Source organism: Zea mays, chromosome 1 (assembly GCF_902167145.1).
Source record: "Zea mays cultivar B73 chromosome 1, Zm-B73-REFERENCE-NAM-5.0, whole genome shotgun sequence".
NCBI classification, from domain to species: Eukaryota; Viridiplantae; Streptophyta; class Magnoliopsida; order Poales; family Poaceae; genus Zea; species Zea mays.
The window spans coordinates 129174714-129246802 of NC_050096.1; the positions used below are offsets into that span (position 1 = coordinate 129174714).

The 72089-nt window shown below is 45.0% G+C and overlaps 1 protein-coding gene across 1 annotated transcript; it reads right to left on the reverse strand.

Moving 5' to 3' along the window:
- Positions 1 to 20660: 20660 nt before the first annotated feature.
- On the reverse strand, positions 20661 to 24888 carry LOC103644909 (putative clathrin assembly protein At2g25430). The gene is made up of 5 exons (XM_020542221.1): positions 24391 to 24888; positions 23571 to 24326; positions 22570 to 22659; positions 22418 to 22502; positions 20661 to 20788 (listed from the first exon to the last, which is right to left on the reverse strand). The coding sequence occupies exons 1-5, from the start codon at positions 24886 to 24888 to the stop codon at positions 20661 to 20663; spliced, it is 1557 nt and encodes a 518-aa protein (XP_020397810.1).
- Positions 24889 to 72089: the final 47201 nt, after the last annotated feature.

Consider the following 72089-nt stretch of genomic DNA (forward strand, 5'->3'; position numbering starts at 1 on the left):
AGCCGAGTATATTGCCGCAGGCCATTGTTGCGCGCAATTGCTTTGGATGAGGCAAACCCTTAGGGACTATGGTTACAAATTAACCAAAGTTCCTCTTCTATGTGATAATGAGAGTGCAATCCGCATTGCGGATACTCCCGTTGAGCATAGCCGCACTAAACACATAGCCATTCAGTATCATTTTTTAAGAGATCACCAACAAAAGGGGGATACCGAGATTTCATATGTTAACACCAAAGAACAATTAGCCGATATCTTTACCAAGCCATTAGATGAGCAAACTTTTACCAAACTTAGGCATGAGCTAAATATTCTTGATTCTAGGAATTTTGATTGATATTTTGCACATAGCTCATATATATACCTTTGATCATATCTCTTTCTTTGCTATGACTAATGTGGTTCTCAAGTGTATTTCAAGCTAAGTCATAGATTGAAAGGGAATTGGAGTCTTCGACGAAGACAAGGCTTCCACTCCACTCCATCGAATTATTCATCCTTCGTCGTCGCTCCACACCGCTCTCCAATTTGGTATAATCTTCACTCATATGTTATTTACCATGGGGAGAGATAGTTAAAAGGGGCTTATATTTCACTCATAAGTATCCGTTTTTGGTGATTCATGTCAAAGGGGGAGAAAGTATTAGCCCAAAGCAAAAGGACCTCACCACCAATTTAAAAGTATTTAAAGAAGTTCTTCAAAAGAGAGTTTCAATTTGGTATCTTATTTTTGATAGAATTTCAAATTGGTATAACCTCTTCAAAATTAATATCTAAAACCATCTTGAACACTAAGAGGAGAATTTCATTGAGGGGGAGTTTTGTTTAGTCAAAGGAAAAGCATTTGAAACAGGGGGAGAAAATTTCAATCTTGAAAATGCTTCTCAAAATCTTATTCATTTACCTTTGACTATTTGCAAAAGGACTTTGAAAAGAATTTACAAAAGAATTTGTAAAAACAAAACATGTGGTGCAAGCGTGGTCCAAAATTTTAATATGAAGAAATCAATCCATGCACATCTCATGAGAATATATATTGGTTCAATTCCAAGTAATCTTTGCACTTATCTTATGCAAACTAGTTCAATTATGCACTTATATATTTGCTTTGGTTTGTGTTGGCATCAATCACCAAAAAGGGGGAGATTGAAAGGGAAATAGGCTTACACCTTTTCCTAATTGATTTTGGTGGTTGAATTGCCCAACACAAATAATTGGACTAACTAGTTTGCTTTAGAATATAAGTTTTACAGGTGCCCAAGGTTCACAACAAACCAATAAAAAGACCAAGAATGGGTTCAAACAAAGAGAGCAAAAGACAACCGAAGTGTGTCCTTGTCTGGCGCACCGGACTGTCCGGTGTGCCACCGGACAGTGTCCGGTGCACCAGGGAACCTAACTCCGAACTGCTCACCTTCGGGAATTCTGGGAGCCACTCCGCTATAATTCACCGGACTGTCCGGTGTAGCACCGGACGGTGCGCCAGCGGAGTAACGGCTACAACAGCGCCAACGGTCGTCTGCCAGAGCAGTTAATGCGCTACAGTGCGCGCAGAAGTCAGAGCAGAGCCAGAAGGCGCACCGGACAGTGAACAATGACTGTCCGGTGGCCCAGATGTTAGAAGCTCCAACGGTCAGAATCCAACGACCGGGTGACGTGGCTGGCGCACCGAACAGTGTCTGGTGCGACATGCGACAGAAGCCCTCACCAACGGTTCTTTTGGTGGTTGGGGCTATAAATACCCCCCAACCACCCACACTTCAAGGCATCCAAGTTTTCAGACTTCCTACACCTTACAAGAGCTATAGCATTCAATACAAGACACATCCAAAGAGATCAAATCCTCTCCCAAGTCCAAAGATCATTCCAATCAATTAGTGACTAGTGAGAGACAGACTTGTGTTCATTTGAGCTCTTGCGCTTGGATTGCTTTTCTTCTTCATTCTTTCTTGTGATCAACTCAATTGTAACCAAGGCAAGAGACACCAATTGTGTGGTGGTCCTTGTGGGGACTTAGTGTCCCGTTTGATTGAGAAGAGAAGCTCACTCGGTCTAAGTGACCGTTTGAGAGAGGGAAAGGGTTGAAAGAGACCCGGTCTTTGTGACCACCTCAATGGGGAGTAGGTTTGCAAGAACTGAACCTCGGTAAAACAAATCACCGTGTCTTACTCTTCATTTGCTTGTGATTTGTTTTTCGCCCTCTCTCTCCGACTCGTTTATATTTCTAATGCTAACCCCGACTTGTAGTTGTGCTTAAGTTTGTAAATTTCAGATTCGCCCTATTCACCCCCCTCTAGGCGACTTTCAGGTCCACACCTTCTCTGTAGGCTCGTCCTGCTGTGTTGTTGGCCCTATCCAGTCAACGATGAAGTCTGCTAGGACCTGCGACTTGATTGTTGTCCTGGGTTCAAAGGTGATATGGTAGCCGGAAAGCTCGGCTGCCCATTTGGCGATCCGGACAGATGCCTCCGGGTTGCGGAACAGTTCTCCCAGTCCCCTGTCCGAAGTGACCCGCACCTTGAATGCTTCGAAGTAGTGGCGCAGCTTGCGCGATGCCATGACGACTGCGTAGGAGATTTTTTCCATCTCGGTCATGTTGCACTTGGAGGCCGTGAGGACCTTGGAGACGTAGTAGACTGGACACTGTCGGGTCGTGCCCTCCCTGTCTTGCTCTTGGACTTGAGCTGCGCTGACTGCATGTGGCAAGGCGGCGATGTAAAGCAGCAGAGGCAGCGAGGGGTCTGGACTGGTGAGAATGGCCAAGTCTGACAGGTGATGCTTGAGTGAGGCGAAGGCTGCCGCCTGTTCGGGTCCCCATGCAAAGTCTTTCGCGCCGCACAGTGTCTTAAGGAAAAGTAGACTCCGCTCGGTGGACTTTGAGATGAATCTGTTCAGAGCGGCTAATCTGCCTGTCAGACACTGGACGTCCCTGGTTGACTGCGAGGGTGTCATGTTGATGATTGCCTAAATCTTGGTCGGGTTGGCCTCGATCCCGCGGTGCGACACCAGGTAGCCCAGTATCTTCCCCTGGCAGACTTCGAAGACGCACTTCTCAGGGTTGAGGCGAAGTCGTGTGTCCCTCATATTTGTGAACGTTTCTGCGAGGTCAGCCAGGTGATCCTCCTTATTTTTGCTGGGGACGACGATGTCGTCCACATACGTGAAAATGTTCCGGCCTACTTGGCTCTCGAGCACCGTCTTGGTGAGGCGAGAGAAGGTTGACCCAGCATTTTTGAGTCCCTCTGGCATTCTGATGAAGCAGTACGTGCCGAAGGGTGTGATGAAACTGGTACTGGCCTTGTCTTCCTCCTTCATATATATTTGGTGGTAGCCAGAGAAGCAGTCGAGGAGCGACATGACTTCGCATCCGGCTGCACTATCGACTATCTTGTTGACCCGTGGCAGCGGAAAATTATCCTTGGGGCAGGCCTTGTTGAGGCTGGTGAAATCGATGCACATCCGCCACTTGCCACTTTTCTTTTGCACCATGACTATGTTGGCGAGCCACATAGGGTAGGCGACTGGTTTGATGAAATTGGCCTCCAACAATCGGTGTACTTCGGCTTTGGCGGCTTCTGTTTTTTCATCGGACATTTTGCGCAACCGCTGCTTCTTCGGGCGCATCGAAGGGTCGATGCCCAGACTATGCTCAATGACGGTGCAACTGACTCTGACCAGGTCGAGGGCAGACCAGGCGAAGACGTCCTTATTTCTGGAGAGACAGGAGATGAGTTTCTCCTCGTCTTGCGAAGTCAGGTCTTCGCTTATGATGACTGTTTGCTTGGGCGTTGCCGCGTCGAGGGGAACTGTCTTCGTTCCGTTGTTGCTCTGCAGCTGTGCCTTTTCATGTTCGTTGGCGGCTGGGCGGGTAGCCTCGGAGACTTCGCGCTGTGTCGTAAGGCAGTGTACATTCTGTTGACCTAGAACGAAGTCTCTCTCGATGTTACGCGCAATCTGCTGGTTACCGTACGCCATTATTACGCCTTGCGGACCCGGGATTTTCATGTAGAGGTATAATTCGTGAATGGCCGCTTCAAATTTGTTGATGAAGCCCCTACCCATTATGGCATTGTAGGGATAGACCTTGTCAACGATGTCAAAGGTGACCTATTCGCTTCGCGCATTGGGTGCTACGCCAAAGGACAGGGGTAGCTCTATCTTGTCCACAGGGAAGATACCCTTGCCGCCGAAGCCGTATAGGGGATTGTTCGAAGGCTTGAGTAAGCTGTGGCTGATGCCCATGCGGTCGAAGGCGTGGAGGAAGATGATGTCCGCCTGCCTGCCGTTGTCAACTAGGACTTTGTGCAGGTCCCAGCCTGCCACGTTGCAGTTGATTACCATGGCGTCGATGTGGGGTGCGCTGCGTAGATCAACATATCTGGAGTTGAAGGTTAGTGGCACATGTGACCACTTCGTTTGCACGACTGGGCCGGTGATGGCGACGTGGTTGATGCTTCGGTAGTGATCCCTCTTTTGTCTCTTCGTGTCGAAGTCGACGCTGGACCCTCCGGTGATCATGTGAATGACTCCGCGATACGGCTGATCGACGAAGTCTTCTTGTTTTGGTGCTTGGGGGTGATTTTGGTGATGTAGGTTTGGTTGATGCGGAGGCGGGAGTGGGGGTGGTACGACTTGTACCTCCTGGTGATGTTGATATGCGTGGTTGGGTAGATGCTGGGCGGGACCGTGGTTGTATTGTTGTGGGAGGTGGTGTTGATATGTATGAGCGACAACTCTTTGGTTGTCGGCGGGTTGTGCTCGAGACATCCTGTCCCTGGTGGCCTTTGTTTCTGGGCAATCCCTCGTTGGGTGCGTGTAGTCTTCGCCGTGAAACAGGCAGTAGTATTTGTGCGGCTGCTGCGCCCGTCCCCGGCCCTAGCCACGCGTGCCATTGCCGTGGCCCTGGGGGGATAATCTTGAGGGCGAGGGGCCTCTCCGGTGGGGTGCTGGTTGGCTATGTTATGCACCTGCTGCTGGCTGCGGCTGTCCCGACCGGAGTCTGACTGCGACGGTCTTGTCCAGGTTTGGCTGGACTGCGGAGGGTCCTTTGGCTTTCTCTGAGACTCGACCTTGCGCTTATGGAGCTCTTTGGATCTGGCGTACTTCTCAAACAACTGATAGAGCTCTTGGAGGTTTTTGGGTGGGTCCCTGATGCAGTGACTGTATAGGACGCCAGCCCGAAGGCCACTGATGGCGTAGTGTATGGCAATTTGGTCGTCGACCGAGGGCAGTTGTGACTTGAGAGTCAAGAACTTGCGGTAGTACTCCCTCAGGGTTTCCTTCTCTTGCTGTTTGCAGAGTGACAGCTCGGCCAAGGCATCGATGTCTGGGCGGTACCCTTGGAAGTTGAGCAGAAACTTGTCCCGGAGACTTCTCCAGGAGTCGATGGACAATGGGGGCAACCTGGTGTACCAGGTCAAGGCCAGACCCTCAAGGGCGATGATGAAAGACTTGGCCATCGTGGCGTCGTCCCCTCCGGATGATGCGACGGCGACTTGATAGCTCATAATGTATTGTGCTAGGTTAGTGCTGCCGTTGTACTTGGGATAGGTCCCTGCCCTGAAGTTGGCGGACCATGGTGACACTTGCAGTTGCGGCGCCAGGGGGCTTCGCTCATCAAGGTAGTTGATGCCTTGGAAAGCTACGGCGTGCGGGATGAAGGGTCTACGCTGGGGAATGAATAAGTCTCTGACTGGCGCGCGCTGTGGGAGGGGCGGGTCGTGCTGCAGATCATGTTGGCCTTCGCGCTACATGAGCGCAATCTCTTGCTCGAGTTCCTGAGCCCTATGCTCCTCGTCTCGTATCATCTGGCGCACCTTGGCCTGCGCAGAGACACGTTGGTGCTTGGCCTCGAGGATTTCTTTCTGCTTTTGGAGGTTGTGGTTCTTGATGCGCAGGGCCCGCAACTGTAGCTGTTCTTCTGCTGAGATGTCGATGACCTCGCCATCCTTTGTTGCGTCCTCGCCCTCTGGTGGAGTGAAGCCTGGGGGTGGTTCTTGTGGTTGTCCTCCGGAGCTGCAGGTGCGGAGGGTGCCTTCGGGTGTGGGTTGATCGTTGCGCTATCTCTTGCTGAGTGCGTCGTCTTCGCAGGCTTCATGGTGGGTGTTGTCTGCGAGGGCCTTGCCCTTTTTCTCGGCTAGCATTGCTGCCTTCGCTGCCTCGTCGACGGATGGGGCTGCCTTCGAGCTAGCTCTCTTGGGTGCCATCACGGATGGTTTGTTCGTAGCACGAACGATGGGCACCAAATGTTAGAACTTGCTCTCCTGGGCAAGATGATCCAACGGGGGAGTGGAAAGAATGCAAACAAGGTTTAACTCGGGATGGCGATTGCTCTCTTGATCCAGCCTCTCAAGGGCACTGTACGGGGGTATTTATAGGTGCCCGAGTGCCCAACGTCTCGATGTAAGGACGTTTATGCCTTCAGGCACCTGGATTATCCCCAGAATATTCCCATAAGGGAGGGTTACAGACTGTCATTATAGAAAAGGTAATACAAATTGGGCCCGTAACACGCTTCTCCGTGCGGGGCCTATTACAATGGGCCGATCGAATCCCATGTGGGACTCCCAGTTGGGTGAGGACGTGGGATGGGGAGACTTCATCGTAGGCCTTCGTCTTGTGGTGAGGAGGATGGAGGGTGGGCCACGCCGTCATCTTGCCTCCGTTGGTGCGGCGAGGTGACGAAGGCCAGGAGCGAAGGGTAGCGTCTTCGCCTTCGCCCCAACAAGTGGATCATTAAAAATTCATTTTTATTATCAGGTTAAGTAGTTACCTACATCTAGAGTTCTTCCTATCCTAGTTTAAGCACTTGGCCTATGCTAGTCGTCTTTTTATCATCCCATGTGTTCACTTGATTGCTACGTGTAAGTCAGTGACCAAGTCTTCATGTCCGAGAAGTAACGGCGATCCGAATCGATTAATACCCAGATGGGGATCTCCAACCACACGACATATCTAGAACTTAACCCTTGCATATGTCGACTCGCCATCGGTTTTCTCAAGACCAGAATGGGTTCACGCCAACCGAGAGCATAGATACACCACCGTCCAGCCTCTTACCACGAAGGGTACACGCTACTCTCACCATCTCTCCACTCCCATTGCGTGGTGGCCTTTCTAGTATTGGTCCGATCGAGGCAAAGCTTACCCATGACGAGGCATATGGTCAGTTAAAAGGTCCTCAGTCAACAGGCCCACATCGACACGGTCATTAAGCGACTCAGACAGAGACACTACACCGAGACTCACTTCTCGTGCAAGTTACCCGTCCGGTCTCCTTTATTATTTAAAACCCAAAGTTTGGTACCTGGTAGAGGTACCCTTTTCAGATGTTGAACCCATCACTGCCATGATGGATTCACCATCACAAGTCTTTTCTTTGTAAAAATTCCCATCCAGTGTGAAGCATCACCTTTTGTTTTAAAACAAAACATTTTGTTTTTCTAAAGCAAGGCTAAGCATCATAAAAATCCTTTTTATAAAAGGGAATCAAGGAATGGTGATCAATTTTCCAAGGAAGGAAATGCATCAATTGTTTAGCACACAACTCCTATCACATAATGCATCATATAAGGTGATAAAGATTTTAAAACACAAGGAAAGGGATAATGCACCGGGGCTTGCCTGGATAACACTAGGTTAGTGTTTGTTAGACGAGACTTGTTTGTCAATCATCTCTCAGCCGAGCACTTGCTTGATTTATCCATCTTCAGGTTCATCATCCGCATCACCTTGAGATTAATCCAGCTCTTGTCCTTCACATCACGTGATCAACTAGCGTACCTCATGAGATGCACGATGCACGTGTATGAGCACAAGTATAAATAGCATAAGATAGATAATCTACATTGAAGAGGATGAAACACTTATGGTCAGGCATCACAAACTAGAATGCATAAACACTAGATACATATAACTCATTAAGTGCAACGATCACACTCCCCCTAGCTTAACCGGATCAACCCCAAACATCATGGAACATCAAACCATACACAAACTATATATATATATACCAAATTACAACTTTAGAACTAAAAGACCTAAAGTGTTTATACACATCATTTATCAGTCAGATCCTAGATTCTAGTTGAAGCAAACACATCAATGTTATTTGATCCTAAATATTCGAAGTAGCAATCAACATCCATTCAAATCATGAAAGCGACCAACACATATAGAATATCATACCTTGTTTAGAGAGCACACTAAACGACTTACAACTTTAGCTTCACAATTCTTGGACACCTAACACTTATAAAACTTGATAGAAGTACTTTCATTAACTTTCTAAACTGATTTCTCGGCTAACCTGTGTATCACACATATTAATAAAACATCACATTTTTACCTAGTCAGCATAGTATGACCACTATCATAGAATTTCCACATGATTACAACTTTAGCACCTACAGTCCCACAAACACTGAGACCTATTGAGACCTCTTTCACCACACGACATCGACCAAATCACAGTAAACGATTCGGGCATTCTAATAAATATTATACCTACCACCACGACACACATATACTAAAGGCAATATGACCCATATAATTAGTATATCTAACAAATCCCTTCATCGAACTAATAACAGAAATAGCAATCCGACGCACCACATAATCATCACGATTAATATACCTAGTCAGACCATTCATCAATCCACTAACACAAATAACAAATTGGCTTACCCTGACCAATCCAACACGACGAAGATGATGGCATGGCGATTCGTTTGGGCTTTTTGTCGAGCACTATTGCAGGGTGCTAGGATGGAGCAGACGATCGACCACATACGAAAGACGACGCACTAGCTGTGAAGGCTGAGCAGGGAACCCAGGTTCGACGGCGAGCAGGGAGACATGCCAAAATCCTAGACGCGACGGCGGCCACCAGAAGGGCGACGACAAGGTCGAGCAGGGGAGGACGGGGTTTGACGGGCTCGACACGACGGCACGGACATAGGACGTGGGGCACACGACACGGACAAAGGATGAGTGCAGGGGCTGTCAGCTCGTCGCACGATCGGGTGACGACGACGAACAGCCGAACGCGGTAAGGAGCTGGAGAACAACGACGGGCCAAGCAGAGGAGCTCGCGCGCGCACATGGAAGAACTCACGACCACCTGCAAGTAAATCGATGCCAGCGAGGGAGCTGGGAGCAGGGACAGGGGCGCGGCCAACAGAGCTGGGCGAGCGCGACCTGAGATGGAGCAGCGGTGGCCAGGCGCCATGGCAGAGGGAAGGACCGAGCTCGGCGTTGGGGGCTGGGGCGCCATGGGAATGAGCTTGAGGAGGAGAGGGTGTGGGGAGCTGCCGGCGGCGCAGCAGGGGCAAGGTCCAACGAGTGGCAGCGAAGGAGGACCGCTAGAGCTCGACGCCGGACAAGCTCGCCAGAGAGAGGGACTGGGTGAGCGTAGCAGCAAGGCGAGGTCGCGGCCGGGGCGAGCTGGAGCGCCGCGATGGTGAAAGTCACCTAGAGAAGGTTTGACCCTATTTCCCTTTCAGATGGGAAGGAAGAGGAGCTCGACCGCTGCTTGAGGAAGAGAGGGAGCAGAGCCGACACCATGGATGGGAGGAGCAGAGGCGCGGTCCGGTGGAGCCCGAGTGCGGCCCCGCGAGGGAGCTCGACTACGACAGGAAGGGCGCGTGGAGGGGCTCAGCTGGGTGAAATCCAAGCAGGGGCCAGGGGCGCGCGCGCCTGTGGGAGCTCCACGGCGAGCGGATGCCAGGGAACCGCGGCCAGGACGAACGGCCATGGAAACTGAGCTTGAGGGAGCGCCGGCCATGGAACTAAGGACGAGCGCTGGCAGAGGAGGGAGATGAGGGAGAGCGAAGCAGGGAGAGCGCTCGACCATGGGAGAGAGCAGGAGCGTACACAGGGAGATAAGGCCGACGACTGTTGAGCGGCGAGAAAAATCAGAGGGAGAGAGAGCGGCGTGAGGATAGGGATGGGCTGGGATATTTTCCTTTTTTTCATTTCTTCTTTTTTACACACTAATCCTGTCACACCCGGTTTTAAGGGACAAAGTCGGGTGCATCTCATACATGCGCCAAAGAAGACAACATATATAATAACAGAGTGTATAGAGATAAATTTGACAATAATAAGAGTATTTATTATATAGCGGAAGTCTTACCAAATAAAAGATAAACATAAAAGGATCTAAAATCCATCCTTGGCGCCAGAAAGTCAACTGGGAGACACCACCTAGATCGAATCGAACTCCTCGTTGTGTGGCTCCTCTTGAACCACATGTACTTCTCTTGTGGGGGGTGTGAGACAACAAGGGTGAGCTCACACATGTTCATCGCTCAACAAGTTGTGGAGAATAATGTGCATGAACTCACAAAAGGTGGGAGTCCATGTGAAGTGTAAGGCTGATCAACAAAATAAAGGTTGAAGCTGAGCATTGCTTTTATAAGTTGGTCAAAATTTTATTAGCAGTTACTAAGTGTAAGTAAATACCAAACCATAATAAAAATAATAGAACAAAATTAATAAATAATCCCATGCAAATGCAAATAACAAATTGAATTTAAGTTTCATATTTAATCATGCGAGAGTCCTGAGCTGCTCATGATCGTGAGCTCGGCTAGTATACCAGTTTTACACTCTGCAGAGGTTGTACCCTGTACCCAGAAGTCATGTTACCCATCTGCCAATGGGTCATGAATCCCTTACACCTCTACCAAGGAAGTGAGGCAGGGTAACACTACGAGGCATTTACAAAGTTCCACTAGCTTCCGAAAACCCGCTACAGTTTATGGGAAGAGCACTTGCAAGAATCCCTCGTCTGACCGCCATCGCAGCAAAATCAACCGAGAACCTTCCTCCATGCAACTCCCCTACTGCCCTTGCCCCTTTCGGGTAAGGTAGTCTTCCACTAGCTTTCCTAATTAGTCAGCCAAGGGCGTCCCATTCCACCCTTGTGTGGCACGTGTTTCTCAAGTTAAGCTCCATGTTCCAATTAAAAATATAATGATCTTGACATGAACACAAATAAAATAACAGAATAATTGGAACATGGACATAATGTGATATTAATCCCAAAACTATATAGAGCAATAGCAAAAACTACCCAAATGATTCAGGGGTAAACAAGGTAAAAGATAATCAGACTAGGGTGACCTATTGGGTCCCATCAGAATTAAACCAATGCATTGAATAGTGATAATAAAGAACGTTATTGGGTAAACAAAAGTGATCAAGGGCACAACTTGCCTGGCACTTGAGATTCTAGGTACCAAGATGATTCTTCAGATCCTCGTAACCTTGCGCTAGTTGTAGCAATACAAACAAACATGGTATAGATAAAATTAACATCACACCAAACATAAGTACAAACTGAATAAGAATGATCTACGTGAAGCTACGAGATCGCGGGATCGAGAATTACTAAGATCGAAGTTATGATTAAGGAGTTATGATTTTATGGAAGATCTATGTGATTAAAATATTAAACCATATTATGAATTTGTTAACATAAATCATATGAGAGGTTATTCTATAAATAATTATCTCAACTTTAATCTAAGTTATGAATGGACCATAGATCATATCCTAGTAGATTATAATGATAAGGAGATTAACAAGACTAACCAACATAGGTTAAATAAACTCTAATTATAAAAGAATGAAGCATGGTACAATAAGTGTTGTTATTGCATAGTAAATATTTATACGGGACTAACGCAACTTTAACGGATCAAATCGGAGTTAAAACGGAGGAGTTATGAATTTCCTAAGGTTTTATGTATTTGATATAAGATTATTTAGGAAATAAATTTTACTACCATTTTCATGTTAAAACAGTGGTACTAGATGATAAACAATAAACTTAAAAAATTATAGAAACTAGAATGGACTCATTTGGACTTAATATGAGTTTTCTAGGATTTAAATAAGTTCTAGCAATTATTTTTGCACTAAAAAGTATTTTCCAAAGGATTTTACCTATTTTTCCAGTTCCCTGGACGGCGCACCAAATATTGGAAAGGTCAGGGGCTAACACAGAAAATCCCCCAGACACAGTCAACTGGCGCATAGATGGCGGATTGGTTTCAGCAAAGGCAAGGGGTTCTTTTGAAAGACGGCCAGGCCGAAGGGGTACACTAGGATGCGAGCCGTTGGATCAGCAGTATGCGGTGTGGATCAGGGCGCGCGCTATGTGCATCGCACTCAATCGTAGCCGTAGGGTCAAGGGTTAACGCCTCGGATTTTAAACTGCTAGGCTCGCTCACAAGCGCCAGATTCCGATCGGATGGTCCAAAACAAAGGTGGTCGAACCGGTACGCAGGCACAATCCTAACCGCTGATCTATTATTCAACGGCCCGAGGTCATCTTCAACCTCGCCCTACTACAGCTCTCTCTCTCACTCGTCTGTGCCCGGATGGCCACGTAGGGGCCGAGAAATTTGCTGTTTTGCCACTCTTAAATTTGGCTGCCTGTTATTATGCCATCCCGTGTCTATGACTGGTGGGACCGTCTGTGTCTATGATTTGTGGGTCCGATGGCATACTGGCGAAGCCCACAAATGATAATGGCAAAATTGCCAATGGCTGGGCCCCATCACGCCGGCGACTTCGTCGTTAAATCCCGACCGCAGCAATGGTGAGTTAATCACAACAGAAAGATGAGCGACACACAATCTGTGAAAGCGCGACTAGAGAGAGAGAGGACTCAACACAGGGATGTCGCGCCGAGACCCGCCCACAGCGTGAGGCGTATCCGCGGCGGCGCACACGCATCGTAGCAGTAGCCGGAGCCCGAGACGACCCTTCTCCAATCGGACGCCATTACCAGCTTCAACCTCCATGGCGAACCTCCGCACGTCATCGAGGTCGGGGCGGTGGCCTAATTTCCCCCGATTCCCGATTTGGCCAACAGCAGCGCCGCTCCAAACTCCAGCTTCGCCCGGCCATGGTGGTTTGCAGTGCTGCCCATGCAGAGGGCCAAGTCACAACGGACGAAAGGAAGGGGGTCACCTTATATGGGCAGGCACCGGTCAAGTAAACGACCATGGCTGAGCTCGGCGGAAATCCAGCGAGCGCGACCGAATTCCCGGATTCTATTGCAATATGGTGGGGAGGAAAAACCCGCTGACGAGGTGGCCCCACAACACAGAGGCGATCGTGCGGTGTGCGGCTGGGACGCTGGCTTCGGGCCCCGGTCATGAGCGGCGATGAGGTGGGAGACTGGGCGATGGGACCCGCGCTGGCGGTGAAAGTGGCAAAGCTGGGCCCATGCGCGGCTGGGTGGTTTCTTCTTCTTTTTTATTCCTTTTATCATTTCTATTCCAAATTCTAAATCATCTTCAAACCCTTATTTCGAATTTCAAAGTTTAAACATCAATTAGGGTGCATAACTCAGAATTTCATCATGAAATGCAAGGGTTTTATTGGATTTATATTAAAATTTGTTCAACCACTTGCTTCAAATATAAACCACATACAGCTATTTTGTTTATTTATTTTGTTTATTTATGTCAAATAAGTCATTTATTTGAATGTATACTAAACTTAAGGATTTATCCGAAGTTTAATATTCAATGCTTATTTATAGGAAGATGTTTGGATAATATTTTTAGTAGGATTTCTTTAGTAAAACATCTTAAAATGTTAATTATATAGTTCATGAGAGGAACACTTCTCATCTTATCGTCATTTATTATTTATTTGTTTTGGTAATTTGGCTAGTTTACTTCCTTTCCATTGAACATTCAAAAGCATGAGGAATTCAAAAGGTTTCAAAATTCCCTAAAGCACAATCTTAAATTTATTTTCTTATTGTATTTTTTAACCAATTTTGGGTCTTACAAATCCTACCCCCTTAACAGAAATCTCGTCCTCGAGATTTGTAAGAAAAGGGTGTATAACCATATTGTCTCAACACATATGCACAAACAAAAATCTCGGCATGATGCATAATTTATTAGCAACACATGGTGTCAATTAGACCTTATTATTCCTCCTAAAACAGTATCATACTAACTACTAACTAAAGTAACACTTAGATCTTACAAATAGTAGTAATTTATATATATATGTTTATGTAGCTTGCTGGAGCCGATGGTGGTGGTGGAGGTAGTAGGCGTTGTTGTTGTTGTCTTTCCAACTGTGATTGCCTTATTTCTCGACGTATTTCCAGCCGGTCCTGACGTATTTCCTCGCATTCTTGTCTTATCTGATTTTGCAATTCGATAACCATGTTTGCCATTTGTTGTATTACCATCATTTGGGTGGCAACCACTTGATTGATTCCAACTTGTGGAGGATCTGGAGGATTCATTTCTGTTTGCTATTGTTTAATAATCTTTCCTTCCTGGTATTGACCATCGAAGTTAGACACATACAGTAAAAATAGTTTTGCAAGGCAGAACGAATAGGCTAGTAGCTGGTTATGAATTGAAGATTCTTTGACATGGCTTAATCTATTGTTTCATCTCAAGCTTGGTGTACTAGTTGTATAAGGTGAATATCCAAGGTTAAAACAGAATTTGTCAAGATGAGATAAACTATATGGTGTAGGTCAAAAACTTGTTTGACATTTGGTGGGGACAGATAGACTATGCCATTCATCATGACTCCATGGGTTGGGTTAGCTCTTAGTTGAGTTGATCTAATGTGCTAAGTTAACACCTGGCTAGAAGGGTCCAAGTACCACTAATCTGTTTAAGCAGACCACATTGGATTAGATCACACTAGATTCCATAATCCTATTTAAGAATATCATTTAGTTAAGCATATCAAGCTGACTTTATATTTATGAAATTCCAGTATATATTTTTTTTATCTCAGTGGAACTTCCAATTAGTATATTTTTTAATTTTATACACCCAAAATTCTTCATGCCATTAGTAGGTGTAGCATAGAAACAAGGGTACAACAGGCTTTTAGCTATTGGGTGAATGTAGAGAAGATTTGGGGTAAAAGAAAGTTAAGTAAGGAAGCCTTTTATTCCGTGTGGTGGATTTTGATTCATCGGAAGATCTGTTTCTACTCATATCCCTCATTGTCGAGGTTAACCTTCTTCTTGGGTCTGTTTTAGGGACCATCGATCGTGGTGTTAGATGCCATTATCCAAGTTGGGATAACAATTGCGGGTACATGGGGTAGGTAGGTTGAACAGAGTTTTACTTTGCTTTTGGGATAAATGGGTCGAGCAACCTATAACACAGGCTAGGTCGTGATTTCATGGACGAGTTGGTCTATGACACCAATTCAGATTTAAAACCCATTTATAGGATTATGGTTTAGTTAATACTTGTAACATAGATTAGACCATATTAAATTAGGTAGGGTCTAGATTATATTGGATATAACTGGAATAAACTTAGTTTAAGTTAGATAAAATTACCAGGGTAGAATATGTATTATTAATATGTGTTAGGATCCTTTGAGATAGGATGAATTGAAAGGGAAATAGGGTCAAACCTTTTCCTAAATAATTTTGGTGGTTGAATTTCCCAACACAAATAATTGGACTAACTAGTTTGCTCTAGATTATAAGTTCTATAGGTGCCAAAGGTTCAACACAAACCAATAAAAAGGTCCAAGATAGGGTTCAAAAGAAAGGAGCAAAAGAAACCGAAGGCTACCCTGGTCTGGCGTACCGGACTGTCCAGTGCACCAGGGTGGATCAACTCGAACTCGCCACCTTCGGGTTTCTGGAAAAGCCACTTCGCTATAATTCACCGGACTGTCCAGTGTGCCACCGGACTGTCCAGTGTGCCAGCGGAGCAACAGCTACAGCGCAACGGTCGACTCCAACGGAAACCTGAAAAGCACTACAGTGCGCGGACAGTTCGCGCAGAAGTCAGAGCAGTGCCAGAAGGCGCACCGGACAGTGAACAGTGACTGTCCGGTGCACCACCGGACTGTCCAGTGGCCCAGGCTATCAGAGCTCCAACGGTCGAACCCTAATGGTTGGGTGACGTGGCTGGCGCACCGGACTGTCCTGTGTGCCCATCGACAGCAGCCCAACCCCAACGGTTGGTTTGGTGGTTGGGGCTATAAATACCCCAACCACCACCACTTCTGTGACACCCCAGGTGTCTATTTCGCGTTATGTAGGGAGATTTATCCTAGTCTCGGGTGCTCAGTAAAAATTTCTATTTCTCGATCGTGTCTATCTCTGTCTATCAGGCTTTCTCATGGAAGTTCACCAAATTCGGAGTTATTCGATCGCGAGAATCAACCAATTTTGGAGCCTGTTAAAACTTTTAATTCTCGGAACGAATGCAGACTCGAAGATCATTCTCGAATTATAAATCTCATCTGAAGCTCATTAGATCAAACTCTCGATGGCTGTTATTTGATCTGAGCCCGAGTCCGATTCCTCGACCTTCGATCTATGTCCGACTATTTTATCCGGATCCGTACTCGTAAATGGAATACTCAGTATGTCGTCCTCTAATTAATTCTTATCCAACTCAGCTTAATACCTCTATGTCCAATCTGATTTCAAAAATCAACTTCAGCGACGATTTTTAAATGTCACGGTTTGTCTCTTTCAATCATAAATTCGAAAGCCGGCCATATCTCAAGACGATTTTATTTTCGAATCATGCGCGAGGAGTTATTTCCGAACGAATTCAAATCAGACCCCCGACCGAGTTAATCGCCCGGTCTTTCGAAATCTATTTCGCTCTGTTCTCCGTAGAGACGAATTCCGCATGAGCGTTTGTATTCCAGGAAATAATTAGCGATCTGATAATCCATGTTTAATCAAAACACCATAAAATAAAATGGAAATAAATTAGCGCGGCCCGATTTAGCATTTTGGGTCAGCCCAACCCAGCCCAATAGGCCCACTAAGAAACCCTAACCCTACCTCATGCCTATAAATAGGAGCCCTCTCTCCTTGCACTTGGGATATTTTGCACTCCCACCCCTATTGTTTTTCCAGCCGCCACCAGCAGCCTTCTTCTCCCCCACGCGGTCCTTCTCTCTGTTTCCTGTACGTGCGCAGGGGCAGAAGCTCCATGGCCGCCAAGCTCCCTCCACGACGCCCTCTCTTCCAGCCGGCTCCCCCTTCCTCCTTTCCCCTTCTTACCCAGGGCCGCCGAGCTCCTCCCATGGTGTCCTCTGCCTTTCTTCTTCCCTACTTTATGAGGACATGGATGTGTTTCCCTCTGAGATACCCCCTGGATTACCACCTGAGTTGCCTCCAGATTTTCGGGTTAGTTCCACCTTTAACATTTTAGATTTGAAACCATATATGAGTGACGAAGATGAGATCGAGTCGAGGATGACTCCAATTCAAGAGGAGCAGGATGATGAGGACATCACTTCTATACATACAATGAATGGACCGATAACACGATCGCGTGCACGACAGCTAAATCTCCAGGTACGTTCTACCCTAGTCAATTGTGTTTCAGAGCTTACGCTTGGGGCCATGAATGTTTTGATGATTAGGAACTTTGGAGAGGACCGGCAAGGACTTAGGAAAGACCTAGGTGTTGAGGAGGAGCAGCAAGGGCGCCACAACAGGAAGGAGATCAAGTCCGACTCGGCTGCGACTCCATCTCGGGTTCCAGGACCAGTCTACACTAAAATGGACGCCCAATATGCATCCGGACTCCGATTGTGACGGACTTGATATGGTTGGAAAGATAAGGAGATTATCTAACCAACCCAACTGGTTCCACCCTAAAATTCATCCGGAGTCAACGGGAATCGTCGAAACAAGTCAGAGTTCAGATTCTATTTTGGTGCTGTGATACCGACTGTTGGGCCGTTGGCCCGTGTATCGCGTCGGAGCCCATTAGGGGCGAGTCCAGGGGTCACGCACACCCTAATACTCTATTTATTCAGCATCCGCCGTCACATTAGGGTTGGGTTTTGCTTAAGTTTAGATCTGTCGAGAACAGTCACCGTAGATCGGTTTGTGAGACCCCAACTTGTGAGCTTAATCATTCATCCGCAATATTATAGATTGTGTTCTTTCTTGTTCTTGCTTGTGTCTTCGATTCGTAGGCAAGGATTAGCCTTCATGGCGAGGTCAATCGCGCAGCGCACGGTTGATAACCAGAGGAGAAGTGGTGATGTGATTGCGGGGTTCTAGTCGTGTTGATTGGAAGCCGGATCGTCTGTGTGACATTTCCACCAAATCGATAGTTATCTTCACCTGACGGAAGATCGGGCACCCCCGTTTCTATCAAGTGGTGTCAATGAAGGCATCATGCACTGACTTGTGGACCGTCTTCTCCATTTGCTCCTTCAGGAGCTTGTTGTTTGCCTCAAGATCTTGGGGGCTAACACATTCATCGAAATCTATAGGGATCCTTGCTTCCTCGTCGTCGCCTGCCATCGAAACACAAAAACAGGAAACAAACGGTGACAGTTATCCCTAATAATCTCACTACACGCTCCTCTCAGGTGGAACACAGGAACACACTCTAATGTATATTACCAAGCTCTTACAAGTTCTGACGAAATACAAGCAAAGGATGGTACAATCGGAGGCTGGTTCGTGATACTTACCAAGAGTTAGTGACATCGCGATTGCAAGGTCACAGCTGTATTGATCAGAAGAAAGTATGTGGAGCTTGGGAGGCCAAAAACTAATATCAAGGAATAGCAAAAATCGAGTGCAGATTAGCGAAGTTCAATAAGTGTCCAAATCAAAAGTCACAATTGTTGGCTAAGACGTGTCCTATCGAAGCACAACAAGATAAAAGTAACAAACTAGCAGAATGGCAGTTCTGTAAATAGCGCAGATTTTTCAGCACTAGTAGAAATCAAAGGCGCGTTTCCAAAGGAGTACCAGCAAACGAGCTCGAAATATTCTGAATTTTTATCACTGATCCAAAATCAAAAAATATGGAGGAACACAAAATTTCACTTGAAACAGAGTTGTATTGTGGCCTAGAGAAAATCACAAAGGATCTCTAAAATTCTTAAAAACACTTAAACAATTTTTTAATTATCTTCCCGATTTTTTGATTTTTTTGACCGAACCTTGGGTCACCACAGAATGGAGTCAGGAATCTGCTATAAAAATTTGAGCTCAAACGGAGCACCGAGCGAAAAGTTATGCCCGTTCTATGGAAGGTACCTCAAGTTATGATTTTCAAGGGCACAAATTGGTAGGAACCGTAGCGGCGGCTATAGAACATAGGGTCACAAACCTCCCTGGTATAAGCAATAGGTAAGCGCTAGATGATGAAACAAGGAGGGGCTGCAATGCAATGTGGCTTGCAACCTAATCTAGAGCTAGCGTGACGAGAATTCACACAAGGGGGCTAGCGAGGGCAAATCGAGTAATGTGGTGTCTCGACTTGTAATCTGGGTAAGGTGGATGGGATAGCGGCGGAAACAAACAACAGTGATGGAGAACTATGATTACGACACGACCTAAACCAGCAACAAGACTCGACACGGACACAAATTCAATAAAGCAATCTGAAACGAAATTGCAAGGCTAAACAGTGTTATAGGACAACGGATTTTTTTGTATGGCAATTATCTGGAGTTATAGAATGAAAAACCTAAACTAAACTAGGGTAAGCCTGACGGTAATACCTGAGTCTTTGAATACCACTTGATAGGAACGGGGGTGCCCGATCTTTCGTCAGGTGAAGATAACTATCGATTTGGTGGAGATGTCACACAGACGATCCGGCTTCCAATCAACACGACTAGAACCCCGCAATCGCAGCACCACTTCTCCTCTGGTTATCAACCGTGCGCTGCGCGATTGACCTCGCCACGAAGGCTAATCCTTGCCTGCGAATCGAAGACACAAGCACGAACAAGAAAGAACACAATCTAGAATATTGCAAATGAATGATTAAGCTCACAAGTTGGGGTCTCACAAACCGATCTACGACGACTGTTCTCGACAGATCTAAACTTAAGCAAAACCCAACCCTAATGTGATGGCGACTTCTAAATAAATAGAGTATTAGGGCGTGCGTGACCCCTGGACTCGCCCCTAATGGGCTCCGACGCGATACATGGGCCAACGGCCCAACAGACGGTGTCGCAACACCAAAACAGAATCTGAACTCTGACTTGTTTCGACGATTCCCGTTGACTCCGGACGAATTTTAGGGTGGAACCAGTTGGGTTGGTTAGATAATCTCCTTATCTTTCCAACCACATCAAGTACGTCGCAATCGGAGTCCGGATGCATCTTGGGCGTCCATTTTAGTGCAGATGGGTCCTGGAACCCGAGATGGAGTCGCAGCCGAGTCGGACTTGATCTCCTTCCTGTTGTGGCACCCTTGCTCCTCCTCCTCAACATCTAGGCCTTTCCCAAGTCCTTGCTGGTCCTCTCCAAAGTTCTTAATCATCAAAACATTCATGGCCCCAAGCGTAAGCTCTGAAACACAATTGACTAGGGTAGAACGTACCTGGAGATTTAGCTGTCGGGCACGCGATCGTGTTATCGGTCCATTCATTGTATGTATAGAAGTGATGTCCTCATCACTGCTTCACTGCAGCAAGGCCACCAGCAGGCTCCCTACTCCACGCGCCCGTAGCCATGGTGTCCTTCACTCCCCTGCTGTTTTCCTCCCATGGCCGACCAGCAGCTCGACGCCCCTCTCCTGCTCGGCCACATCGGCGCGCAGGGGGCACGACACTCTCTAGCTTGCCCATGGTCGCGGCTAGGGTCGATGGCCGACCTCCCTCCCCCTGCTGTTTCCTGTGCCCTATTTTTTTCCATGGACAGCAGCAGGAGCAATGCCGCCTAGGCCCCTGCTCCTCCCCTCTTCCCCACAGAACAGCAGCCGCAGCGAGCCGCCGTCGTCCATGGAGAGCAACCTCTCACTACAGGAAACTGGTTAAAGAACATGGGTGAAAAACCGTCGAACTTAATGTAATAAGCCGTCAAACTTACCGTAAGAACGTGGGTTTACCAACGAATATAGCCGACGACGATTTTTGGACGAACTTAGAGAAGTAAGTTCGACGGCCCCATCGAACTTAAGGTTAAGAACATGGGTACCGTCGAACTTAAGGTTAAGAACGTCGGTACCGTCGAACTTAACATTAAGAACGTGCGTTTTTAAGTTCGACGGGGGCCGTCGAATTTTTTCCCATAAGTTCGACGGCACCCACGTTCTTAACCTTAAGTTCGACGGGGCCACGTGGTCGTCGAACTTATGTGTCCTGCGGACGTCTGCGCGGACTGCACAATAAGTTCGACGGTACCCAGGTTCTTAACCCTGCATGGGTCTGCGCGGACTGCATAATAAGTTCGACGGTACCCACGTTCTTAAGGTTAAGAACGTGGGTACCCATGTTCTTAACTCTTTTTTCAGAAAAAAATAAAAAATACAAAAATGAAAAATTAGAGACACAAAATATCACATGCAACACAATATATCACATACAATACAAATTTCAAACACATTGATATATGTTCATATCACAAATTCACACAAGTCCAAATATATAAGTTCGCAAATTCACATAAGTCCAAATACATAAGTTCACAAATTCACACAAGTTCACATCCATAGTTCACAAGTTCAAACACACAAGTTCAAACATTAGCTCTGTCGCTCTCGATCAGGACATCGGATTGTTGTTCGTAGCTCCACCACTAGAATTGAGACATCTGTCCGCAAAGTCAACGTGAAGGGGGAGAAGTCACTTGATGGGAGCCGGAATCCTACAAAATAAACCAAAATTCTCATAAATACACAACTAGCATTAAATCACATGCATGTACACAAAGATATAGGAAAGCATGATAAACACAAAATGTGGCTTCCATATTTGTGCATGAACATGAACATGAGAGTGAAAACATACTTCATTTCAAGACGCAAGACCGTGCTATTTAAAATGATGCATCGTGCAAAGGATCCGCGATGTTAACTGTCCAAGAAACTACTTTGGAAATTCAGACTTAGACGCTATTCCAAATCTGAAAATTCACAATTCAGCCACCTAACAGTCCAAAGGATGTCACAACAAAACAGCTCTCACAACACTAAATTCTAGATTCACTAAAGCATGTTCAGGTTAGTTTACCTGACAGAATTCAGAATTTAGTGTTGAACTGAGCACCAAAATAACCTGACAGAGAGTTACTCTACCAACACCTTAGCTTAAAACTTCCTAGATCAGCCACAAAAGATCTCCAAAACAGCTCACAACACTAAATTGCAGATTCAGTCATTATTCACAATCTGAAATTTTCAGCACGCTGTAATATGTTGTACAATATCCAGACTTGCAAGTGTGTCCACTACGAGCTTGATCAAACGCCAGATGTACAAGCAGTAGTGGAGTAGTCCCAAAAAAAAGTCCAATTTGTAGCAAATAAAAGTAGCAAGCAGCATGAATCAGGAACGTACCGCTGGTGATGGAAGTGGCTGTGTTGGCCATAGGGGGCGTCCCCAAGTCCCCATTGGATGTGTAGGATATCCCCATGGTGGTGGCGGCCAATATCCCATACCTGGTTGTGGAGGAAGAATCTGTCCTCTAGGGGGCATCGACCACTGTATGTCCATCTGTGGGTTTCCTTGTCCGGTCTCAGAACCCTATAACCAAATAAAACGATGCATGATTATAATTGTAAATGAAAGTAAATATACTACAAAACTATACCTGTGTTTCATTAGTGTTTGGGGTCTGTCCAGATTGTGACGGACGGGTGAACTGGGGTCCCATTTGAGATCCCATCTGAGCACTATACATCTGCAAATACAATAAGCGTGAGTTTTATTTTAAACTAATGTATATATAGAGTTTATACTAAACAACTGAATTCTGAATCCGATGGAAAACATAAAGTGCATTGGAACGTGTAGGATTAGAGTGGTTGATAGATACAGAAGAAAGATAGAGCTAAAAAGCACTCGCGCCACCATAGTATGTATGTTCATATCACAAGACTTCATTAATCAAGACAAGAACTAACCAAATCTAGTTACCCACACAAAAGAGACTCCAAGCAATCATTTTAATATTTGCTGATTTTTGGACAGCAGGACAGCATCTACTTGTTTAGCTCATAACTCAAAAGATACGCATCCAAAAATAGTAAACTATGACTTTGTAGAAAGCTTATAAAGTCCTCTATAACTTTTGTATTATCATCATAACAAGATTCGACCTTTAGAAAGGTCAAACAGTGCTAAACGTAAATTCTGTCCAGATTTGGACAGAATTCGACTACTCACTATCCGAACAGTATTCTGAACAAGTTTCTGCATTATCCGAAAGACATTGAAGATAATATTCTGAACAAGTTTCTGCATATTATCTACTTCTCTTTGCAGATTAACATGAAAGGTCTTGATGGGATCCAAGGACCAATATATGTTGGGACTGGTTATGTTTTCAGAAGACATGCTTTGTATGGTTATGATGCCCCAACTGCAACAAAACCTCCTAGCAAGACATGTAACTGCTGGCCAAAGTCATGCTGCTTGTGTTGTGGATCGAAAAGAAAATGTTCCAAAGCTAAGAACAAACAAGAACATCAAAAGAAAGTGAAATGCAGGAATGCGTCCAAGCAGGTTTCATTTAATTATCTATTCTACTGTTATATTAAATTTTAAGTTCTATTTTATCCTATGATAAGAGATATTAAAGAGAGTGACAACAATGAAATGCATCTTAAGCAGCAGCGGGTCCATACCACCTGACATTGCTGGCTTCTGCATGGACAAGTTGCTTGCTGTCTCTACGAGGGCAAGCTCCCAATCAGCCTTCCCAGGTTCAGCTGCAGGATTCTGCCATGCCGAAGTCACCTCGTTGCCACCATTTGAAGGGAAAGCCTCCCATGAACCATTGTTTCCACTAGCAGCGGGTGGCCCTTGGAAGAGTGCTAGAGCAAGCCTATTACCTTGCTCATCTGCACTAACAGTATGTTCTCTAAGATCCACCAAGTCACCCTGTGGTTGTGGGGGTGGCTCTGGCTTCACCTCTTCCTCCACCTTCATAGGTTCAGGCTCCTTATAATCTTCTGGTGCTGGAAGCGCCTTGATGCTGTTCATATCCGGCTCAGGTTCTTCCTTAACAGGCTCAGGTTCAGGCTCCCGTGGTGGGCTCTTAGGCCTCTTTGCCCGGTCCCTCATGAACTTTTCTAGCGTCTCCAGCAACTTATCAGTGACATGCTGCACCTCTGGGTACTCAGATGACCTTGCAACTCCACTATCTTTGCACCATGCATAGAATGCAGAGAGCTCATCAATCTGCTTTGCAGCACTAGCATATGCCTCAAAAGCCTTCACGCACTCCGCATACTCCATGTCAAAGAACCTGTCCAGCAGCACCGCCAGCACCTCGCAGATATCAGAGTAGAGCTGGAAGCTTTCTCTCACAATCTGATACAGCGCAACCAGCACCAACCTGCTTTGCTTTGCGCCACCAGTGGGGCGGCAAGCAAGGAACCTATCAAGCAGCTATTGTAGGTGGTCAAGCAAGGAACCTGTCAAGGAACCCCTGCTTGCGCTCATGGAGGAAGAACTCGAGGCGCTGGTCAAGGTAGAGCGCATAGGTGCGCACAAAGGCAGAGTGATCCCACGATCCAGAGTGCGCCTCGTCCCAAAAATCGGAGAGGTTCAGCAGGCGGGTACCCCGCCGTGTGCCATGGAGGAGCTCGCGGTGGAAGGACGAGTCACCATCGACAAGGAGGCGGTGCACGAGCATGAGCGACTTGAGCGCGACCACATAGTCGCGGGTCCGGGAGAGCCTGCGGGAGCACCCTACCACGGCAGCAGCAACGTGGGCGTGGGATCCGGACGTAAGGTGGAGGATCTTGCGGATGTGGCGCTCCCCGGCCGGTTCGTCGTCGTGGCTGGTGGCCTTGACGATGAGCACGTCCAGATCGGGCGCGATGTTGCTAGTGACCTTGGCGGTGGCGCGGTGAGCTTTGCCTGTGGGGCAGCTAGCCGAGGAAGGGATTTGGGGCGGCGGCATCGCAGTGCTGTGCAGGCGGGGTCGGTGTTCGGCGGCCGGTGCTGTGGCGGCGGCGCGGTGGGCGGGAAAGGGCTGGTGAGAGAGAGCTGGTGAGAGAGAGGCTCAGGGCGGCGCGGATTAGGGATTTAGGTGTTTTGGGTTAAGTTCGACGGGGTTCAGTTGGCCCATGAACTTAAATTAAGAACGTGGGTACCCACGTTTCTAATGAGTTAAGTTTGACGGTTTTGGCTAGGGCTCACGAACTTAATTTAAGAACGTGGGTACCCACGTTTTTAACTACACCCACGAACTTAACTCATGTAAGAACGTCGGTACCCACGTTCTTAGTTTTACCCACGAACATTTATCAGTTTTTTGTAGTGTCTCCCCTCGTCGTGTGACATCGCTCTCGTGCTCGCTGCGCAGCCCATTCCGGACGCCGTCGAAACCCGTGGTGAGATTCCTCGCTGCCCTTACTGCTGTCATATTTTTTTGTGCGCAGTAAAACTGTTGAACCACTGAGTGATGTTAATCGCAGCTAGACGTTGCCGCGGCGCCTCGCGCGATGCATGTTTCGGTGAAGCCCCTAAACCGTGGACGCATGTGCAACCCGAATCCGAGTTTGACAGGTTGATGGATTTATGATTTACTATTGATGTGATTCGATTGATGGCATGCATACAAATATGGTGTATATTGATGTTGAATATGTGTGACTGTGATGGTTCATTTACGTGTCGTGAGGGTGGTTCACAGAAGTATTAATTGGTTGTTAAAAACACTTCGTCATAAAGTAGTGTGTTAGTTGTGGTAAATTTAATAAAGCGTAAAGCATGCTTGGTAATTTCCGCAGTCGGCTAAGATGTTCGTCTAGGTTAAAAATAATTTATGTATTCAACGTGGTGTGTTTGGATGTGACAAGTAGATTGGAAGGGTGGGGTTTGTCGAAGCACTGTGATATCGAATGTGTATATCGAAGTGCATTGTAGTGGTAATTGTGTTAAGTTAATCGGTAGTGTCTCGAGTGCACGCCACAATATGGTTGTATGCGAGACAGAGTTATGCGCATGATGGGTTTAGTAAAAATCCATCAGTGTCACTGGTGTTAAGTTGAGGTTTAGTTGTGCGTGGAAAGTAATAATATGTTTAATACTTAGAACTCTTAGTCAATGGTAGAAATTGTCTCGGCTTAAGTATAGGGGTGGTGACATGCCAAGGTAGTCATCATTTCCTCTATGTTTATCAGTCGAGTCGAGTCGATGCACATTATGTGTTCGTTAATTATGCTTTGCACATAGTGTATGGTGGTGTTCATTACTTCGAATAGATGTTTTCGAGTGGAAAAATAGTTTCCTAATGCAATTATGTGTAAGGTGTTTGTAGTGACACTTTATCTCAAAAAGTGTTAAGTCTGCGCATAAATAAGAGATAAGTGTATTTTGTGTAGTGTGGATTGATTTTGAGTGCATGTGTCGCAAGAAATGAATTAGTGCGCATATAGGCGATGAATGGGTGTGATGAAATGGTGACATGCCTTCGTAGTCATCATGTCGTCTGTTGGTGGCCTAACTGAAGGTCTTAGAGAAGGGTCGATTACCTGTGTGTTATTATTGTCACCTTGCGGTTCTGTATGAATTGCAATGTGAAGTAGTAGGCTCTCTATGTGATGCTAGATGTCTAGGTAGTGAATTGTGGTGCTCGGACCGTCGAGATGAAGGTTAAGTCGGTCGATGTCGATTAAGTAGTTAAAATGATTAATGGAATAATCATGAGGCTAAAACTAAAAACTAGTGTTCTCGCACCCGTTTGGGATGTTGTAGCCCAATTGCGCATGGTTACGGTCGCGGAAGAAAAGTATTAGTGCTCATATGATGTCTAAGTTGAAATGCAAATTATTGAGTGAAAAGCGTTTCGATGTACATATATGCCGGATTTGATGATTGTGGTGAATGCGTTGATTAATTGTGTATGGTAGTTCTAGCGCACGAAATGACTCGGATGAAATGTGTAAGTCTACTTGTTAGCCTTCATTTGATTAATTTAACTCTAACAAATGGTAAAGTGTTAGAATAATTCGAGTCGCTAGAACATGGTAATTTTTGAAGTAAATAGAAGCTGAAAATTATTAGTTGCTGTTTTGGACTGCACGCAGTGATTTTCTCGTGTTGTATGTTTGATGAACTAATTCATGTTTTCTGTAGAAAAGTCATATAGAAGAGTTGTATATAACCTTATTATCTTGCTTGTACTAAACTTTGACAGCCATAAACCTGATCGTTTAGGAGTTGTGCTTTTCACAAGCCCAGCACCTGAATCTGTCGAATTTCTGAACAGATTTCAGAAATTGCAATGGTTACTTAAGTTAATATTGAAATCAGTTATTGGTGGTCACAAGAAAGTTGTAGATAACTTTATTATATTACTTGTGTTCAAATTTGACAGGCATAAGTCTGACCGTTTAGGAGTTATGCTTTTTACAAATCCAGTAACTGAATCTGTCCAAATTCTGTACAGATTTCAGAAATTGTATTGTTTGCTCAAGTTAATTTTATAATCTGTTCATGGTCGTTATACCAAAGTTGTAGACGCTTTTCTTATCTTGTTTGTGTTAAAAGTTCACAACCATAGGCCTGATAGTTTAAGAGTTATGAATTTTACAAAAAAAGATTGTTGTGTTTTGTCCACTGTCAGAACAGATTTCGAAAACTGAATTGTTTGACTTGGTTAAAGATAGAATCTGTAACACCCTGAATTTGGGGTATACATTTTTTTCTAATATTCACCAAATTCAGGTGTTAATCTCTCAGTTCTTCGCTTTCTTTCTCTTTTCCCTAAAAATGGAGAATTATTTTGTTTTATATTAGCGTAAACCTAGTGGAATGAGCCCTAGAGGCACTTTGGTTGTTGCATTCATGCCGTTGCATGGTGTTTCTAAGTGCAAAATGTGTTTGAAACATGTTAACATATCTTATAGAAGTGCTCGGTAAATTTTCATAATTTTTGGAATATTTTTCTATTTTCCGGAAACCAAAATCTATTTATTTGTGGAACTTAAAAATGTTTTTAGAAATTCTAATTATGTTTTTTGAGTTCATTAGGTGCCAAAACATTTATAGAAATATTTTTGGAATTTTTGAAAGTATCTATAATATTTTGAGCACAAAATATGGATTTCTAGGCTTTTTCGAATTTTAAAAATAGTAAAATCCGAATTTTAACCGAATTTTTATCTCGTCCAAACCATACGTATATATACATGTCTGGCTTCATCTCGTCGAGCCCGTTCCAGAACACGAAACATTTTCTCCAAATCTAATCCCTAGCTCCCGGTATTGCTCGCCGAAGTTCGGGGCGGTTCCAACTCCGGCGACAACTCCGACGAGCAATTACTCCCAATCTGTGCATCGTCTGCCGAATCCGAGGGTACCGCTGCGTTCGTCTCGTCGAGGGCTTCGTCGCAGCGCGTTCGGTTCGTCGATTGGATCCCAGAATCTCCGGCAATCGATGGATTTCCTTTCGGCTCCGGCGAGGGTCTTCTTCTCCGGTGAGAAACCTCCATTGTTGCACCTAGGGTTTCTTCGTTTTCCCGTCCGTGAAGAGCCTCTCTCACTCTCCCCTCACCTTTCCCGGGGGCGGCGCACCTCCCCACTCCGTTTCCCCTCCCCGACAGCGCCCCTTTCCCTCTCCCCGGCGATGGCGGCGGTGGCCGACGGCGGCGCTCGCGCTCCCGCGCCCCACGCCCGCGCGCACCCCTCCCCGTTAGCGGTGGCCGCGCCCACCCCCAGCCGGCCCAACCCCGACCTCCCCTGCGCAGCCCCCTCCTCTTCCCCTCCTCTCTCTTCCATGGATGAGAGGAAGAAGACGATGACAGTCTCGTAAATTTAGTCCGCGAGAATTACAGTATGATTTAAAACATTCATAACTTTTACGTTTTAAACCCGATTCGATCCATTCAAGTTACGTTAGATTCGTATTAAAATTATCTTAATTTAGAAATATTTATCCCAATTTTTTCACATTTTATTTAATTTAGTTAAACGTTTGTTTAACCAGTGGCTACTAGAACGGCGTTTCAATTTAAAAACCTAATTTAAAAATTCGATTTGCGCATTTATAATTAGTCACCAATATGATTAACCTTAACTGAAATGTTATTTATTAATAATTATTTAGTTTAGTTACGTTGTTTATTTATTAGTTTCGCATGTCGGTCCGCGCGTGCCGCGGTGCTGTTTCGCGCACGTCGTCGCGTGTCGTTCGCGAGTGTCGCGCGTGTTGTTCGCACGCGTTGTCGTGTGCCGTTCGCGTGTGTCGCGCGCCTTGCCGCGTGCCGTTCGCGCGTATCGCGCGTTGTCCGCGCGCTAAGTCGTTTGTGTCCGCGCGTTGCGCACATCGTGTTTGCACGTCGTGCGTCGTTAATTCGTCTCGCTTAGAATCGCTCATATTCATTAAGTTACTTGCTTAACTGTCAACTATTAAAATAGTAAGTTAGTCAAAACTAAGTAGTAATATTAATTTACATTTGATTAATATCAATTAATATAATTATGTTGAATTGGATGTTCTAATTAGTACTTGTTTAACGTAAACGCGCTAACCCCTCGACCGTAGCTTCGACTATGTTCTTTTCCTCGCGTAACCTTTGAGGCGCTCTCTATTTTATATTGCTCACTTTTATAACATTTTATCTTGTATGGTGTAATGTTCTTATGCACATGTATATGTTTGTTTGCTTGTGCCTGTTCGTCTTCGCTTCGCGTTGCGATTAGATCGCGATTCGTTTATGAGCTTTGAGGAATCGACGATCAAGCATGGCGACCAAGTGATCGAACTCTTCGAGTTCTACGAGATCGAAGACCCTGAGCATCTGTTTGGTGAAGACAAGTGTCCTCTGACCTATTATGTCCAATTTACTTTATAATTCATCAACCCGCATACCATGATCAACCTAAGGATTGACTAGCTTTGTATTTACCTTGTCCTTGATTACCTTTTGGGTTATTATTGTTTAGCTTTATGCTATTGCTCAACTCTAATCAATGAACATGATGAGAATTATCAATGATACGTTGTTTCCCTCCTTTATTATGATGTTGTATCTGTGGTATTCAAGGGGGCTCGAGCGGTTTCTCGAGTGCCTCTCCGTAAGGAACTGTTCGTTGGATGACCGTCCGGGAAAACAGTGCAATCATGAGGGTGGAATGGGATGCCCTTAGCTGAATAATTAGAGGAACCGGGGTGTAGTTCGCTTAGCCGTCGTGCCATTAATGGGGCTCGGTGTATGCGGCTCGCTCTGCCAAGTTTGGTTCGCCCCTTGGGTAGGAGTGCGGTGCATTTAGGAAACCTAACGGGCGGCTACAGCCTCGGGGAATCTTTGTAAAGGCTACGTAGTGAAACCCTGCCTATTCACCTTGGTAGTGTTTAAGGGTTTGATCGGCCCGAGGCAAGAGGGAATCACGGCTTGTGGGTAAAGTGCGCAACCTCTGCAGAGTGTTATGAAACTGATATATCAGCCGTGCTCGCGGTTATGGGCGGCCAAGGGAGCTCCATTGATTAGTGATACTTGATCAGAGATGTTTGATTTACAGATGATGAGGATGGTTATGATCATGCTTATGGTAATGGTAAGTGGTATTCTTTCCATTTGGAAAGGGTACTTTGGGTTAAGAACTTGGGTTAATGCTAAAACCTGGCTTTCTACTAGTAATAATAACCTGACCAACTAAAAGCAACTACTTGACTTAACCCCACATAAAGCTAGTCCACTACAGCCAAACGGGACATTTGTTGAGTACGTTGATGTGTACTCACCCTTGCTTTCACAAAACACCAGGTTGCCTTTGGTGCAATCTATGCTCAGGTAAAGAAGGCGTCGAGGCGGATCTCCAGGAGTTCCAGGACGTCGACGAGTTCGAGGATTAGGCTAGCGACCTCCCCCAGTCAGCTGCCTGTGGTGGGTTGTTTACGTTGGCTACGTTTCGATTCTGTGTACTTTAATTTATATTATGTAAATGGCTCTAGTCTGTAATATTATTACTTACTCTTTATTGTAATTCAAAGCATTGTGCTATGATGAGTCATTTATGTAATCGCTGTGTACGTGAATAACTAATCCTCGCACGTACATGGTTCGCATTCGGTTTACCTTCTAAAACCGGGTGTGACAGAATCGCTTCTTGGTGATTATAAAAGTTATGTAGTACTTTTGCTGAGCTTTCCAAAAAGTCTTGGATCACTCTTTTTGGTGGTCTGAAGATTTAGTTATGGAAAGTGTGAAGACTGAATATGTTCAGTTCGGGACAGCACAACCTTCATAGTGTATTTTACTCTTGATACACTTTAAATCAACCTGAGATGTTTATAAATAATTTGTAGAACGTTTAATTAGCTTTCCAGAAAGTCTAGGATCAATTGATTTGAATGCCTGAGTCTCTAGTTATAAATTTTTGAAGTCGCAAGTCTGAATCTGTCCAAATCTAAATAAAACTATCATGTATCACTATTTAACCTTATTAAGTGTTTAATTACCTTGAGATGAAAATACCAAAGTTATAAAGCGTTTAATAAGATTTCCAAAGAGTATTTGTTCACCATGTTTAGATAAATAACATGTGAGTTATAACTGAAACAAGCAACTGCTACGCTGCTGTCCTAAATATGTTAATTGTGATTGATTGTTCCACTCGAGTGTGCTTGTCTTGAGTCGAGTGCTTGTTTGTTTTGGGATTTGGCTGAACATGAGTAATAATAATAAGTGACTAGTATAATTAGGGTTATATATAAGTAAGTAGTACACATCTCACTAAGTTAGTGAACTAAATTGGTTAAGGTCCAATAAGTAGCTTAATTTAATCAACAGTTAGCAAGTGCAGTTATATATTAGGGAAACAAAATGAATAATGTCTTGTCTTTGGCTTTCTGCTAATACTACTAAGTAACCAACGTCATAAAGTAGTAAAATTTGTAATTGTGAATAAACTATCTCCTCATGTGTGTTCTCTGGGGTGTATGCTTGTAGTAGAAGGTTGTGAATGATTGTAAAACCAGATTAAGCAACTATTCCTTTTAACTAAGTCTGTCTATGTGTAAGTCATCGTAAATTTATGCGTACTTAACTAGTTTAATAATAAGTAACTAATGAATGATAAAAGTGAACGTGGCGAATGCTTGTACTTATGATGTTGTGTTTGCAATAGATAATTATAGGAAGTGTTTGTTGTTTTCCAGTGATGATTGACTACGTATGCTCGATGACGTATAGATAACTAGCGCTTGCGTACAGTTGTCGCGGTGTATTACAATTTAATGTTTAGTTCGCTACCGTCCATTTTGGGATTATCTTGTGATATATTTCATCATATTCATACATATGCATCCTGCATCTCATTTAGGACCGAGAGATGACGATCGTGCAAGTGATGTGGTGCCAACAACAAGATGCAGTTGGTGGACGACCTGAAGAATGATGGACTTAACCAGAAGATGCTCGCCAAGCGGGTGTCATCTAGCAAACACTATCTAAGTGTTAAATTAAAGGCAAGCCCCGATTTTATGCATAACCGTTTATATATGCTATTTTACTGCACTTAATGTTTGTAGGCTTGTACTGTGCACTTAAGTGTAGGATTTGTCTGAAACCATAGTTGCATGAACTCAGGATTCCTTTTGAGATGGATACTAGTATGCTAGGTCGAGTAGCTGCTTTACTAATTAGGGATCTCGGTAGAAGTCGAGTGACTTTTCTAGCACTCGCACGAGGTCAGGAATTGGTTGTATCCATTTTTATATCGGAATGATGAGGGTCTGTGGACAACGATCCATGGGGATGCGTTGTCTATGAGACAGAAATTGGAATAAGGATTAAGGTGTGGTACCGTGTGTCAAGCGTTTGAACGTGCTAAGCACATGCCAAGAAATATGGTAAATCGGTAAGCCTAGTACCTGAGTGAACCTGGCAGCAGATTGCCCTCCTCACGCGACCTGAGACGTGGTCTCCCATTCCGGTTATGGTGGGTACAAGGTGCGGTCACTGCACGACGGCAGTCGGGGTCAGTGAGGCATTGTACGCCAAGGCGGTGAGCCCCTCTCTGCTGACGGGGAATCGATGGGGACGGTTGATGTGTGTGGGGACGGAGTGCCTTGCCACGTCGTGTGTTTAGGTTTACCTTGCAAGGTTTAAAAACTCGATTCGAATCGTCTGCTTCTCACAGCTAATGAGACTGCTTGATCCATGCTGCTACATTGAGTAACAAGTGGAAATGTGTTGACTTGGCAAAAGTTGTTGATTGCTAAATGCTTGATACCATGTATGATTAGATAGGTACACATTTAGTCTTAAGAGAGTCACACTAAAACTTGAAAAAGCTAAAACTTGATTTTAGACTCAGCTAGTGCTTTTGGCAAACCAAACCCCTTAGCCAAACAGCTGCATGTCTAGAGGTAGAGGAGTAGACTCCTCACACCGGGTAAGTCTAGCTGAGTATTAGTATACTCAGACTTGCTTGTGGCATAATTTTTGCAGGTACCTCCTTGATTTGGTTGATGGTGTGACTTGGCCTTCATCCCTGCCACCGGGATAGATGGTCGAGTGGGTTACTGTTTCCACAGGAGAGGACCAGGAGGAGTAGCGTGGCCAGGCTTCGCCATGTTACTCGGTTTTCTCCGTTAGTTATTTCCGCTGCATTAAAATTTATGGTTATTATTTCTGAAACTCCGATAATGTAATCACTAATGATACTTATTAAATTTGTGGTATTATGTTTTATTGTATTTCTCTGTGCCTCACCTTCGAGTGAGCTAGTGGTATTCGATCCTGGTTAAGTGGCTTTATCGGACTAGATCCGAGGGACTGACGGTTTATTCCTATTTAAGTGTGGTCTAGCCTCTAAGGCGGGACTTAGGCACTTAAGTTGGAATAATTCGGGCGGTTCCTCCACAGCTGGTATCGGAGCGAATACCATCACAGAGAAGTCAATATGTCATGATTACCAACCTTTTCTAAAAGTAAAACTTGGTAGAAACCAATGTTGGATAGATCATCAGGACGATCAGGATAGACCTAGGACGTGAAGCCTTAGGAAAATAGATGGGTAGCTAGGTGGCTGTATTTATATAGGTCATAAAGGCTACTATTTCTACTATTAGGATGCTGTAGAAGCACCCGAAAAATTAGTTAGGTCTGATAAGACGACTAGAATGAGCATGCATCATGATTGTCGCATCATTGTCTCTTGTGCATCAACATGCTTCTCTCACCTTTATTCCAATAATAAGAAATTTTGAATAATGTGCTGTATTGCTATGTTATGAAATATAAGAAATGTCTTATCTCTTGCCTAATTACTAAGTCTTGCTAGGTTGTGTTACGTGTTTCTCTTGTCTTGGTATCTAGGTGGTATTGTAATTGTTCAAACCTCTTTGCAAAAAAAATGTTGTCCATCCTGCTCATGAAAAGACCCCCACTTTAAACAACCTAGTGGTTAGCAAGTGAAACCATTAAAAAAATCACCTGCTTATCTCAGTGTTTCTCTAGCCCTCGTGTGTTTTACACTTGAATTTACACCTACCCAACTTGTAGATTCCCATAGCTTGACCCCTAAATCGGCTAAAGCTTCCTTATGCACTTGTAGTGTCAAAAAAATTGTTGTTGGTGTCTAGTTGCGCAAACCCTACCAAGGCCATGTTTCTTTCCATAAATTCTTGCCCCTAAAACTTCATAGCATTCCTGTTGATCATCCAGCTGATCTTGTTGCCTACCTCTCTTTTCACCTGGATCTGGTAATCTTTTCCTTGTGAATCATGTTGTGGCTTTATCATTTGAATCTCTGGATCCTTTAATTATTCTGCCCTATTATCTGGTTATCTGCTATAACCCGTTCTCATGTATCGGATGTTAATTTGCTTAAATCTCTCATATATGGTCATTCTCATACCCCCTTCTCCGAGGATCATAACGCTTGTTTTATCAACTTATCTCCAAACGGCATATCCATGTGGATTAATGGGTGTTGCTGTTATCTTGGGATCTCTCATGTCTCTAAAAGCTTATCAATCTAGATCTCATGGTTGGTTGCTCCTCATATTAAATATCGTATCAATCTTTGGCTGATAATCCCCGTGATGATCATAAAATAGTTCTCTGAAATGAAGAAAATTCTCATGTGATGCTCTTTTGCCAACAATCTTTGCTTCAACTCTGGTCACATCCTTATTTTCTGAGCCATACTCTCATGGGCTCCATCTATCTGTGCTATGTGAATTTCTTATTGGTTGCGTTTGGTAATGATGTCATGACTAACGATTGATGGTGCCACAACGAAACCGAGAGCCAACTATGGTGCACACATGGTTGAGTTGCTCGGCACGCGCTGATATCATGGTTAATAGTTGTGATCCATTACGAGGCTATACCGATGTGCTATCTTTTGTGGACATTCTCTCAAAGTGATCGCTGCATTTTGTCTCAACATGCCACGATATTCTACCCAAATCTATCTTCAATATCTTGTCAGATCCCATCTCATGAATTTGTGTCTATCTCCAGCCTGGGAGTTACATGCTTCACCACCCTTAAAGATACTCATTTGAATCTCGGGACGAGATTCTTTTAAGGGGGGAAGGCTGTGACACCCCAGGTGTCTATTTCGCGTTATGTCGGGAGATTTATCCTTATCTCAGGTGCTCAGTGAAAATTTCTATTTCTCGATCGTGTCTATCTCTGTCTATCAGGCTTTCTCATGGAAGTTCACCGAATTCGGAGTTATTCGATCGCGAGAAACAACCAATTTTGGAGCGTGTTAAAACTTTTAATTCTCGGAACGAATGCAGACTCGAAGATCATTCTCGAATTATAAATCTCATCTGAAGCTCATTAGATCAAACTCTCAACGACTGTTATTTGATCTGAGCCCGAGTCCGATTCCTCGACCTTCGATCTATGTCCGACTATTTTATCCGGATCCGTACTCGCAAATGGAATACTTAGTATGTCGTCCTCTAATTAATTCTTATCCGACTCAGCTTAATACCTCTATGTCCAATCCGATTTCAAAAATCAAATTCAGCGACGATTTTTAAATGGTGCGGTTTGTCTCTTTCAATCATAAATTTGAAAGCCGACCATATCTCAAGACAATTTTATTTTCGAATCATGCGCGAGGAGTTATTTCCGAACGAATTCAAATCAGACCCCCGGCCGAGTTAATCGCCCGGTCTTCCGAAATCTATTTCGCTCTGTTCTCCGTAGAGACGAATTCCGCATGAGCGTTTGTATTCCAGGAAATAATTAGCGATCTGATAATCCGTGTTTAATCAAAACACCATAAAAAAATGGAAATAAATTAGCGCGGCCCGATTTAGCGTTTTGGGTCAGCCCAACCCAGCCCAATAGGCCCACTAAGAAACCCTAACCCTACGTTATTCTTATAAATAGGAGCCCTCTCTCCTTGCACTTGGGATATTTTGCACTCCCACCCCTATTGTTTTTCCAGCCGCCACAAGCAGCCTTCTTCTCCCCCACGCGGTCCTTCTCTCTGTTTCCTGTACGTGCGCAGGGGCAGAAGCTCCATGGCCACCGAGCTCCCTCCACGACGCCCTCTCTTCCAGCTGGCTCCCCCCTTCCTCCTTTCCCCTTCTTACCCAGGGCCGCCGAGCTCCTCCCATGGGGTCCTCTGCCTTTCTTCTTCCCTGCTTTATGAGGACATGGATGTGTTTCCCTCTGAGATACCCCCTGGATTACCACTTGAGTTGCCTCCAGATTTTCGGGTTAGTTCCACCTTAACATTTCAGATGAGATCGAGTCGAGGACGACTCCAATTCAAGAGGAGGAGGATGATGAGGACATCACTTCTATACATACAATGAATGTACCGATAACACGATCACGTGCACGACAGCTAAATCTCCAGGTACGTTCTACCCTAGTCAATTGTGTTTCAGAGCTTACGCTTGGGTCCATGAATGTTTTGATGATTAGGAACTTTGGAGAGGACCAGCAAGGACTTGGGAAAGACCTAGGTGTTGAGGAGGAGCAGCAAGGGCGCCACAACAGGAAGGAGATCAAGTCCGACTCGGCTGCGACTCCATCTCGTGTTCTAGGACCAGTCTGCACTAAAATGGACGCCCAAGATGTATCCGGACTCCGATTGTGACGGACTTGATATGGTTGGAAAGATAAGGAGATTATCTAACCAACCCAACTGGTTCCACCCTAAAATTCGTCCGGAGTCAACGGGAATCGTCGAAACAAGTCAGAGTTCAGATTCTGTTTTGGTGCTGTGACACCGACTGTTGGGCCGTTGGCCCGTGTATCGCGTCGGAGCCCATTAGGGGCGAGTCCAGGGGTCACGCACGCCCTAATACTCTATTTATTCAGCATCCGCCGTCACATTAGGGTTGGGTTTTGCTTAAGTTTAGATCTGTCGAGAACAGTCACCGTAGATCAGTTTGTGAGACCCCAACTTGTGAGCTTAATCATTCATCCACAATATTCTAGATTGTGTTCTTTCTTGTTCTTGCTTGTGTCTTCGATTCGTAGGCAAGGATTAGCCTTCGTAGCGAGGTCAATCGCGCAGCGCACGGTTGATAACCAGAGGAGAAGTGGTGCTGTGATTGCGGGGTTCTAGTCGTGTTGATCGGAAGCCAGATCGTCTGTGTGACATCTCCACCAAATCGATAGTTATCTTCACCTGACGGAAGATCGGGCACCCCCGTTCCTATCAAGTGGTGTCAATGAAGGCATCATGCACTGACTTGTGGACCGTCTCCTCCATTTGCTCCTTCAGGAGCTTGTTGTTTGCCTCAAGATCTTGGCGGCTAACACATTCATCGAAATCTGTAGGGATCCTTGCTTCCTCGTCGTCGCCTGCCATCGAAACACAAAAATAGGAAACAAACGGTGATGGTTATCCCTAATAATCTAACTACACGCTCCTCTCAGGTGGAACACAGGAACACACTCTAATGTATCTTACCAAGCTCTTACAAGTTCTGACGAAATACAAGCAAAGGATGGTACAATCGGAGGCTAGTTCGTGATACTTACCAAGAGGTAGTGACACCGCGATTGCAAGGTCATAGCTGTATTGATCAGAAGAAAGTATGTGGAGCTTGGGAGGCCAAAAACTAATATCAAGGAATAGCAAAAGTCGAGTGCAGATTAGCGAAGTTCAATAAGTGTCCAAATCAAAAGTCACAATTGTTGGCTAAGACGTGTCCTATCGAAGCACAACAAGATAAAAGTAACAAACTAGCAGAATGGCAGTTCTGTAAATAGCGCAGATTTTTCAGCACTAGTAGAAATCAAAGGCGCGTTTTCAAAGGAGTACCAGCAAACGAGCTCGAAATATTCTGAATTTTTTATCACTGATCCAAAATCAAAAAATATGGAGGCACACAAAATTTCACTTGAAACAGAGTTGTATTGTGGCCTAGAGAAAATCACAAATGATCTCTAAAATTCTTGAAAACACTTAAACAATTTTTTAATTATCTTCCCGATTTTTTTGAATTTTTTGACCGAACCTTGGGTCACCACAGAATGGAGTCAGGAATCTGCTATAAAAATTTGAGCTCAAACGGAGCACCGAGCGAAAAGTTATGCCCGTTCTATGGAAGGTACCTCAAGTTATGATTTTCAAGGGCACAAATTGGTAGGAACCGTAGCGGCGGCTATAGAACACAGGGTCACAAACCTCCCTGGTATAAGCAATAGGTAAGCGCTAGATGATGAAACAAGGAGGGGCTGCAATGCAATGCGGCTTGCAACCTAATCTAGAGCTAGCGTGACGAGAATTCACACAAGGCGGCTAGCGAGAGCAAATCGAGTAATGTGGTGTCTCGACTTGTAATCTGGGTAAGGTGGATGGGATAACGGCGGAAACAAATAACAGCGATGGAGAACTATGATTACGACACGACCTAAACCAGCAACAAGACTCGACACGGACACAAATTCAACAAAGCAATCTGAAACAAAATTGCAAGGCTAAACAGTGTTATAGGACAACGGAATTTTTTTTTGTATGGCAATTATCTGGAGTTATAGGATGAAAAACCTAAACTAAACTAGGGTAAGACTGACGGTAATACCTGAGTCTTTGAATACCACTTGATAGGAATGGGGGTGCCCGATCTTTCGTCAGGTGAAGATAACTATCGATTTGGTGGAGATGTCACACAGACGATCCGGCTTCCAATCAACACGACTAGAACCCCGCAATCGCAGCACCACTTCTCCTCTGGTTATCAACCGTGCGCTGCGCGATTGACCTCGCCACGAAGGCTAATCCTTGCCTGCGAATCGAAGACACAAGCACGAACAAGAAAGAACACAATCTAGAATATTGCAAATGAATGATTAAGCTCACAAGTTGGGGTCTCACAAACCGATCTACGACGACTGTTCTCGACAGATCTAAACTTAAGAAAAACCCGACCCTAATGTGATGGCGACTGCTGAATAAATAGAGTATTAGGGCGTGCGTGACCCCTGGACTCGCCCCTAATGGGCTCCGACGCGATACATGGGCCAACGGCTCAACAGACGGTGTCGCAGCACCAAAACAGAATCTGAACTCTGACTTGTTTCGACGATTCCCGTTGACTCCGGACGAATTTTAGGGTGGAACCAGTTGGGTTGGTTAGATAATCTCTTTATCTTTCCAACCATATCAAGTTCGTCGCAATCGGAGTCCGGATGCATCTTGGGCGTCCATTTTAGTGCAGACGGGTCCTGGAACCCGAGATGGAGTCGCAGCCGAGTCGGACTTGATCTCCTTCCTGTTGTGGCGCCCTTGCTGCTCCTCCTCAACACCTAGGCCTTTCCCAAGTCCTTGCTGGTCCTCTCCAAAGTTCCTAATCATCAAAACATTCATGGCCCCAAGCGTAAGCTCTGAAACACAATTGACTAGGGTAGAACGTACCTGGAGATTTAGCTGTCGTGCACGCGATCGTGTTATCGGTCCATTCATTGTATGTATAGAAGTGATGTCCTCATCACTGCTTCACGGCAGCAAGGCCACCAGCAGGCTCCCTACTCCACGCACCCCTAGCCATGGCGTCCTTCACTCCCCTGCTGTTTTCCTCCCATGGCCGACCAGCAGCTCGACGCCCCTCTCCTGCTCGGCCACATCGGCGCGCAGGGGGCACGACACTCTCCAGCTTGCCCATGGCCGCGGCTAGGGTCGATGACCGACCTCCCTCCCCCTGCTGTTTCCTGCGCCCTTTTTTTTTCCATGGACAGCAGCAGGAGCAATGCCGCCTAGGCCCCTGCTCATCCCCTCTTCCCCACAAAACAGCAGCCGCAGCGAGCCGCCGTCGTCCATGGAGAGCAGCCTCTCCCCTCGTCGTGTGACATCGCTCTCGTGCTCGCTGCGTAGCCCATTCGCGACGCCATCGAAACCCGTGGTGAGATTCCTCGCTGCCCTTACTGCTGTCATATTTTTTTGTGCGCAGTAAAACTGTTGAACCACTGAGTGATGTTAATCGCAGTTAGACGTTGCCGCGACGCCTCGCGCGATGCATGTTTCGGTGAAGCCCCTAAACCGTGGACGCATGTGCATCCCGAATCCGAGTTTGACAGGTTGATGGATTTATGATTTACTATTGATGTGATTCGATTGATGGCATGCATACAAATATGGTGTATATTGATGTTGAATATGTGTGACTGTGATGGTTCATTTACGTCTCGTGAGGGTGGTTCACAGAAGTATTAATTGGTTGTTAAAAACACTTCGTCATAAAGTAGTGTGTTAGTTGTGGTAAACTTAATAAAGCGTAAAGCATGCTTGGTAATTTCCGCAGTCGGCTAAGATGTTCGTCTAGGTTAAAAATAATTTATGTATTCAACGTGGTGTGTTTGGATGTGACAAGTAGATTGGAAGGGTGGGGTTTGTCGAAGCACTGTGATATCGAACGTGTATATCGAAGTGCATTGTAGTGGTAATTGTGTTAAGTTAATCGGTAGTGTCTCGAGTGCACGCCACAATATGGTTGTATGCGAGACGGAGTTATGCACATGATGGGTTTAGTAAAAATCCATCGGTGTCACTGGTGTTAAGTTGAGGTTTAGTTGTGCGTGGAAAGTAATAATATGTTTAATACTTAGAACTCTTAGTCAATGGTAGAAATTGTCTCGACATAAGTAGAGGGGTGGCGACATGCCAAGGTAGTCATCATTTCCTCTATGTTTATCAGTCGAGTCGAGTCGATGCACATTATGTGTTCGTTAAATTATGCTTTGCACATAGTGTATGGTGGTGTTCATTACTTCGAATAGATGTTTTCGAGTGGAAAAATAGTTTCCTAATGCAATTATGTGTAAGGTGTTTGTAGTGACACTTTATCTCAAAAAAGTGTTAAGTCTGCGCATAAATAAGAGATAAGTGTATTTTGTGTAGTGTGGATTGATTTTGAGTGCATGTGTCGCAAGAAATGAATTAGTGCGCATATAGGCGATGAATGGGTGTGATGAAATGGTGACATGCCTTCGTAGTCATCATGTCGTCTGTTGGTGGCCTAACTGAAGGTCTTAGAGAAGGGTCGATTACCTGTGCATTATTATTGTCACCTTGCGGTTCTGTATGAATTGCAATGTGAAGTAGTAGGCTCTCTATGTGATGCTAGATGTCTAGGTAGTGAATTGTGGTGCTCGGACCGTCGAGATGAAGGTTAAGTCGATCGATGCCGATTAAGTAGTTAAAATGATTAATGGAATAATCATGAGGCTAAAACTAGAAACTAGTGTTCTCGCACCCGTTTGGGATGTTGTAGCCCAATTGCGCATGGTTATGGTCGCGGAAGAAAAATATTAGTGCTCTTGTGATGTCTAAGTTGAAATGCAAATTATTGAGTGAAAAGCGTTTCGATGTACATATATGCCGGATTTGATGATTGTGGTGAATGCGTTGATTAATTGTGTATGGTAGTTCTAGCGCACGAAATGACTCGGATGAAATGTGTAAGTCTACTTGTTAGCCTTCATTTGATTAATTTAACTCTAACAAATGGTAAAGTGTTAGAATAATTCGAGTCGCTAGAACATGGTAATTTTTGAAGTAAATAGAAGCTGAAAATTATTAGTTGCTGTTTTGGACTGCACGCAGTGATTTCCTCGTGTTGTATGTTTGATGAACTAATTCATGTTTTCTGTAGAAAAGTCATATAGAATAGTTGTATATAACCTTATTATCTTGCTTGTACTAAAATTTGACAGCCATAAACCTGATCGTTTAGGAGTTGTGCTTTTCACAAGCCCAGCACCTGAATCTGTCGAATTTCTGAACAAATTTCAGAAATTGCAATGGTTGCTTAAGTTAATTTTGAAATCAGTTATTGGTGGTCACAAGAAAGTTGTAGATAACTTTATTATCTTACTTGTGTTCAAATTTGACAGGCATAAGTCTGACCGTTTAGGAGTTATGCTTTTTACAAATTCAGTAACTGAATCTGTCCAAATTCTGTACAGATTTCATAAATTGTATTGTTTGCTCAAGTTAATTTTATAATCTGTTCATGGTCGTTATACCAAAGTTGTAGATGCTTTTCTTATTTTGTTTGTGTTAAAAGTTCATAACCATAGGCCTGATAGTTTAAGAGTTATGAATTTTACAAAAAAGATTACTGTGTTCTGTCCACTGTCAGAACAGATTTCGAAAACTGAATTGTTTGACTTGGTTAAAGATAGAATCGCTTCTTGGTGATTATAAAAGTTATGTTGTACTTTTGCTGAGCTTTCCAAAAGTCTTGGATCACTCTTTTTGGTGGTCTGAAGATTTAGTTATGGAATGTGTGAAGACTGAATATGTTCAGTTCTGGACAGCACAACCTTCATAGTGTATTTTACTCTTGATACACTTTAAATCAACCTGAGATGTTTATAAATAATTTGTAGAACATTTAATTAGCTTTCCAGAAAGTCTAGGATCAATTTGTGGCGGAACCGCCCGAATTATTCCAGCTTAAGTGCCCAAGTCGCACCCTTAAAGGCAGCAACACACTTAAATCAGAATAACTCGTCAGTCCCTCGGATCTAGTCCGACAAAGCCACTTATCCAGGATCGAATACCACTAGCTCACTCGAAGGTGAGGCACAGAGAAATACAATAATGCATAATACCATAAATTAAGAAAGTATCATTAGTAATTACATTATCGGAGTTTCAAATATGATAACCATAAATTTTAATGCAGCGGAAATAACTAACGGAGAAAACCGAGTAACATGGCGAAGCCTGGCCACGCTACTCCTCCTGGTCCTCTCCTGCGGAAGCAGTAACCCACTCGACTGTCTATCCCGGTGGCAGGGATGAAGGCCAAGTCACACCATTAACCAAATCAAGGAGGTACCTGCAAAAATTATGCCACAAGCAAGGCTGAGTATACTAATACTCAGCTAGACTTACCCGGTGTGAGGAGTCTACTCCTCTACCTCTAGACATGCAGCTATTTGGCTGAGGGGTTTGGTTTGCCAAAAGCGCTAGCTGAGTCTAAAATCAAGTTTTAGCTTTTCAAGTTCTAGAATAATAATTTTAGACTAGGTGAGCACCTAACTATCCATACATGGTATCAAACATTATGTCAATCAACATCTTTTTCCAGTCATCTCATTTCCACTTATTACTCAATGCAGTACAATGGATCAAGCAGTCTCATTAGCTGCGAGAAGTAGATGATTCGAATCGAGTTTTAACCTTGCAAGGTAAACCTAAACACACGACATGTCAGGGCACTCCGTCCCCACACATGTCAACCGTCCCCATCGATTCCCCGTTCGCGTCCAGGCCTCACCGCCTTGGCATACAATGCTCCACAGACCCCGGCCGCCGCCGTGCAGTGGCCGCACTTGTACCCACCATATCTAGAATGGGAGACCCAGTCTCAGGTCGCGTGAGGGATAAAGTCCGCGCCCGGCTTCACTCAGGTACTAGGTTTACCGGTTACCATTTTTCCCGACATGTGTTTAGTACATTCAAACGCTTGACACAGGTATCCGCACGTTAATCCTTATTCCAATTTTGTCTCATAGACAACGCATCCCCATGGACCCGTATCCACAGACCATCACCATTCTGTTATAAAAAATGGATACAACCAATTCCTGACCTCGCGCGAGTGCTAGAAAAATCACTCGACTTCTACCGAGATCCTGATTTAGCATAGCAGCTACACGACCTAGCATACTAGTATCCATCTCAAAAGGAATCCTGAGTTCATGCAACTAGGGTTTCAGGCAACTCCTACACTTAAGTGCACGGTACAAGCCTACAAACATTAAGTGTAGTAAAATAGCATATATAAACGGTTATGCATAAAACCGGGGCTTGCCTTTAATTTAACACTTAGGTAGTGTTTGTTGGGGGAGGTGCTCGCTTGGCGAGCATCCACTGGTTAAGTCCATCCTTCCTTGGGTCGTCCACCAACTGCACCTTGTGGTTGGCACCACATCACTGGCTCGGTCATCATCTCTCGGTCCTATATGAGATGCAAGATGCCTATGGATGAATATAAAGAAAGTAGCACAAAGTAGCACAAGATATACAAAGACAAAGTGGCGAACTAAATATTTAATTGGAAGACTCCGTAAACAACCACATGTTAGAATTAGATATCTATACTTCATCGAGCGCACAACATCAACACCACTGGAAGGACGACGATTACGACTTTTAATTAACCAACACAACAGGACATCACACGTATGAACATTTATTTAACTTGCTACGGCTTTTCCTTAGTTCTCCTATTGACCACACAAGAGCAACCAAGACAACGTAAGTTTAAATAGGACATAGGCATCAATAACTACAAAACTTCTATCCACAACCAACTACAGCAAGCAAGCACATTAATCACGGAACACATGTTAACCTAAGTTTAGCCATCACAAGTCTATGTCCGTTAAGCGCTAACTAAGCATTTTTAGCCAAAATGGTGAACTAAACATTCATTTGAGCACGTGCAGATTTTTAGGACAGCAGCACAGCAGTTACTTGTTTTAATCATAACTTTTCAAATATTAATCCAAACATAGAAAACTATGACTTTCTGGAAAGTTTAGAAAGTGCTCTACAATTTTGGTATTTTCATCACAACATTATTCAACACTTAGCAAGGTCGAATTGTGCAAACACAGCAGCTCTGTCCAGATTTGGACAGATTCAGACTTGCAGTTCAAAAATTCACAACTAAAGATTCAGACATCCAAACGAAGTGATCTTAGACTTTTTGGAAAGGTAATAAAATTGTCTACATATCATTTATAAACATCTCAAGGTGATTCAATATTTAACTAAGGACAAAAGACACTAGAAGGCTTTGCTGTCTAGAATTGGACAGGTTCAGTCTTCATACTTTAAACATTCATAACTTAATCTTCAGATCACCAAAAAGAGTGATCCAAGACTTTTTGGAAAGCTCAGCAAAAGTACTACGCAACTTTTATAATCACCCATAAGGGATTCAATGTTTAACTAAATCAAACAACACAATTTTCGAAATCTGTTCTGACGGTGGACAGAACACAACAACCAGTTTGTAAAATTCATAACTCTTAAACTGTTAGGCCTATGGTTGTGAAATTTTAACACCAGCAAGATAATAAATTTATCTACCACTTTTCTATAGCACATATCTACAGAAAACACAATTTGGTTTATCAAACATACAGCACGGGGAAATCACTGCGTGCAGTCCAAAACATCAACTAATAATTTCAGCTCCTATTTACTTCAAGAATTGTCGCGTTCTAGAGACTCAAACCATTCTAACACTTTACCATTTATTAGCGTTAAATTAATCAAATGAGGACTAATAAGTAGACTTACTAATTTTATACAAGTTATTTCGCGCGTTAGAATTACCGTACACAATCAACAAACACATTCACCACAATAATAAAACCCGGTATAAATGTGTATATCGATTGCGCCCTTCACACACTAATTTGTATTTTTACTTAGACATCACATGAACAACACTAATTTTACCCGCTACCATAACCATGCGCGTCTAGACCAAAACAAGCAAATCACCATGATTGCGAGCTTAACCAAAGCCATCTAACAGTCGGCTAACTAGAGCAACGACATAGACCGCTAAATAACATACACGTCGGCTTGCCTATTATTATCGCAATCCGAGACTCAACATACACTGCCACATTTTTATAAACACACATACTCACAAGTATTTTCGCACATCGACCAATCTATACGAATCGTAAACCACTGATCCCCAAATCGCAATCACCATGCATTTATTTCCCAAATCACGAACACATACATGTTTATCACAAAAGCCGAGTATTTCAATAATTATCCTAAAATAACTCACTCCATTACACACTTGTATCTCAAATCTACTTGACTTACTTGAAGTGTCTACTCGAAATCGTGAGCACAATCATACTCCATATACGAAGCATAATTTAACGAACGCATAATACGCATCGTCTCGACTCGACTTAATAATATAGAGAAAGCGACAACTACTTTGGCATGTCACCACCTCTCTATACGAGCCAAAACAATTTCTATCTACAACGACCAAACATTCATGTCGAGCACACTTTATTTTACCGTGTCTCGCATACAACCATATGATGGCGTGCACTCGAGACACTTCAATCAACGTGGTGCGACCACTAATATATGAACTCCGACACTCATGTATTAATAATTTATCCTCCATGCAAATTAGCATTGTCTAAACTACTCGTCACATTAACAATTATATCCCCTATATAATCACGAATCACATCACATTGCATAAAACAAATACACTTTTCACATAAACACATATTGATACATTTCCCAAAACAAAATCCGCATTTTGTAACTTAGTTTTCGCATTTAAAGAACGCATCGCATATTTTTCCTATCAAATATAAAAACATCCAAGTTTCTTTCTACTTCGTTTTCTTCTATACACGCGTTCATTCATACAATTATATTTTCACGCACATATTCACGCCATCGACTGAATCGTAAATAAAACGAAATCACAATTTTTCTAAAGCGAACAACCTAGTCGACTCGTGTCGCGCATGCCTGTGTGCTGGGTTGGCTTTCTGTCGAAACGACGCGCGAAGCGCGACGACGACAAGGGGCTGCGATTAAACGACATACACAGTTATTTCACGGCTTATTAGTTCAGTTATTTCATAAAATCAATGAACACAAAACATCGAGGAGCTCACCGCGGGTTTTGACGACGACGCGCAGACGCTGCGCAGATCGACGATGTGAGGCCCGCTCTGGCGATCGAGACGCAGCGAAGGGCGTCGCTGCTGCTACTTGCTGCGGCATTTCTTCGAGCATGCCGGGGGTGCGACGCAGAGAAGATCCATGGCCGCTGCTGCAAGTGCGGGGGCACGAACCGATGGAGGAGCACGTGAGGAGGAGCTCGGCGAGCTCAGTCCAGGCGCTAGGGCGCGGATGGCAAGAGCAGAGCGGACAGGAACAGCGTCCAGCAGCACAGGGACAGTGGTCGTGAGCTAGTGAAGGTGAGCTCGACCACCGCAGAGAAGGTCGGGCGCTGGATGAAGCAGGGCGCTCGGCCAGGGATCTCCAGCCCAAGCAGAGCATGCAGCGCAGGGAGCAGAGGGAGGCGGCCTGGGAAAGATCTGGGCACCTGCTGCACTTGGGGAAACATCCATGGAGCTGAGATTTGCAGCCTCCATGGCTAGGCGCTGCAAGATGGGGGTGTTGGACACCAACCGTCATTGGATCCGAGAAAGAAAATGGAGGATGGAGAGGAGGGAGGGCGATGTCCTTTCCAGATGGGTGCCAAACGCCATGGGCAGAAAGTGCCTGCGCCGACCCGCCGCCATGGAGGAGCAAGGGACGTCGACCACGACAAGAGCAGGGAAAGGGCGCAGTCATGGGGACGCCCAGCCTGCTGCTTGAGGTAGGAGAGGGGCAAGACTCTGGACGAGAAGTTCCAGGGCGCCATGGACGAGTAGGAGCAGAGGGGCTCGCAGCTTGTTCTGGCAGGTTGAGTTCAGCCATGGGGAAAGGGGTGCCCGCGCCTAGAACCTGCAGGGGGAGTAAGGGAGCTCGACCATGGTGTCCACCTGATGCGCACAGGGGAAATGGTGGAGAACTTCGTGGGTGGGGCTACTTGTAGGACTGGTCGAGATCTCCACCAACGATGAGAACTTCGGCCACCAATGCGGCCAGGGCAGAGGTGAGCTCGGTCGCCAGCCTAGGCGTCAACTGCTTGAGCTCGGACTTGGGAGAGGGAGCACATGACCAAGGGGCTGGCGTCGGCTGGGATGTGGAAGGAGAGAGGGAGATGGCTGCAGGGAGCCTCTGCGCGCGGGGAAGAAGAATGCACTGCCTGGCGTGCGTGAGGAGGCTGGCGTCTGGCTGATTTAACAAGAGCTGCTGGCAGCCCATTGGCCACCGTGGGCGGCAGCCATCTACTGGCCAGCTGCAGCTGTTGGCGCAGAGAACGGCGACCAGCTACTGGCCAGAGGCAGCCTATGCTAGGAATAGGGTGAAGGAGAGATGGCGTGTGCGACAAAATAGAGAGAGAGTGGATGTATTTGAGGAGGGGCTGATTACTTAGGAGCTAAGTAACCTTTATTTTTTTTCTGAGACAAAAGCTCCCGCGGAATTTGCCTCTACGGAGAACGGAACGAATTAGAGTTCCGACGAACGGACGATTGAGCGATTAACTCGGCCGAGAGTCTGATCTGATTTTGCTCGAAAATAATTCCATATACATGATTCGAAATAAAATCGTCTTGAGATACGGCCGGCTTTCGGATTTTTAGTCGAAGAAGGCGAATCGTGACATTTTAAAAATCACTGCCGGAGTGGGTTTTGAATTCAGTTCAGACACAAGGTACTAGGCTGAGTCGAGTAAGAATTAATTAGAGGACGACACACTGAGTATTCCGTTTGAGAAAGCGGATTTGGATAAAATAATCAGACATTGACTAAGGTTCGAGGAATTGGATTCGGACACAGCTCGACTAGCAACTGTCGAGCGTCTGATTAAATGAGCTTCAGACGAGATTTATAGTTCGAGATTGATTATCAAGTTTGCGTTCACGTCGAGAATAAAAGTTTTTAACAGGCCCCAAATTCGGTCTTCTGTGAGACTGAATAACTCCGAATTCGGTGAAAGGTGAAGGAATAGTCCGGATAATTAGAGACATACGCGAGCGAGAAATAGAAATTTTTCACTAAGCATCCGAGATTAGGGTAAATCTCTCGACGTAACGCGAAATAGACACCTGGGGTGTCACAGCCTTCCCCCCTTAAAAGAATCTCGTCCCGAGATTCGAATGAGGATCTTCAAGGGTGGAGAAGCATGTAACTCCCAGACTGAAGATAGATGCAAATTCATGAGAGGGTATCTTACAAGATACTGAAGATAGATTTGGACCGAATACCGTGACATATTGAGACAAAATGCCACGACCACTTTGAGAGAATGTTCACAAAAGATAGCACATCAGCATAGCTTTATAATGGATCATGACTATTAACGGCGATACCAACGCGTGCCGAGCAGCTAAACCATGTGTGCACCATAGTAGGCTCTCGGTTTCGTCGTGGCACCATCAGTCGTTAGTCATAACACCATTACCGAACGTAACCAATGAGAAATCCACATAACACAGATAGATGGAGCCCATGAGAGTATGGCTCAAAAAATAAGAATGTGATCGGAGTTGAAGCAGAGATTGCTGTCAAAAGAGCATCACATGAGAATTTTCTTCAACTCTGAGAATTATTTTATGATCAATATGGAGATTATCAGGTCAGAGATTTATACGAAAGTGGATATGAGGGGAACCAACCATGAGATCAAGATTGGCAACTTGCTGAGACATGAGAGAACTAAAGTCAACAGCATAATCCATTGAACCAAATGGATACACTGCTTATAGATAAAATCGATAAAACAACGTCATGATCCTCGGAGAAGGGGGTATGAGTCTGACCAGAAATTAGAGATTTAGGCAAGATTAACATCTGATACTTGAGAACGGATTATAACAGATATCTAGATAATAGGGCAGGATCAATAGGGGATCCGGAGATTCAGATGATAAGCCACAACATGATTCGCAAAGGAAAAGATTACTAGATCCAGGCGAAAAGAGAGATCATCAACCTAGATGGATTCTAGGTTGAGCAGAAGAGAATTTAATGAGGATTTTGGGACAAGGTTTTCCAAGAAGAATTTGGGACTGGATATTGTTCTGCGCAATAGACACCATCCAAAGTTTTATATAATTTTTTTAACATAAACAAGTGCACAAGGAAGCTTTAGGTTCGACTAGCGGTCCAGCTATGGGGTTCTCTAAGCTGTGCAGGTGTAAATTCAAGGGTAAACACACGAGGGCTAGAAAACACCAACACCATCATGATTTTCTTAAGAGGTTTCACTTGCTAAACTCAAGGTTGTTTGGAGAAGGGGGTCTTTTTATGAACAGAACGGACAACATTTTTTTTGTAAAAAGGGTTGAACAATTACAATACCACCTAGATAGCAAGACAAGATAAACACATAGCACGACCTAACAAGACTTACCAATCTGACACGAGGTAAGGCATTTCTAACATAGCAGTACATCACATTATTCACAAGTTCTTATTATTGGAATAAGGGTGAGGGAAGCATGTTGGTGCACAAGAGACAATGAAAATGCGACAATCATGATGCATGCTCATTCTAGTCGTCTTCTTAGACCTAACTAATTTTTCGGGTGCTTCTACAGCATCCCTATTAATAGTATTAGTAGCCTTTATGGCCTATATAAATAGCCACCTAGCTACCCATCTATTTCCTAAGGCTTCACGTCCTAGGTCTATCCTTATCGTCCTGATATCTATCCAACTTTGGTTTCTAAGCAAGTTTTACTTTAGAAAGGGTTGGTAATCATGACTTATTGACTTCTCTGTACTGGTATTCGCTCCGATACCAGCTATGGCGGAACCGCCCGAATTATTCCAGCTTAAGTGCCCAAGTCGCACCCTTAAAGGCAGCAACACACTTAAATCAGAATAACTCGTCAGTCCCTCGGATCTAGTCCGATAAAGCCACTTATCCAGGATCGAATACCACTAGCTCACTCGAAGGTGAGGCACAGAGAAATACAATAAAGCATAATACCATAAATTAAGAAAGTATCATTAGTAATTACATTATCGGGGTTTCAAATATGATAACCATAAATTTTAATGCAGCGGAAATAACTAACGGAGAAAACCGAGTAACATGGTGAAGCCTGGCCATGCTACTCCTCCTGGTCCTCTCCTGCGGAAGCAGTAACCCACTCGACTGTCTATCCCGGTGGCAGGGATGAAGGCCAAGTCACACCATTAACCAAATCAAGGAGCTACCTGCAAAAATTATGCCACAAGCAAGGCTGAGTATACTAATACTCAGCTAGACTTACCCGGTGTGAGGAGTCTACTCCTCTACCTCTAGACATGCAGCTATTTGGCTGAGGGGTTTGGTTTGCCAAAAGCGCTAGCTGAGTCTAAAATCAAGTTTTAGCTTTTCAAGTTCTAGAATAATAATTTTAGACTAGGTGAGCACCTAACTATCCATACATGGTATCAAACATTATGTCAATCAACATCTTTTTCCAGTCATCTCATTTCCACTTATTACTCAATGCAGTACAATGGATCAAGCAGTCTCATTAGCTGTGAGAAGCAGACGATTCGAATCGAGTTTTAACCTTGCAAGGTAAACCTAAACACACGACATGTCAGGGCACTCCGTCCCCACACATGTCAATCGTCCCCATCGATTCCCCGTTCGCGTCCAGGCCTCACCGCCTTGGCATACAATGCTCCACTGACCCCGGCCGCCGCCGTGCAGTGGCCACACTTGTACCCACCATATCTAGAATGGGAGACCCAGTCTCAGGTCGCGTGAGGGATAAAGTCCGCGCCCGGCTTCACTCAGGTACTAGGTTTACCGGTTACCATTTTTCCTGACATGTGTTTAGTACATTCAAACGCTTGACACAGGTATCCGCACGTTAATCCTTATTCCAATTTTGTCTCATAGACAACGCATCCCCATGGACCCTTATCCAAAGACCATCACCATTCTGTTATAAAAAATGGATACAACCAATTCCTGACCTCGCGCGAGTGCTAGAAAAATCACTCGACTTCTACCGAGATCTTGATTTAGCATAGCAGCTACTCGACCTAGCATACTAGTATCCATCTCAAAAGGAATCCTGAGTTCATGCAACTAGGGTTTCAGGCAACTCCTACACTTAAGTGCACGGTACAAGCCTACAAACATTAAGTGTAGTAAAATAGCATATATAAACGGTTATGCATAAAACCGGGGCTTGCTTTTAATTTAACACTTAGGTAGTGTTTGTTGGGGGAGGTGCTCACTTGGCGAGCATCCACTGGTTAAGTCCATCCTTCCTTGGGTCGTCCACCAACTGCACCTTGTGGTTGGCACCACATCACTGGCTCGGTCATCATCTCTCGGTCCTATATGAGATGCAAGATGCATATGGATGAATATAAAGAAAGTAGCACAAAGTAGCACAAGATATACAAAGACAAAGTGGCGAACTAACACTACCGGAATCAATAGCTTTGCCGAGTGCCTGAAGCACTCGGCGAAGCCTTAAAAACACTCGGCAAAAGCTTTGCCGAGTGTGACACTCAGCAAAGAAGGCTCGACATACAGTACATCGGCAAAGCCTTCTTTGCCGAGTGCTTTTTGTCGGGCACTCGACAAAGATGTTTGCCGAGTGCCAGGGAGCACTCGGCAAAGAAAAGCGGCCGTTACGGCGCCGGGTGACGGAGACGGCGGCTTTGCCGAGTGTCAACGGTGACACTCGGCAACGAAGATATCTTTGCCGAGTGTCTTTCTGGCAGCACTCGGCAAAGCCACCTTCTTTGCCGAGTGCCAGTTGGGACACTCGGCAAAGAGCCCGCCAGAGAGGGTCCCCATGTCAGGCTCTTTGCCGAGTGTTCTGTGCGGCACTCGGCAAAGCCGACCTTTTTGCCGAGTGTCAGCGACATAACACTCAACAAAGAACCTAAGCCGGTGCCCAGGTCTGTGCTCTTTGCCGAGTGTTATGACCCTGACACTCGGCAAAGCGCCTCTTTGCCGAGTGTAACACTCGGCAAAGTGGCCAGTATATACCTTTTTTATTTGTTTTTTGTATTCCATCCACATAAACAGAAGATATCACATATATATCACATATATACATCACAGATATCATCACAGACATAAATAGTCAACACAAACATAAATATCCATCACAAACATAAGTGTTCAACACACGTATTAAACACAAACATAAGTCTCAAACGTCGCAAGCTCTCACATAAGTATCTGAAAGGGAAATGTGCCCTTGGGCCATTTCTATGTATTTTGGTGATTGAGTGCCAACACATGTGCTTAATTGGGAATTTATGTACATGGATGAACAAGGTGAAAATCATGAAGTAAAGGTATGTTTCTAAGCCTTAGTACATTGGTTTTAAGTACTAATATATTTATCTAAGTGTTAGAAACAGAAAGAAGAAGAATAGAGAAAAGGAGAAGGGACTTGGCTGTGTGCTGCCAAGACCCAGCTCAGTCTGGAGCACCGGACTGTCCGGTGTGCACCGGACAGTGTCCGGTGCGCCAGGCTGGCGCGACTCAAACTGGCCGCTCTCGGGAAATTGACCGGCGACTTCGGCTAAAATTCACCGGACTGTCCGGTGTGCACCGGACTGTCCGGTGAGCCAACGGTCGGCCAGGGTCAACGGTCGGCCGCGCAATCCGCGCGGGACACGTGGCCGAGCCAACGGTCGGAAGACGGCACCGGACTGTCCGGTGTGCACCGGACATGTCCGGTGCGCCAACAGCGCCAGATCTGCCAACGGTCTGCAACGGTCGTCTTCGCCGTTTAAGGAAACAAATCGGGCACCGGACAGTGTCCGGTGTGCACCGGACTGTCCGGTGCGCCACGAGACAGAAGGCAAAGATGGCCTTCCGGATTTGCTCTCAACGGCTCCTAGCTGCCTTGGGGCTATAAAAGGGACCCCTAGGCGCATGGAGAAGTGACACAAGCAACCTTTGAGCATTCTTGATCATCCACACTAAGTCTCTGCGCATTCGTTTGTGTTTCTAAGTGATTCGAGCTCTGTTCTAAGTGAGAACTCTGAGATAGTCTTGTGAGCTCGATTCTTGGCCGTGTGTGTGCGCTTTTGCTGTGGATTTGTGTGTGTTGCTTCCCTCCCTTACTCTGTGTTTCATTTGTGATCATATACTTGTAAGGGCAAGAGACTCCAATTTGTGGAGATTCCTTGCAAACGGGATAGTGAAAGGAAAACAAAACACCGTGGTATTCAAGTGGGTCTTTGGACCGCTTGAGAGGGGTTGATTGCAACCCTCGTCCGTTGGGACGCCACAACGTGGAGTAGGCAAGCGTTGGTCTTGGCCGAACCACGGGATAAAACCACTGTGTCACTCTGTGCTTGATTGGATTCTTGTGGTTATTGTGTTTTGACTCCTCTCTAGCCACTTGGCATAAGCTGTGCTAACACCTAATCAAGTTTTGTGGCTATAAGTTTGAAGTTTTTTACAGGATCACCTATTCACCCCCCCCTCTAGGTGCTCTCAATTGGTATCGGAGCCGTTCTCTTCAAGAAAGGGACTAACCGCCCGAAGAGATGGATCCTAAGGGGAAGGGAATTGTGATCAACGACAAGGAGAAGGAGTCCTTCGTCAACGAGCCAAGGGATGACAAGTCCAATGACTCGGGCTCGGGTCACAAGCGAAGAGATGGGAAGAAGAAGAAGACAAGACGCATCAAGGAGATCGTCTACTACGACAGCGATGAGTCTACTTCTTCCCAAAAGGACGAGGACCACAACAACTACGAGAGAAGAAAACCGGTTAATTCGAACTTTTCTTTTGATTACTCTCGTATTCCGCAAAGTTCACATTCTCATTTGCTCTCCATTCCACTCGGTAAGCCCCCACACTTTGATGGAGAGGACTACGGATTTTGGAGCCACAAAATGCGTAGTCACCTATTCTCTCTCCATCCTAGTATATGGGAGATTGTAGAGAGTGGAATGCATTTTGATAGTTCGGATAGTCCCATGTTCATTAATGAACAAATTCATAAGAATGCACAAGCTACTACTGTTCTTCTAGCTTCCTTGTGCAGGAATGAATACCATAAGGTGAGCGGCTTGGATAACGCCAAGCAAATCTGGGACACCCTCAAGATTTCTCATGAGGGGAACGACGTCACCTTACTCACCAAGATGGAGTTGGTGGAGGGCGAGCTTGGACGGTTCGCAATGATAAGGGGCGAGGAGCCAACGCAAACATACAATCGGCTCAAGACCCTTATCAACAAGATAAGAAGCTACGGGAGCACGCGATGGACGGACCACGACGTCGTCCGCCTAATGCTAAGGTCATTTACCGTTCTTGATCCTCACTTGGTGAACAATATACGTGAAAATCCCAGGTACACCAAGATGTCGCCCGAAGAAGTTCTTGGGAAATTTGTTAGCGGGCGAATGATGATCAAGGAGGCGAGATATGTGGACGACGCCTTGAATGGTCCGATCAACGAGCCGCAACCTCTCGCTCTCAAGGCAACACGAAGCAAGGAGGCGCTACCTAGCAAGGTGGCACAAATTGAGGCGGCCGGACTCAACGATGAAGAGATGGCTCTCATCATCAAGAGATTCAAGACGGCGCTAAATGGTCGCAAGGGGCAGCCAAGCAAGACCAAGACCAAGGGGAAGCGCTCATGCTTCAAATGCGGTAAGTTTGGTCATTTTATCGCTAACTGTCCCGATAATGAAAGTGACCAGGAAAAGGGAAACAAAAGAGAAAAGAAGAAGCAATACAAGAAGGCAAAGGGCGAGGCGCATCTAGGAAAGGAGTGGGACTCGGATTGCTCCTCCTCCGACTCCGACAACGAAGGACTCGCCGCCACTGCCTTCAACAAATCGGCTCTCTTCCCCAACGAGCGTCTCACATGTCTTATGGCAAGGGAGAAGAAGGTGAGTACTCAAGACTCCACTTATGCTTCTTCTAGTGATAGTGGGTCTAGTGATGATGACATAGATTATTCATGCTTGTTCAAGGGCTTAGATAGATCTAAGATAGATAAAATCAATGAATTGATTGATGCATTGAATGAAAAGGATAGGCTTTTAGAAAAGCAGGAGGATTTATTGTATGATGAACATGATAAATTTGTAGAGGCACAAAAATCATATGCTTTAGAAGTAAAAAGAAATGAAATGCTTTCTTATGAACTATCTACTTGTCATGAAACCATTTCTACTTTACAAGGTGTTAACAATGATTTAAATGCTAAGTTAGAAGTAGCAAATAAATCTAATTCTTGTGTAGAACATGTTAAGATTTGCACTAGGTGTAAGGATTTCGATGTTGATGCCTGTAGTGAACATCTAGTTTTAATTTCCAAATTAAATAAGGAAGTGGCTAGTCTTAATGCCCAACTTAAGACTAGCAAGAATGAAGTTGATAAAATAAAATTTGCAAGGGATGCCTATACGGTTGGTAGACACCCCTCAATTAAGGATGGTCTTGGCTTCAAGAGAGAGGCCAAGAACTTAACAAGCCATAAGGCTCCCATCTTCGTCAAGGAGAAAGGGAAGGCCCCTATGGCTAGTAATGCTAAAAAGAACCATGCTTTTATGTATTATGATAGGAGAAATGCTAGAAATGCTTATAATGATTTTGATTCACATGTTTATGATTCTCATGCCATGTTTGCCTCTAGTTCTTCTTATAAGCATGATAGGGATATGCCTAGGAGAAATATTGCTCATGTGCCTAGAAAGAATGTTATTCATGCTCCTAGGAAAGTAGTGAATGAACCTTCTATAATTTATTGTGCTTTAAACACTTCCTTTGCTATTTGTAGAAAGGATAGGAAAATAGTTGCTAGGAAGTTAGGGGCAAAATGCAAGGGAGACAGGACTTGCATTTGGATCCCTAAGGATATTTGCACTAACCTTGTAGGACCCAACATGAGTTGGGTACCTAAGACCCAAGCCTAAATTTACCTTGCAGGTTTATGCATCCGGGGGTTCAAGCTGGATTATTGATAGCGGATGCACAAACCATATGACGGGGGAGAAGAAGATGTTCACCTCCTACGTCAAGAATAAGGATTCCCAAGATTCAATCATATTCGGTGATGGGAATCAAGGCAAGGTAAAAGGGCTAGGTAAAATTGCAATTTCTAATGAGCATTCTATATCAAATGTATTCTTAGTGGAGAGTCTTGGATATAATTTGCTATCTGTCAGTCAATTATGTCAAATGGGATATAATTGTTTATTTACAAATGTAGATGTGTCTGTCTTTAGAAGAAGTGATGGTTCACTAGCTTTTAAGGGTGTATTAGACGGCAAACTTTATTTAGTTGATTTTGCAAAAGAAGAGGCCGGTCTAGATGCATGCTTAATGGCTAAGACTTGCATGGGCTGGCTGTGGCATCGCCGCTTAGCACATGTGGGGATGAAGAACCTCCACAAGCTTCTAAAGGGAGAACATGTGATAGGTCTAACCAATGTTCATTTCGAAAAAGATAGACCTTGTGCAGCTTGTCAAGCAGGGAAACAGGTGGGAGGAGCGCATCACAGCAAGAATGCGATGACCACTTCAAGACCCCTGGAGCTGCTGCATATGGATCTCTTCGGACCCGTCGCCTATCTAAGCATAGGGGGAAGTAAGTATGGTCTAGTTATTGTTGATGACTTTTCCCGCTTCACTTGGGTGTTCTTTTTGCAGGATAAGTCTGAAACCCAAGGGACCCTCAAGCGCTTCCTCAGGAGGGCTCAAAATGAGTTTGAGCTCAAAGTGAAAAAGATAAGGAGCGACAACGGGTCCGAGTTCAAGAACCTTCAAGTGGAGGAGTTCCTTGAAGAAGAAGGGATCAAGCACGAGTTCTCCGCTCCCTACACACCACAGCAAAATGGTGTGGTAGAGAGGAAGAACAGGACGCTCATCGACATGGCGAGGACGATGCTAGGAGAGTTCAAGACCCCCGAGTGCTTTTGGACGGAAGCCGTGAACACGGCTTGCCACGCCATCAACAGGGTCTACCTTCATCGCCTCCTCAAGAAGACGTCGTATGAGCTTCTAACCGGTAACAAACCCAATGTATCTTACTTTCGTGTATTTGGGAGCAAGTGCTACATTCTAGTGAAGAAAGGTAGAAATTCTAAGTTTGCTCCCAAAGCTGTAGAAGGGTTTTTGTTAGGTTATGACTCAAATACAAAGGCGTATAGAGTCTTCAACAAATCATCGGGTTTGGTTGAAGTCTCTAGCGACGTTGTATTTGATGAGACTAATGGCTCTCCAAGAGAGCAAGTTGTTGATTGTGATGATGTAGATGAAGAAGATGTTCCGACGGCCGCTATACGGACCATGGCGATTGGAGAAGTACGGCCACAAGAACAAGATGAACGAGATCAACCTTCTTCCTCAACTATGGTGCAACCCCCAACCAAAGATGACGAACAGGTACCTCAAGTGGAGGCGCTTGATCAAGGGGGAGCACAAGATGATCAAGTGATAGAGGAAGAAGCGCAACCGGCACCTCCAACTCAAGTTCGAGCGATGATTCAAAGGGATCATCCCGTCGACCAAATTCTGGGTGACATTAGCAAGGGAGTAACTACTCGATCTCGATTAGTTAATTTTTGTGAGCATTACTCCTTTGTCTCTTCTATTGAGCCTTTCAGGGTAGAAGAGGCCTTGCTAGATCCGGACTGGGTGTTGGCCATGCAAGAGGAGTTAAACAACTTCAAGCGCAATGAAGTTTGGACACTGGTGCCTCGTCCGAAGCAAAATGTTGTGGGAACCAAGTGGGTGTTCCGCAACAAACAGGACGAGCACGGGGTGGTGACGAGAAACAAGGCTCGACTTGTGGCAAAAGGTTATGCCCAAGTCGCAGGTTTGGATTTTGAGGAGACTTTTGCTCCTGTGGCTAGGCTAGAGTCAATTCGGATCTTGCTAGCATATGCCGCTCACCATTCTTTCAGGTTGTTCCAAATGGATGTGAAGAGCGCTTTCCTCAACGGGCCAATCAAGGAGGAGGTGTACGTGGAGCAACCCCCTGGCTTCGAGGATGAACGGTACCCCGACCATGTGTGTAAGCTCTCTAAGGCGCTCTATGGACTTAAGCAAGCCCCAAGAGCATGGTATGAATGCCTTAGAGATTTCTTAATTGCTAATGCTTTCAAGGTTGGGAAAGCCGATCCAACTCTTTTTACTAAGACTTGTAATGGTGATTTGTTTGTGTGCCAAATTTATGTCGATGACATAATATTTGGTTCTACTAACCAAAAGTCTTGTGAAGAGTTTAGCAGGGTGATGACGCAGAAATTCGAGATGTCGATGATGGGCGAGTTGAACTACTTCCTTGGGTTCCAAGTGAAGCAACTCAAGGACGGCACCTTCATCTCCCAAACGAAGTACACGCAAGATCTGCTAAAGCGGTTTGGGATGAAGGACGCCAAGCCCGCAAAGACTCCGATGGGGACCGACGGACACACCGACCTCAACAAAGGAGGTAAGTCCGTTGATCAAAAAGCTTACCGGTCAATGATAGGTTCTTTGCTTTACTTATGTGCTAGCAGACCGGATATTATGCTTAGCGTATGCATGTGTGCTAGATTTCAATCCGATCCTAAGGAGTGTCACTTAGTGGCGGTGAAGCGAATTCTTAGATATTTGGTTGCTACGCCTTGCTTCGGGCTCTGGTATCCAAAGGGGTCTACCTTTGACTTAGTTGGATACTCAGACTCCGACTATGCTGGATGTAAGGTTGATAGGAAGAGTACATCGGGGACGTGCCAATTCTTAGGAAGGTCCCTGGTGTCATGGAACTCTAAGAAACAAACTTCCGTTGCCCTATCCACCGCTGAGGCCGAGTATGTTGCCGCAGGACAGTGTTGCGCGCAACTACTTTGGATGAGGCAAACCCTCAGGGACTTTGGCTACAATCTGAGCAAAGTCCCACTCCTATGTGACAATGAGAGTGCTATCCGCATGGCGGAAAATCCTGTTGAACACAGCCGCACAAAGCACATAGACATCCGGCATCACTTTTTGAGAGACCACCAGCAAAAGGGAGATATCGAAGTGTTTCATGTTAGCACCGAGAACCAGCTAGCCGATATCTTTACCAAGCCTCTAGATGAGAAGACCTTTTGCAGGCTGCGTAGTGAGCTAAATGTCTTAGATTCGCGGAACTTGGATTGAATTGTAGCATACATGTGTTTATGCATTTGATCAGGTTCATTCTGCATTTTGTTGCTTATTGTGGTGCTCAAGTTGTACCAACACTCCCTGGACCTCACAAGTCCGTTGCAAAGTGATGCACATGTTTAGGGGGAGATGTGTTACAACTTGACCCTTTGAGACTAACCTTGTGCTTAAGTTTGATAATTTAGTCTCGAAGGAGGATTGAAAGGGAAAAGGTGAACTTGGACCCTGAAAGACTTCCACTGCACTCCGATGAGAGGGTAACTAATTCCAAGTTCATCTCATGAAATCTTATTGCCATTTGCTCTTAATTGAAGACTTTGGTGAGGCAATGGGGTTAACAGGCCAAGATTGATCCCGTTTTGGTGCTTGATGCCAAAGGGGGAGAAAATAAAGGCCAAAGTGATAAATGGATCAGCTACCACTTGAGAGATTTTGAAAATAGTAGAATAGAGTTTTTGTTTTGTCAAAAGCTTTTATTATCTCTTATTGTCTCTATTTTCAAAAGTTGGCTTCTTGTGGGGAGAAGTGTTGATTATGGGAAAAAGGGGGAGTTTTTGAAATCTTTGATCAATCTCTTTTGGAATGACTCTCTTTATACTTCAACATGTGTGTTTGACTTAGAGATAGAGATTTGAGTTTGATTTGCAAAAACAAACCAAGTGGTGGCAAAGGATGATCCATATATGCCAAAATTGAATAAAACCAATTTGAGTTTTTATTTAAAGTGATTTTGCACTTGTTCTAGTTGCTTTATGTTGTGTTGGCATAAATCACCAAAAAGGGGGAGATTGAAAGGGAAATGTGCCCTTGGGCCATTTCTATGTATTTTGGTGATTGAGTGCCAACACATGTGCTTAATTGGGAATTTATGTACATGGATGAACAAGGTGAAAATCATGAAGTAAAGGTATGTTTCTAAGCCTTAGTACATTGGTTTTAAGTACTAATATATTTATCTAAGTGTTAGAAACAGAAAGAAGAAGAATAGAGAAAAGGAGAAGGGACTTGGCTGTGTGCTGCCAAGACCCAGCTCAGTCTGGAGCACCGGACTGTCCGGTGTGCACCGGACAGTGTCCGGTGCGCCAGGCTGGCGCGACTCAAACTGGCCGCTCTCGGGAAATTGACCGGCGACTTCGGCTAAAATTCACCGGACTGTCCGGTGTGCACCGGACTGTCCGGTGAGCCAACGGTCGGCCAGGGTCAACGGTCGGCCGCGCAATCCGCGCGGGACACGTGGCCGAGCCAACGGTCGGAAGACGGCACCGGACTGTCCGGTGTGCACCGGACATGTCCGGTGCGCCAACAGCGCCAGATCTGCCAACGGTCTGCAATGGTCGTCTTCGCCGTTTAAGGAAACAAATCGGGCACCGGACAGTGTCCGGTGTGCACCGGACTGTCCGGTGCGCCACGAGACAGAAGGCAAAGATGGCCTTCCGGATTTGCTCTCAACGGCTCCTAGCTGCCTTGGGGCTATAAAAGGGACCCCTAGGCGCATGGAGAAGTGACACAAGCAACCTTTGAGCATTCTTGATCATCCACACTAAGTCTCTGCGCATTCGTTTGTGTTTCTAAGTGATTCGAGCTCTGTTCTAAGTGAGAACTCTGAGATAGTCTTGTGAGCTCGATTCTTGGCCGTGTGTGTGCGCTTTTGCTGTGGATTTGTGTGTGTTGCTTCCCTCCCTTACTCTGTGTTTCATTTGTGATCATATACTTGTAAGGGCAAGAGACTCCAATTTGTGGAGATTCCTTGCAAACGGGATAGTGAAAGGAAAACAAAACACCGTGGTATTCAAGTGGGTCTTTGGACCGCTTGAGAGGGGTTGATTGCAACCCTCGTCCGTTGGGACGCCACAACGTGGAGTAGGCAAGCGTTGGTCTTGGCCGAACCACGGGATAAAACCACTGTGTCACTCTGTGCTTGATTGGATTCTTGTGGTTATTGTGTTTTGACTCCTCTCTAGCCACTTGGCATAAGCTGTGCTAACACCTAATCAAGTTTTGTGGCTATAAGTTTGAAGTTTTTTACAGGATCACCTATTCACCCCCCCCTCTAGGTGCTCTCAGTATCAAACACAGACATAAGTATTATACATAAGTTTTGAAGTCTAAAACAATGAAAACACAACACTCATGGAGGTGGGCGGTTTGACCGGGGCTGCGTTGGGCTGAACCCTTCCGGAGGGTTGTTGGATGCCGCCCCAGATTGGCCCTGCACAGAGAAGAGATTACATGTGTTATACCAGATGCATTACAAACATGTAACTACAATTTTGATACTCACAGGAGTGTGGAAGAGAGTAGGGTCAACTGGGGGGAACAATGGAGGTGGCGGAGCGATGCCCTGTGCGGCGCCAAGGCTCTGCATGTACTGGAACATCTCTGCCATCCTCTGATCAGCCGCCGCCCCATAGTGCATGTCCACAACGAGCTTCTTACAGCTCGTGGTGGCCACCACATCCGCCCTAGCATCGTATCCAGCATCGCATCTGAAGAAATCCTGCATACAAAAACGATGTATCCATACATTATTTCAAGAATTTGCAACGAATGCGACATATTTTACATTATACTAAGACTTACCCACAGCTCTTGCTTCACCCGCTCCGCCTTGTTATTGAATTCCCTGCCGTCCCGGTCTACTGCATCGGGGGCGACGGCGTAGTGGTCGAAGGTGAAGGCTGGGCCCGTCACTCCGGCGTACTCGACAAGTCCAGGGAAGTGTTCCCTGCACAGCAGGCCGAGGATGTTGTTGGGGGGGGGGGGGGCGACGATGACCCCCAGCATAATCCAAAACCGTCCAAGACCTGTCCAAGTGATAAATAAAAAGTATTAGTTTATATTATGATTTTGAACACATAATATGAACAAGAATGAAGAACATAAAGTACTTCCTTCAGGGAACATCAACATCTTGATCCACTGAAGTACTTCCTTCCTCTGGGCCCTGCTTAGGACGAAATCGGCCTTAGGCCTTCTCCACGTCTTTCCGCCACTTGGCGGCTTCATCTCTAGTTTTGGTCTATCACATAACGCTGCCAAATCCACTCTTGCCTTCACATTATCCTTTGACTTATCAGGAATGTCCATAATTGTTGCCCACAGTGCCTTAGCAACATTCTTTTCAGTGTGCATCACGTCAATGTTGTGTGGAAGGAGCAGGTCGTCATAATAGGGGAGCCGAGTCAAGCCAGACTTATGTGTCCACATATGCTGCTCACCATATCCCACAAAACCACCTTCTGTATTGGCCACGAGCCCATCTATCTGTTGACGAATTTCGGCACCAGTCATCGTTGCAGGTGGGCGGTCTGTCACTACGACACCTTTCGTAAAGTTCTTGATGTCTAGGCGGAATGGATGGTCAGCAGGAAGAAATTGTCGATGTTTATCGAAGGACGAATATTTGCCACCCTTTTTCAACTAAATGAACCTGAGAGCTTCCTTGCAAACTGGGCATGGGAACTTACCGTGAACACACCAGGCACAGAATAGCCCATACGCCGGTAAGTCATGCATTGAGTACTGGTACCAAACATGCATTCTGAAGTTTGTCTTCGTAGCTCGGTCATACGTCCATACCCCTTCCTCCCAGGCACGTACCAATTCATCGATCAAAGGCTCCATGTACACGCCCATTTTGTTCCCCGGGTGTCTGGGAATTATCAACGACACGAATATATTCTGCCTTTGAAAGCACACACCAGGGGGAGATTGATTGGGATAACAAACACAGGCCAACATGTGTACGGGCAACGCTCATTCCATAGGGATTGAACCCATCTGTGGCCAACGCAACACGTACATTACGAGCCTCTTTGGCTTTCTCACGGTGAATGTCATCAAAGTGTTTCCATGCTTCACCATCTGATGCGTGCACCATCTTGTCAGGATTGTATCGTTTTCCATTTCTGTGCCATGTCATCTGTTTCGCGGATTCCTCTGTCATGTACAGACGCTGGATCCTCGGTATGAACGGAAGGTGTCGTAGGATTGTCAAGGGGATGTCGAGCTGCCTCTTCTGTCCATCACCAGAGTCTACCTCCATAAACCTAGACGAATTACACTTGGGACAGTACTTTGCCTCCGCGTATTCTTTCCTAAATAGCACGCAGCCCTTCGGACAAGCATGAATCTGCTCATACGTCATCTTGAGTGCACGAAGTAGTTTCTGTGCCTCGTACATGCTCTTTGGCAGAACGTGATCATCCGGAAGCAGACTCCCAATAACCGTCAACAAGCCATCGAATGCGTCTCTACTCATGCTGTACTGCGACTTGAACGCCATTACACGCCCAATGGCATCCAGTTGAGAAACCTTTGTCTGGCCGTGAAGGGGCTTCTGTGCCGCGTCGAACATGTCGTAGAACGCCTTTGCAGTCGGCTCTGGCTCGTCATCCATACATCCTCCCGTGTACTGTGCCTCCTGATAGTCGTTCAACATATCCGCTACCCCCGCATCCGCGTCATAATCCTCGACACGTTGTCTCAGCACCTCCTCTCTCGTACGATGTGCTTCACCATGAAATATCCACCGAGTATAGCCCGGCGTAAATCCATTCTTCCAAATATGTTCTACCATGGTCTTCTTTGGTTTTCTTTTCCGGTTGTCACATTTGCTGCACGGGCATGGGACTAGACTTGCTCCTTTAGCAGCTTCGCCATATGCCCGTTCCACGAAATCATCGGTCTTTCTAATCCATTCAGTGGTGACATCGTTCCTTCCTCTACGGCCTGTGTACATCCACTCACGGTCCTCCATCCCCTAACAGAAGCCTAGCAACAGAAAATTTCGGCAGCACCTCCCCTGCACGGGGAGGTTTCGAAATCCTGCAAATAAAAGTATCAGCACGATGGCTGTCTTCCACGCATAATTCAACGGCACGATGGCCGGAAATCCATGCATAAAATGATAAGGACATTCAACCTACGCACAAATACCCTCATTCTCCTTCTCATTAAAAATGTGATTGTGTCTACTTTGATTACATTAATATAAACATGTCTACTTTGATTACATTAATATAAACATGTGTTTGTTCAAATTAAATCATGGTAAATAATATTGTTTATTAACTAATACCAGTTCATTATCAACAAATGACCAAAACAGTTAAACATGCATATAAATAATATTGTTTATTAACTAATAAACACGCAACATATAAACATGCATAAATTCATGAACACCCATATAAACACGCATATAAACACACATATAAATAATATAAACACGCATAATTTATACCTTCGGTGGCGGGCGGCGAGGCGGCGGCGCGACGAGCGAGCGGGTGCGGCGGGCACGACTGTGGGGAGGGGGCGGGCAGACGGTGCACGGCGCACGGCCGCGGAGGGCACGACACACGACCGAGGAGGGCGCGGCGGGCACGGCACACGGCGGCAAGGGGCCGGCGTCGGGAGGCCACGACGGCGGGCAAACGGCGTGGGGAGGCCGCGGCGGCGGGCACAAAGGCGGCGCGGGCAGAGAAGAAAGGAAGAGAGCGCGTGAGAGAAGAGAAAGGAGAAAGAAGAACGGTCGGTAGTTATTTTCCTTCTTTGCCGAGTGCCGCCGATCTGGCACTCGGCAAAGATTTTTTTAAAATTATAAAATATTCTTTGCCGAGTGCCAGATCGGCGGCACTCGGCAAAGACCTCTTTACCGAGTGCCCTCTGTTGCGGCACTCGGCAAAGATTCTTTACTACCTCTTTGCCGAGTGTCTAACAGCTAGCACTCGGCAAAGCTGCCTTTGCCGAGTGCCATCCCTAGACACTCGGCAAAGTATATTTTTATTTTTTTGATTTTGTCTACTAAACTTTTTGTGGTATGTTCCTACACTATGTAGACCTACATGTATCATTTATGGACAATTATAACATAGTTTCAATCTACTAACGATTGAAACTATGTTATAATTGTCCACAAATGATACATGTAGGTCTACATAGTGTAGGAACATACCACAAAAAGTTTTGGGAGACAAAATCAAAAAAATAAAAATATACTTTGCCGATTTTGTTAAACATTTTGATTGCACACTCGGCAAAGAAGCCTCTTTGCCAAGTGCCAGACTTTGGCTCTCGGCAAAGACTGATGACCGTCAGCTTTGGGACGGCCGTTGACGGCCCTTTGCCGAGAGCCCTCTTTGCCGAGCGTTGGACACTCGGCAAACTTGTCTTTGCCGAGTGTCGTACTGTGCCGAGTGTTCAGCACTCGGTAAAGGGGCTCTGTGCCGAGAGCCTAACTTTACCGAGTGCGGCACTCGACAAAGCCTTCTTTGCCGAGTGCCCGACAAAATGCACTCGGTAAAGAATACAACACTCGGCAAAGCCTCGGATTCCGGTAGTGTAAATATTTAATTGGAAGACTCCGTAAACAACCACATGTTAGAATTAGATATCTATACTTCATCGAGCGCACAACATCAACACCACTGGAAGGACGACGATTACGACTTTTAATTAACCAACACAACAGGACATCACACGTATGAACATTTATTTAACTTGCTACGGCTTTTCCTTAGTTCTCCTATTGACCACACAAGAGCAACCAAGACAACGTAAGTTTAAATAGGACATATGCATCAATAACTACAAAACTTCTATCCACAACCAACTACAGCAAGCAAGCACATTAATCACGGAACACATGTTAACCTAAGTTTAGCCATCACAAGTCTATGTCCGTTAAGCGCTAACTAAGCATTTTTAGCCAAAATGGTGAACTAAACATTCATTTGAGCACGTGCAGATTTTTAGGACAGCAGCACAGCAGTTACTTGTTTTAATCATAACTTTTCAAATATTAATCCAAACATAGAAAACTATGACTCTCTGGAAAGTTTAGAAAGTGCTCTACAATTTTGGTATTTTCATCACAACATTATTCAACACTTAGCAAGATCGAATTGTGCAAACACAGCAGCTCTGTCCAGATTTGGACAGATTCAGACTTGCAGTTCAAAAATTCACAACTAAAGATTCAGACATCCAAACGAAGTGATCTTAGACTTTTTGGAAAGGTAATAAAATTGTCTACATATCATTTATAAACATCTCAAGGTGATTCAATATTTAACTAAGGACAAAAGACACTAGAAGGCTTTGCTGTCCAGAATTGGACAGGTTCAGTCTTCATACTTTAAACATTCATAACTTAATCTTCAGATCACCAAAAAGAGTGATCCAAGACTTTTTGGAAAGCTCAGCAAAAGTACTACGCAACTTTTATAATCACCCATAAGTGATTCAATGTTTAACTAAATCAAACAACACAATTTTCGAAATCTGTTCTGACGGTGGACAGAACATAGCAACCAGTTTGTAAAATTCATAACTCTTAAATTGTTAGGCCTATGGTTGTGAAATTTTAACACCAGCAAGATAATAAATTTATCTACCACTTTTTTATAGCACATATCTACAGAAAACACAATTTGGTTTATCAAACATACAGCACGGGGAAATCACTGCGTGCAGTCCAAAACAGCAACTAATAATTTCAGCTCCTATTTACTTCAAGAATTGTCGCGTTCTAGAGACTCGAACCATTCTAACACTTTACCATTTATTAGCGTTAAATTAATCAAATGAGGACTAATAAGTAGACTTACTAATTTTATACAAGTTATTTCGCGCGTTAGAATTACCGTACACAATCAACAAACACATTCACCACAATAATCAAACCCGGTATAAATGTGTATATCGATTGCGCCCTTCACACACTAATTTGTATTTTTACTTAGACATCACATGAACAACACTAATTTTACCCGCGACCATAACCATGCGCGTCTAGACCAAAACAAGCAAATCACCGTGATTGCGAGCTTAACCAAAGCCATCTAACAGTCGGCTAACTAGAGCAACGATATAGACCGCTAAATAACATACACGTCGGCTTGCCTATTATTATCGCAATCCGAGACTCAACATACACTGCCACATTTTTATAAACACACATACTCACAAGTATTTTCGCACATCGACCAATCTATACAAATCGTAAACCACTGATCCCCAAATCGCAATCACCATGCATTTATTTCCCAAATCATGAACACATACATGTTTATCACAAAAGCCGAGTATTTCAATAATTATCCTAAAATAACTAACTCCATTACACACTTGTATCTCAAATCTACTTGACTTACTTGAAGTGTCTACTCGAAATCGTGAGCACAATCATACTCCATATGCGAAGCATAATTTAACGAACGCATAATACGCATCGTCTCGACTCGACTTAATAATATAGAGAAAGCGACAACTACTTTGGCATGTCACCACCTCTCTATACGAGCCAAAACAATTTCTATCTACAACGACCAAACATTCATGTCGAGCACACTTTATTTTACCGTGTCTCGCATACAACCATATGATGGCGTGCACTCGAGACACTTCAATCAACGTGGTGCGACCACTAATATATGAACTCCGACACTCATGTATTAATAATTCATCCTCCACGCAAATTAGCATTGTCTAAACTACTCGTCACATTAACAATTATATCCCCTATATAATCACGAATCACATCACATTGCATAAAACAAATACACTTTTCACATAAACACATATTGATACATTTCCCAAAACAAAATCCGCATTTTGTAACTTAGTTTTCGCATTTAAAGAACGCATCGCATATTTTTCCTATCAAATATAAAAACATCCAAGTTTCTTTCTACTTCGTTTTCTTCTATACACGCGTTCATTCATACAATTATATTTTCACGCACATATTCACGCCATCGACTGAATCGTAAATAAAACGAAATCACAATTTTTCTAAAGCGAACAACCTGGTCGACTCGTGTCGCGCATGCCTGTGTGCTGGGTTGGCTTTCTGTAGAAACGACGCGTGAAGCGCGACGACGACAAGGGGCTGCAATTAAACGACATACACAGTTATTTCACGGCTTATTAGTTCAGTTATTTCATATAATCAATGAACACAAAACATCGAGGAGCTCACCGCGGGTTTTGACGACGACGCGCAGACGCTGCGCAGATCGACGATGTGAGGCCCGCTCTGGCGATCGAGATGCAGCGAAGGGCGTCACTGCTGCTACTTGCTGCGGCATTTCTTCGAGCATGCCGGGGGTGCGACACAGAGAAGATCCACGGCCGCTGCTGCAAGTGCGGGGGCACGAACCGATGGAGGAGCACGTGAGGAGGAGCTCGGCGAGCTTAGTCCAGGCGCTAGGGCGCGGATGGCAAGAGCAGAGCGGACAGGAACGGCGTCCAGCAGCACAGGGACAGTGGTCGCGAGCTAGTGAAGGTGAGCTCGACCACCGCAGAGAAGGTCGGGCGCTGGATGAAGTAGGGCGCTCGGCCAGGGATCTCCAGCCCAAGCAGAGCATGCAGCGCAGGGAGCAAAGGGAGGCGGCCTGGGAAAGATCTGGGCACCTGCTGCACTTGGGGAAACAACCATGGAGCTAAGATTTGCAGCCTCCATGGCTAGGCGCTGCAGGATGGGGGTGTTGGACACCAACCGTCATTGGATCCGAGAAAGAAAATGGAGGATGGAGAGGAGGGAGGGCGCTGTCCTTTCCAGATGGGCGCCAAACGCCATGGGCAGAAAGTGCCTGCGCCGACCCGCCGCCATGGAGGAGCAAGGGACGTCGACCACGGCAAGAGCAGGGAAAGGGCGCAGTCATGGGGACGCCCAGCCTGCTGCTTGAGGTAGGAGAGGGGCAAGACTCTGGACGAGAAGTTCCAGGGCGCCATGGACGAGTAGGAGCAGAGGGGCTCGCAGCTTGTTCTGGCAGGTTGAGTTCAGCCATGGGGAAAGGGGTGCCCGCGCCTAGAACCTGCAGGGGGAGTAAGGGAGCTCGACCATGGTGTCCACCTGATGCGCATAGGGGAAATGGTGGAGAACTTCGTGGGTGGGGCTACCTGCAGGACTGGTCGAGATCTCCACCAACGATGAGAACTTTGGCCACCAATGCGGCCAGGGCAGAGGCGAGCTCGGTCGCCAGCCTAGGCGTCAACTGCTTGAGTTCGGACTTGGGAGAGGGAGCACATGACCAAGGGGCTGGCGTCGGCTGGGATGTGGAAGGAGAGAGGGAGATGGCTGCAGGGAGCCTCTGCGCGCGGGGAAGAAGAATGCACTGCCTGGCGTGCGTGAGGAGGCTGGCGTCTGGCTGATTTAACAAGAGCTGCTGGCAGCCCATTGGCCACCGTGGGCGGCAGCCATCTACTGGCCAGCTGCAGCTGTTGGCGCAGAGAACGGCGACCAGCTACTGGCCAGAGGCAGCCTATGCCAGGAATAGGGTGAAGGAGAGATGGCGTGTGCGACAAAACAGAGAGAGAGTGGATGTATTTGAGGAGGGGCTGATTACTTAGGAGCTAAGTAATTTTTATTTTTTTTCTAAGACAAAAGCTCCGGCGGAATTTGCCTCTACGGAGAACGGAACGAATTAGAGTTCCGACGAACGGACGATTGAGCGATTAACTCGGCCAAGAGTCTGATCTGATTTCGCTCGAAAATAATTCCCTACACATGATTCGAAATAAAATCGTCTTGAGATACGACCGGCTTTCGGATTTTTAGTCGAAGAAGGCGAATCGTGACATTTTAAAAATCACTGCCGGAGTGGGTTTTGAATTCAGTTCAGACACAAGATACTAGGCTGAGTCGAGTAAGAATTAATTAGAGGACGACACACTGAGTATTCCGTTTGAGAAAGCGGATTTGGATAAAATAATCAGACATTGACTAAGGTTCGAGGAATTGGATTCGGACACAGCTCGACTAGCAACTGTCGAGCGTCTGATTAAATGAGCTTCAGACGAGATTTATAGTTCGAGATTGATTATCGAGTTTGCGTTCGCGTCGAGAATAAAAGTTTTTAACAGGCCCCAAATTCGGTCTTCTGTGAGACTGAATAACTCCGAATTCGGTGAAAGGTGAAGGAATAGTCCAGATAATTAGAGACATACGCGAGCGAGAAATAGAAATTTTTCACTAAGCATCCGAGATTAGGGTAAATCTCTCGACGTAACGCGAAATAGACACCTGGGGTGTCACACAATTGATTTGAATGCCTGAGTCTCTAGTTATAAATTTTTGAAGTCGCAAGTCTGAATCTGTCCAAATCTAAATAAAACTGTCATGCATCACTATTTAACCTTATTAAGTGTTTAATTATCTTGAGATGAAAATACCAAAGTTATAGAGCGTTTAATAAGATTTCCAAAGAGTATTTGTTCACCATGTTTAGATAAATAACATGTGAGTTATAACTGAAACAAGCAACTGCTACGCTGCTGTCCTAAATATGTTAATTGTGATTGATTGTTCCACTCGAGTGTGCTTGTCTTGAGTCGAGTGCTTGTTTGTTTTGGGATTTGGCTGAACATGAGTAATAATAATAAGTGACTAGTATAATTAGGGTTATATATAAGTATGTAGTACACATCTCACTAAGTTAGTGAACTAAATTGGTTAAGGTCCAATAAGTAGCTTAGCTTAATCAACAGTTAGCAAGTGCAGTTATATATTAGGGAAACAAAATGAATAATGTCTTGTCTTTGGCTTTCTGCTAATACTACTAAGTAACCAACGTCATTAAAGTAGTAAAATTTGTAATTGTGAATAAACTATCTCCTCATGTGTGTTCTCTGGGGTGTATGCTTGCAGTAGAAGGTTGTGAATGATTGTAAAACCCGATTAAGCAACTATTCCTTTTTAACTAAGTCTGTCTATGTGTAAGTCATCGTAAATTTATGCGTACTTAACTAGTTTAATAATAAGTAACTAATGAATGATAAAAGTGAACGTGGCGAATGCTTGTACTTATGATGTTGTGTTTGCAATAGATAATTATAGGAAGTGTTTGTTGTTTTCCAGTGATGATTGACTACGTATGCTCGATGACGTATAGATAACTAGCGCTTGCGTACAGTTGTCGCGGTGTATTACAATTTAATGT

What these genes read in the sequence shown, in the direction of transcription:
- LOC103644909 (XM_020542221.1), bottom strand. Translation starts at nt 24,888, where the DNA reads ATGCCGCCGCCCCAAATCCCTTCCTCGGCTAGCTGCCCCACAGGCAAA. An exon ending in GGTTCCTTGACAGGTTCCTT is followed by an intron (nt 24,327 to 24,390) that starts GCTTGACCACCT and finishes GGTGGCGCAAAG; the next exon opens with CAAAGCAGGTTGGTGCTGGT. An exon ending in TGCTTAAGATGCATTTCATT is followed by an intron (nt 22,660 to 23,570) that starts GTTGTCACTCTC and finishes TTGTATTTGCAG; the next exon opens with ATGTATAGTGCTCAGATGGG.